Source organism: Callorhinus ursinus, unplaced genomic scaffold, assembly GCF_003265705.2.
Source record: "Callorhinus ursinus isolate GAN/ISIS: 27379988/994484 unplaced genomic scaffold, GSC_fseal_2.0 scaffold1, whole genome shotgun sequence".
Taxonomy (NCBI): Eukaryota; Metazoa; Chordata; class Mammalia; order Carnivora; family Otariidae; genus Callorhinus; species Callorhinus ursinus.
In genome coordinates this window covers 62,343,349-62,415,437 of record NW_027397063.1, presented here as the reverse complement: position 1 = coordinate 62,415,437, position 72,089 = coordinate 62,343,349, and the positions used below count along the sequence as shown (strand labels likewise).

At 38.3% G+C, this 72,089-nt stretch overlaps 3 protein-coding genes, 1 non-coding gene and 2 pseudogenes across 9 annotated transcripts in view; 3 read left to right on the top strand and 3 right to left on the bottom strand.

Annotated features, from left to right (window-relative positions):
* The window catches only part of PAK2 (p21 (RAC1) activated kinase 2), a 90,816-nt gene extending 79,680 nt beyond the window's left edge, over nt 1-11,136 (bottom strand). Inside the window, exon 1 of the mRNA XM_025876204.2 lies at nt 10,853-11,136. The gene's annotated coding sequence lies outside the window, so the exon portion shown is untranslated. The remainder of the gene's footprint in view (nt 1-10,852) is intronic.
* Nucleotides 11,137-17,904: 6,768 nt separating this feature from the next.
* On the top strand, nt 17,905-17,977 carry TRNAK-CUU (transfer RNA lysine (anticodon CUU)). Its single transcript has one exon. It is a non-coding gene; the product is annotated as a tRNA-Lys (tRNA).
* A 782-nt stretch (nt 17,978-18,759) lies between these two features.
* Nucleotides 18,760-53,841, bottom strand: PIGX (phosphatidylinositol glycan anchor biosynthesis class X; the record flags this gene model as incomplete). Its single annotated transcript, XM_025866484.2, has 6 exons — nt 18,760-19,991; nt 22,418-22,518; nt 24,524-24,737; nt 35,594-35,735; nt 51,121-51,184; nt 53,712-53,841. Coding segments are annotated over 6 exons (795 nt in total), but the record flags the coding sequence as incomplete, so codon positions are not given.
* On the top strand, nt 40,697-41,303 carry LOC112827552 (ras-related protein Rab-5A pseudogene; annotated as a pseudogene).
* CEP19 (centrosomal protein 19) lies at nt 53,840-59,259 on the top strand. 6 transcript variants are annotated; one of them, XM_025876154.2, is made up of 4 exons: nt 54,135-54,228; nt 54,312-54,443; nt 57,127-57,267; nt 57,878-59,259. In XM_025876154.2, exons 2-4 carry the CDS (start codon nt 54,419-54,421, stop codon nt 58,237-58,239), a joined length of 528 nt encoding a protein of 175 aa, XP_025731939.1. In that variant the 5' UTR covers nt 54,135-54,228; nt 54,312-54,418; the 3' UTR covers nt 58,240-59,259. The 6 variants fall into 6 exon arrangements, with proteins under 6 accessions (XP_025731976.2, XP_025731947.1, XP_025731939.1 ...); XM_025876191.2 differs by lacking the exon at nt 54,312-54,443 and having other exon boundaries at nt 53,840-54,228; XM_025876162.2 differs by lacking the exon at nt 54,312-54,443 and having other exon boundaries at nt 54,119-54,228; nt 57,068-57,267.
* Nucleotides 59,260-67,439: 8,180 nt separating this feature from the next.
* Nucleotides 67,440-67,618, bottom strand: LOC112834837 (U2 spliceosomal RNA; annotated as a pseudogene).
* Nucleotides 67,619-72,089: the final 4,471 nt, after the last annotated feature.

Below are 72,089 nucleotides of genomic sequence, written 5' to 3'. Positions count from 1 at the left end.
ATGACAAGCCAACCTAATTATTGTAAGTATTTTCAAGAAAGAAAACAGAACTAAAACAAAGTAACCAAAAATATTTCTGGAAATGAAAAAAGAACCAAGTACAAAGATTATAAGGAGCTAATGTATCAGGCAACATTAATGAACATGTATAAAAGACATGATCTGTCAAAATATTTCAATAAAAAGAAAAAAATAAGGGGGCACCTGCTTGAGGATTCTCTCTCCCTACCTCCACCCCTCCCCACCCTCTTGTGCACTCTCTCAAATAAATTAATCTTAAAAAAAATTAGCTGAAAATGCTAGTTGACAAACATGATGAATCACCTTAAATGTAAGCCTGAGAAAAATGGCAATGAGCACCAACTCCATCTAAATAAAATTTAAATAATTTGTGTTAACATTGAATGTAATTACCAAGATAAAAGACTTGAAAGATGAAGTTAAAAACATGAAATGGGTAAAAAAATATACGAACAAAGTTCCAAGTTCACCATGAAGAGGAAAAGCAGATAAAGTGAGGGTGGATTTAAGAAGAGAAGCTAGTCTTCTAATACAGGAAAACCCGAAGTATAGTTTTCTTTTAGACTGACAAACCAGAACATTTTTTTTTAAATTTAGATTTATACTTGAATTCATTTAAACTATAATTAGTGGACTTAAAAATAAGATGTATAAATTCCAAATAAGTGAGATAAAAGCAAAAAATATAATTTATAAATCAAAAACGAGAAAACACCAACAGATGACTAGATAAACAAAATGTGATACACAGCTGACCCTTGAACACCACAGGTTTGAACTGTGCATTGTATGCCAGCTTTCTGATACAGTACTATATAGATATACTTGCCTTATGATTTTCTGAGTAACATTTTTACTTTATCATAAGAATACAATCTATAACATATATAACATGCAAATTATGTGTTAATTATTGTTCATGTTATTGGTAAGGCTTCTGGTCAACAGCAGGCTATTAGTAAAGTTTTGGGGAGGTTAGTCAAAAGTTATACACAGATTTTGGACTGTGTGTGCAGGGGCTGACACCCCTAATCCCCACATTGTTCAAGGGTCAAGTGTAGATATACAATGGAGTATTATTATTCAGCCTTAAAAAAGAATGAAGTACTAATACATTCTACAGCAAGGATGAAAACATCATGCGCTATGTGAAACAAACCAAACACAAAAGGACAAATATGGTATGATTTTACTTACATGAATCATCTAGAATAGGCAAAACCGTAAGAGACATAAAGTGATTAGAGAGATGTTACCAGGGATTGGGAGTAAGGAGGAATGGGGAGTTAGTTTTTAATGAGTATACCGGTACAGTTGGGGAAGATGAAAAAGTGGTGGTGATGGATGTACAACAATGTACATGTACTTAATGCTATAGAATTGTATATGTAAAAATGGTTAAGATATCTTACGTATATTTTACAATTAAAGCAGCAGCAATGAATCATTAAAAAGCAGAAAACATTAAATAAAATGATAGAAACACACCCAAAAGAATTCATGATGAAAATAAGTGTTTTAAGCATTCACTTTGAATTAAAACAAAAATAAACTAGAGGGTTGTCTGGGTGGCTCAGTCAGTTAAGCCCACTCTTGGTTTTGGTTCACGTCATCTCAGGGTCATGGGATCAAGCCCTACGTTGGGTTCCATGCTCAGTACGGAGTCTGCTTGGGATTCTCTGCCTCCCCCTCTGCCCCTTCCCCTGCTTGCTCAAGTGCACACTCCCACGTGTTCTCTCTCAAATAAATAAATACATGTAATTTTAAAAAGACACAACTAAAACAAATTGGCATGGAAAGACAAAGTTGGATAATTTATTGAACAAGGACATTTAGTACAGACAGGAATTTAAGTAAAATACAAGACTCAGAAAGTATGATGATTATTTTTATTAAGTATAATTGATAATGAGATCTTTAGCAGTAGGTAACTTACACATGCATCGAATAATATACTGCATCAAAATACATGATAAAAATCATTAGAGTTGAGAGAATGAGAGACAAGCCACAGATTGGGGAAAAATACCTGCAAAAGAAATACCAGATATAAAATATACAAAGAACTCTTAAAACTCAACAATATAAAAATTAACAACCCAATTTAAAAACATGCATAATTTCCGAAGAGATACCTCACCAAAGGTGATACACGAATGGAAAAGCAGCATGCAAAAAGATGCTCAACATCAATCATTAGAGTACTGCAAATCAAAACAATGAGATACCACTACATACCTATCAGAATAGTTAAAATCCCAAACACTAACAACATCAAATGCTCATGAAGATGCTGAGCAGTAGGAACACTCCCACCCATGACTGGTGGAAAGGCAAATGGTATAGCCATTTTGAAAGACATTTCTTACAAAACTAAATATACTCTTACCATACAATCCAGCAATTATGCTCCTTGGTATTTACTCAAACCGGCTGAAAACTTATATCCATACAAAAATGAAACACAGATGTTTATAGCAATTTTATTCATAATTGGCAAATGTGAAAGCTACCAAGATGTCCTTCAGCAGGTGAATGAATAAACAAATTGCAGTACATCCAGTCAATGGAAATTATTCACTGCTAAAAAGGAATGAGCTATCAAGCCATCAAAAGACATGAAGGAAACTTAAATGCATATTGCAAGTTGAAAAGGTTACATATTGCATGATTCCAATTATAGGACATTCCAGAAAAGGCAATATTATGGAGACAGCAAAAGGACTAGTGGTTGCCAGGAATTAGGGAGAAGGGAGGGATGAATATGTGGAACACAGGAGATTTTTAGAGCTGGGAAACTGTTCTGTATGACACTGTAATGATGGATACATGTCAACATCCACCATTTGTCCACACCCATTGAATGTACAATATCAAGAATGAACCCTAAACTATGGACTTTGGTTGATAATGATGTGTCAATGTTGGTTTATCAATTAAAACAACTGAATCACACATGGTGAGATGTTGATGGTGGGGGAAGGGGTACTGGGAGTAAGGGAGAGCTTGAGGTATACAAGAACTCTGTACTTTTTACTCAATTTTGCTTTCACAAAATTGCTATATAAAATGAAGTATTAAAAAATTAAAAATCATTAGAAATGAAAGAAACTGACATCCAACCAACATATACTTACTGCATGCCCACATGTTCTAAGTTCTAAACAGAGTAACAGCAAAGAAATAGAGAAACAAGAAAATGAAAGAAGCCAAATAATGTCAGATGAAAGTGCTATAAAGACAGACACAGAAGAGCAAGAAGTTAGATACCGAGTGGAGTAGGTGGAGGCTATTTTAGATGACTGATCAGGTAAGGCCCCTTTGAAACAGTAATGTATGAAGGGAAGACGGTATTCAGGCAGAAGAAACAAAAATGTAAAGGTCCCAATGTGAGAACAAGCTCTTAGAAACAATGTGACCCTCTTAATCTTTGACAGATTAAGATTTAAAAATTAATGAAGGCTGGGTGCCTGAGTCAGTTGAGCGTCCCACTCTTTTTTAAAGATGTATTTATTTATTTGAGAGAAGAGAGCACAAGCAGGGGGAGCGGTAGGCAGAGGGAGAAGCAGTCTCCCTGCCGAGCAAGGAGCCTGATGCAGGACTGAATCCCAAGACCCTGGGATCATGAAATCAAGCCCTGCATTGGGCTCTGCACTGAAGTGTGGAACCTGTGTGGGATTCTCCCTCTCTCCCTCTGCCCGCCTCCACATGTGTGTATACATGCTCACACAGGCTCACTCTCTCAAAAAAACAAAAAACAAAAAAAAACCCCACAAAAAACTAATGAAGACTGAGTCTTATAATAAGAACCATTAAAAAGGAATAAACCAAATAAGATAATTTGAATAGTTATATATATACTCTGCAAACAGAAAAATCTTTAAGTTTTCACAGAACACTTACCAATTGGATTATGCTTTAAATCATTTAAAAACAAAACAAAAAACAAAAAAACAGGGATGCCTGGGTGGCTGTCGGTTAACTGTCTGCCTTCAGCTCAGGTCATGATTTCTGAGGTTCTCTCTCTCCTCTCCCTCTGCCCCCTACCCCCACTCGTGGGCATGTGTGTGCTCTCTCACTTAAATAAAAATCTTAAAAAAAAAAACTCAGTAAATCTGAAAGACAGTTTAGAAGACTATAGTCATTGACAACAATGAAAGAAAATAGAACTGTCCTAAATACCTCTCAGGCAAAGAGGAAATCAAACTAGAAATAACAACTATTTGGAAAGTAATTAATATAAGTACATGATTCATGTAAATTATAGAGTGCAGCCAAAGCTGTACTCAGAGGCAAATTAAGAGCATTAATGTCTTCATTATTAAAAAAAAAGGGAACTAAGAATTTGAGTTAGGAAAGCATAACAGGGTGTCTGGGTGGCTCAGTGGGTTAAGCATCCAATTCTTGATTTTGGCTCAGGTCATGATCTCAGGATTGTGAAATCAAGTCCCAAATCAGGCTCCATGCTGGGCATGGAGACTGCTTAAGATTCTCTCCCTCTCCCGCTCCCCCTTGCCACCCACTCATCCTCTCTCTAAAAAAAAAAGCATAAAAAAATGAAGAAAAGCAAGAAAAGCAAAATAAAGAGAAAAGTAGAAATCAGGGAATCAGAAAACAGAAAACCAACAGAATAAATCTGAAAGCTGGTTATTAAAAACTAAGTAGATTAAAAAAAAAACTAGATGAACATTTGGCAAATCAAGAAAAATAACAAAATCACAATAAAAGATGGAAATAAACACCACAGATTTTAATGATAAAACATACATACATTCATATAACAAATTTTGAAAATCAAAAAATATATATAATCTGGAAAAATATAAATGATCAAAACTGACTCATAAAAAAGTGAGGATTCCTCAAGATTCTACAGAAGTAACTTCAGACGTTACCATATGGCCTGTATACTCCTATTAAACTAAATTTCTGAGATGTTTTTCCTACTCTTTTAATAAATTCTGTACACTGGACTAACATGAGTGGGGTTTTGGTTCCTCATAATACGTGCCTTTGGGTACCTTTGGCTATTACCAAATTTATTAATATATACTCTTATTAGCAGTTAAAAGAAGAAAAACCTTAGCATCACCCAAAGAAGTGTTACAAAAACATTTGATAAAATTCAGAAGCCATTCCTATTTTTTGTAAAGTTGGAAAAGACTCTCTCTCTAAAGAATCTCTTTCTAAAACCAACAGCTGCCATTATCCTTAATTGTAAAAATACCAGAGATATTCTAAGACAATTATCACCTCTCTTACTGAACCATGTCTTGGAAATTCTGGTCAATGTAATAAAACCCTAAAACAGAAATAAATACTGTAACTATTAGAAAGGAAGGAAAGGTTACTTTTCCTCTTCAGATGTGATGCTTACAATAAAACCATTACAATATTACTCCCTGAATTTCTATAATAGATTTATTTTCACAGCAACCTAAAACTCTTAATATTTTGTCTATACCCGTATTTCATTTCAGTAGCCAAGCTATTTTATATTGTTAAAACTCTTACTTGCCCCCACACAAATTTCAGAAGGATTAAGATTAAAATACAATTATTATTTTTTAAAGTTTTATTTATTTAAGTAACCTCTACACCCAACGTGGGGCTCGAACTCACAACCCTGAGATCAAGAGTCGCATGCTCCTCTGACTGAGCCAGCCAGGCACCCCAATACAACAACTATTCAGAAGAATGTTTTTTGATAAAGGTGAAATGGGAAAGATCTTCCTAAAGAGAAGGTAAAGGATTATTACCTATTGTGTATGAAGAGCTTCTACAATTTGATGAAGTATAGATTGATACAGACTTTTGGACAGCAATTTGGCATCTATTGAAACTTAAAATGCACATTTAAGAATCCTTTTTATGGAAATACTTGTATACATATGCATATGCACAAAGATATAAGGAAGCTCATTAAGGCTCCAGTTTTACTTGCTCAAAATTGAGAGAATAAAGACTGTCCCTAACCTACCATGGTTTGACTTAGTTTTTCATCCTTATGAAGATGTGAAAGTGAAGTCTCCACATTGAGTAGAAACCGTATTTTGAATTTTGCTCTTTTGCCAGGGTTGGAAATACGCAGTACCATACTGTCTTGTGACACAGGGCAGTGGCAGCGAGCCACAGCTCCCAGTCAGACACGTGATCAAGAGGATAAACAACTCATACACTTAAAACCATTCTATTTTTCACTTTTAGTGTACTACTCAATAAAGTACATGAGATATTCAACACTTTAATATAAAATAGACATTGTTAGAGGGTTCTGTCCAACTGTAGGCTAAGCTAAGTGCTCTGAGCACGTTTAAGGTAGGACAGGCTAAGCTATGTTTCGCCTTATGCCATTTTCAACTTACAATGGGTTTATCGGGACAAAACTCCCTTGTAAGTTGATGAAGATCTGTACAGTAGTCCCCTCTTACCATGGTTTCTTTCTGCAGTTTCAGTTACCAGGAGTCAACTGCCACCTGGATCCCACTTCGGAGGTATCGCCAGAAGGTCAATAGTAGCCTATCGCTACATCACAGTGCCTATGCCATTCACCTCACTTCATCTCATCATGTAGGCATTTTATCATCTCACATCATCACAAGAAATGTTGAGTACAGTTCAATGAGATATTTTGAGATAGACCACATTCACATAACTGTAATTACACCCTACTGTTTATAACTGTTCTATTTAATTATCAGTTACTGTTGTTAATCTCTTACTGTGTCTAATTTATAAAGTAAACTTTATCACAGGTATATATGTGTAGGCAAAAACATAGTATATATAAGCTTCATTCTAACCATGGCTTCAGGCATCCACTGGAGGTCTTGGAACATATCCCCTGCGGACAGGGGGGATTACTGTAACATAAATAACCATGAATAGGGTGCCTGGGTGGCTCAGTTGGTTAAGCGACTGCCTTTGGCTTGGGTCATGATCCCGGGGTCCTGGGATCCTGAGTCCCGCATCCAGTTCCCTGCTCTGGCCTGCTTCTCCCTCTCCCTCTGCCTGCCGCTCCCCCTGCTTGTGCGTGCATGCTCTCTCTTTCTCTCTGTCAAATAAATAAATAAAATCTTTAAAAAAAAAAAACATGAATAATTAAACAAAGTACAATGGACTATATCACGACGGTTAAAAAGATGAAGTACAACTATATGTATTGAGATGGAAAAGAGTATGTAATAACCAGAACTTTTATTTTGAAAAATTGGTTAATACCACACACATAGTGCTTATTTCTAATTGCATAAAGAAAACAAAATCGTGGGGCGCCTGGGTGGCTCAGTTGGTTAAGCATCTGCCTTCGACTCAGGTCATGGTCCCAGGGTCCTGGGATCGAGCCCCGCATTGGGCTCCCTGCTCTGTCGGAAGCCTGCTTCTCCCTCTCCCTGCTTGTGTTGCCTCTCTGGCTGTCTCTCTCTGTCAAATAAATAAAAATCTTAAAGAAAAAATTGTTAACAGTGGGTAGCTCTAAGGAATGAGACTAGAAAGTGAGGAAAGAGCAACTTTCACTTTTTTATTCTAAATAATTGAGCTGCTTGAACCTTTTACAATAAGCATGTGCTGCTTTTGGAATTTAAAAATAAGGAAAAAAACACTAGTCTGTTATGATGGTATATTTCTGAGGGCTGAGGCTAAAGTGATTTTTGTCCTGTTTCTTAATACTCTTTGTTACTCTCCAAATTTTCTATCAGAAATATGCATACTTTTTAAAATTTGAAAAACCTGTATTTTATATCAGTGGCAAAGCCTTTTTTCCAAAAAAAATAATTTTTAATTTATATTTGAGAGAGAGAGTGCACGCGTGGGCACAAGCAGGGGGAGGGGCAGACTCCCCACTGAGCAGGGAGCCCGATGCTGGACTCCATTCCAGGACCCCAGGATCATGACCTGAGCTGAAGGCAGATGCTTAATCAACTGAGCCACCCAGGCGCCCCTCCAGAAAGCATTCTTAAATCTAAGTTTGGGAGCAAAATATTTGCTACAGAAGCAATTAAATGTAAAACCTATTTTAATATTAAATATTAAATAATCTTTATTAAGAACTTAAGCACTGCATTTGCAAAGTACTTTACCTGCATTATCTCATTTGTTTTAAATAGCCCCATGAAATTTGTACTGTATTGTTATTACTATCAATCCCCATTTTACAGAAGAAGAAAACTGAGTCCTGGAAAGAGTCTTGGGAAAGAGTACGTGTCTTATCCAGGGTCAAGTAGAAGAGCCATGACTCAAACCCGGGTCTCCAGCACCTAACCATTTGAGGCACATGTAATGGTAAGTACTAATGTACCTCAAAGATAATAATAGGCTAGAATTCTGAAATCCTGCATGAATGTTCAGAATGACTATCCTTAAACAGGTTAGTGATCCTAAAATGAAGTAGTAGTGAAAATTCCGATCACAGAAGAAAACAATCAGTATTTCTTCAAGGCAAGTGGGGCTATTTTTCCTTCTCTTTCTGCTTCTACCAAGGTACAAGAAGGATACAAGGGGCAACTCAGATTTCTAAGTAACTTACCTGCCCCCTCTGACTCGTCTGGAATTAGCCCTCTTAAGTAACTGGAAGGGCTTTTGAAAACAAACTGATCAGAATCCCAAAGCCTTAAAGCTACTTTCAAGTTTTAATCAAAAGGAGAAATTTCAAAAAAGTCAAAAGAAACATTATACTTGATTATTAGAATCAATACTGACAGAAGAAACACAGGAATGATCTTAAAGTACCTACTTATTTTATCTTTATCTATTTGAACAAGTTCTCTTTTTTAAAAAAGTATAACTGAAAGTTTATCCTTAGCTACCTGAGCAACTTCTACGTTTTTTCTTTAAAAAAGTATAATTAGAAAGAAATATACACCAGCGTTAACCATGCCTACTTGGAAGCCTGCCTATCATAAAGATCAGAGAACCACTGGAACCCCTATTCATTTGTTTAGTAGATACACTCCAAATACAAACTTACTGTTACTTTATGATTTTGGGTTTGCAAGGTTATTATTAAAGTCCAGAAGATTAACTCTCTTTTTGAATAACAGTAAACCAGGAATCAAAGCCCTAAGTGAAGAGGAATATCCAGTAACTCTTCCTTGGTAAAAGTATCAAGAACTGACAGAGAAGCTGACATCAACAGACCAAATTCCACACTCCAACATTTCTATACCTTAGCCCCTTTGGCCAACAAGACCTCTCAAGTTAAGGACAACTGTCACTATCAAATGATGAAAGTATTAAAGCTCAGTACTAAGTCACTTGGGTAAAAGTGGAGTATTTAGTAAAAGCAAAACTCACTGAATTTAGATCAACCTCTTTCACCAAACCCTGAAAGTGGGCTTAAGACCTGCATATATTACAAGTCAAAAACATTTTAAGGTTCATTTTGCATAATGTAAATCAGTGTTCTTGGCTAATTAAAAGCTAGAAAGATTTAAAAACTAAGGATGAAAGAATTGCCTTAAATCAATAACTGTATTAATAGAACATGAACAAAGCTTTCCATTTATATGTATATATGTGTGTGTGTCTATATATACACGCATGTTTCCACATATACATAAAAGATACTTAGAAGTTAGTATAAGTGTGTTTTACAAATGCCACAGAGCTTCTGGCAAAGTTGACAAGTTCTAACCTGCTTTAAAAATTACTATTCACTGCCTTCATCCCAATCTAATTTTATTTAATGTTATTCTTTTGGATAACCCTACAAAAACAAAACCCCCCAAGCAAATTCTTGTACATTTCAATATCCTGCCTACTTATAAGAGCGGAAGAGTCAAACAGAGAAGGGGAAAAACGTGACGTGCACAACCTTGATCCAAAACACAGCTCGTCGTAGTCTAATTTTAGGCCTAGCCATTTTGATTGTCTTTTAAGGTTAGAAAGAAAACAAACAACTACAGATAACCTGTAAAGTAGAACTGAAACAATTATATCAATGGGAGTTGGCATGATTTATCAAGGAGGAAACAAATCAAGCTCACAACTGCCTAGAGTATTCCAATTAAAATGAAGATACAAGGAGGTTACAGCCCCACACCAACCGACAACAGAAATTACTTTTCACACTTCAGTTCTGGGATGAGTTTATCTTTAAAGAATTAGTCAAAGGGTTGAGTCCACCGAAGTCTCTGTAGCAACGTCCTATGTGTGTTGTTTTAAAGAAAGCCAAACACGGTGAAAAGCCAACCTTCACCTAAATTACCTAAAGAAGCAACTATTCACCTCCTGGCTGAAGATCAAACAAGAATCACGAGAAGATCCGAAAGCTCGGTTCTCAGGCGAGGCCCTCAAACCCTCGGAAAACTATACGTTTCTACTAACGCGGAATATGGAAGAGATTACACATTGTAGTTTAGAAAAAGAGTAAAGGGACTAGAGGTAATATGCCTAACCAATCAAACTAAGATGACCAGAGAGGTAGCAAGGAGGGGCTGGGACTCAGTAAGACAGGAAAAATCGAGGACTAAAACCCGAGACGTTACTAAAGTAAACTGAGAACAGGAGGACGCTGCAACGCGAGGAAAGGGAGATCGAGAGTGGGCAGAGCCTGTGGCGCGACACGGCCCTGGGCAGGGCTGGGTCCAGGAAGAGTTAGACTTCGCCAGCCTAGAGAGCTTCCCATTTCGGGCTAAAGCCGAAGAAAACAGCCCTAGGGGAGCAGACAATGAGCCACCGCCCCAAGAGCCGCGGCTCCAAGCACGCAGGTGGCGGCTGCCCCGGAGCTGCCCCCGGCAGGTAGGCTGCCGCGGGCCGCTCGCGCCGGCAAGGCCGCGCAGAGGGTAGGAGGAAGAGAGCGACGGCCCGCGTCCCGGCCTGTCTGCACACTTACCCCAGGCGAGGAAAGGTCCCCGCCCCAGCGAGGCGCCTCGGTCCGAGCTCCCGGCGGGCTGTGGAGCCGCCCCGGGCAAGCGCGCGGCGCGGGGCAGGCGGGGACGGAAGGGGAAACGGGGCGGGAAGACGTGTCGCGCTGGAGCGCAGCCGCTGCTACTGCTAGGCCGAGCGGCAGCAGAGCCCCGCGGGCGCCGGGAGGGGAGGGCAGGGAGCCTTCGGCAATGGCGACGGCCCGGGCCGGAGGGGAAGCGGAACAACCGCCGCCGCTGCGCGTGGCCACAACCCTGGGGGAGGGCGGTGGCGGGGAGTGGGCAGGGGCGGGGCCAGAACACCGCCCCTCGCCGGCCCAAGCCCCAAGCTCCACTGGGCGGAGACTCGCACCACCTCCCGAAGGGCGGGCTCGCGCTGGGGCTGCTGGGAGTCGTAGTTTGAACACGTGCACCCCGCTCTTCTTGCTTTCTCTCTCGCTCTTTTTTTTCCTTCCTGGCGGTGGGTGGGGCGGGAAGAGTGTTTAAATTGAGAAAGAGAGCCAGTCCCTCATTTAATTTAGCACTGTCTCCATTCAGGTCTGTGCCGATCAAAGATGCTGACCAACATTGCTGTTAATTTAAATCCGCTTCAGTACATTTGTTTCTGGGAAATCATCCATTATCCATTTTGCATTTTACTTACAAACTCTTACTATGTTTTGCTGCTAAAGTAAGTCCCACCTCCTTGAAATTAAGGTCTTCATATTTTATCTAGGGAGGAGTTCATCAGTGTATTCACTGATTCTACAAATATTTGAGCCTCTAAAATGTATCACTTAGGCATCAGGGATACAGGATGGATATGAATCACTTTGTCTTTGTGGAGCATTCAAATATGCAAATGCAGTAATTAAACTAGTGATATCTGGTATGAGAAGAAAACTGGGGAGATTATTTTGGATGCGGTGGCCAGAGAAAGCATCTTTAGGGAACATTTAAACTGAGAACAGAAGAGAGACATAAGAAGCTCCTAGGAGAAAGCATTAGAGGCAAAAGGAGGAAGAAAAGGGCTTGCTATGATCAGTTAAGAAGACCTGTGTAGCCTGAACTTACTGCAAGAGTACTGTACTGTGAAAAAACATTAGAGTAGACAAGATTCAGGTCAAAAAGGATCTTGAATGCCATACTAAGGAGTCTGGATTTACTCCAAGAAGCTATTAAAGAGTATCAAGCAGGGAAGTGATCTGGCTTATACTTTTTTAAAAATTTTTTATTGTTATGTTAATCACCATATATTACATCATTTGTTTTTGATGTAGTGTTCCATGATTCATTGTTTGTTCATAACACCCAGTGCTCCATGCAGAATGTGCCCTCTTTAATACCCATCACCAGGCTAACCCATCCCCCTACCCTCCTCCCCTCTAGAACCCTGTTTGTTTTTCAGAGTCCATCGTCTCTCATGGTTTGTCTCCCCCTCTGATTACTCCCCTTCATTCTTCCTCTCCTGCTATCTTCTTCTTTTTCTCTTTTCTTAAAATATGTTGCGTTGTTTCAGAAGTACAGATCTGTGATTCAACAGTCTTGCACAATTCACAGCGCTCACCATAGCACATACCGTCCCCAATGTCTATCACCCAGCCACCCCATCCCTCCCACCCCCAACCACTCCAGTAACACTCAGTTTGTTCCTGAGATTAAGAATTCCTCATATCAGTGAGGTAATATGATACATGTCTTTCTCTGATTGACTTATTTCACTAAGCATAACACCCTCCAGTTCCATCCACGTCGTTGCAAATGGCAAGATCTCATTCCTTTTGATGGCTGCATAATATTCCATTGTGTATATATACCACATCTTCTTTATCCATTCATCTGTCGATGGACATCTTGGCTCTTTCCACAGTTTGGCTATTGTGGACATTGCTGCTATAAACATTGGGGTGCACGTACCCCTTCGGGTCCCTACATTTGTATCTTTGGGGTAAATACAGTAGTGCAATTGCTGGATCGAATGGTAGCTCTAATTCAACTGTTTGAGGAACCTCCATACTGTTTTCCAGAGGGGCTGCACCAGCTTGCATTCCCACCAACAGTGTAGGAGGGTTCCCCTTTCTCCACATCCCCGCCAACATCTGTCGTTCCCTGACTTGTTAATTTTAGCCATTCTGACTGGTGTGAGGTGGTATCTCATTGAGGTTTTGATTTGGATTTCCCTGATGCCGAGCAATGTTGAGCACTTTTTCATGTGCCTGTTGGCCGTTTGGATGTCTTCTTTGGAAAAATGTCTGTTCATGTCTTTGGGTGTTGAGTTTGATAAGTTCTTTATAGATTTTGGATACTAGCCCTTTATCTGACATGTCATTTGCAAATATTTTCTCCCATTCTGTCGGTTGTCTTTTGGTTTTGTGGACTGTTTCTTTTGCTGTGCAAAAGCTTTTGATCTTGATGAAATCCCAATAGTTCATTTTTGCCCTGGCTTCCCGTGCCTTTGGCGATGTTTCTAGGAAGAAGTTGCTGCGGCTGAGGTCGAAGAGGTTGCTACCTGTGTTCTCCTTTAGGATTTTGATGGACTCCTGTCTCACGTTTAGGTCTTTCAACCATTTGGAGTCTATTTTTGTGTGTGGTGTAAGGAAATGGTCCAGTTTCATTCTTCTGCGTGTGACTGTCCAATTTTCCCAACACCATTTGTTGAAGAGACTGTCCTTTTTCCATTGGACATTCTTTCCTGCTTTGTCAAAGATAAGTTGACCATAGAGTTGAGGGTCCATTTCTGGGCTCTCGATTCTGTTCCATTGATCTATGTGTCTGTTTTTGTGCCAGTACCATACTGTCTTGATGATGACAGCTTTGTAATAGAGCTGGAAGTCCGAAATTGTGATGCCGCCAGCTTTGCTTTTCTTTTTCAATATTCCTCTGGCTATTCGGGGTCGCTTCTGGTTCCATACAAATTTTAGGATTATTTGTTCCATTTGAAAAAAGTGGATGGTATTTTGATGGGGATTGCATTGAATGTGTAGATTGCTCTAGGTAGCACTGACATCTTCACAATGTTGGTTCTTCCAATCCATGAGCATGGAACGTTTTTCCATTTCTTTGTGTCTTCTTCAATTTCTTTCATGAGTATTTTATAGTTTTCTGAGTACAGATCCTTTGCCTCTTTGGTTAGATTTATTCCTAGGTATCTTATGGTTTTGGGTGCAATTGTGAATGGGATCGACTCTTTGATTTGTCTCTCTTCTGTCTTGTTGTTGGTGTATAGGAATGCCACTGATTTCTGTGCATTGATTTTATAGCCTGCTACTTGACTGAATTCCTGTGAGTTCTAGCAGTTTTGGGGTGGAGTCTTTTGGGTTTTCCACATACAGTATCATATTATCTGCAAAGACTGAGAGTTTGACTTCCTCTTTGCCGATTTGGATGCCTTTGATTTCTTTTTGTTGTCTCATTGCTGTGGCTAGGACTTCTAATACTATGTTGAATAGCAGTGGTGAGAGTGGACATCCCTGCCGCGTTCCTGACCTTAGGGGAAAAGCTCTCAGCTTTTCCCCATTGAGAATGATATTCGCTGTAGGTTTTTCGTAGATGGCTTTTATGATATTGAGGTATGTACCCTCTATCCCTATACTCTGAAGAGTTTTGATCAAGAAAGGATGCTGTACTTTGTCAAATACTTTTTCTGCATCTATTGGGAGGATCAGATGATTCTTGTTCTTTCTTTTGTTAATGTATTGTATCATGTTGATTGATTTGCTGATGTTGAACCAGCCTTGCAGCCCAGGGATAAATCCCACTTGGTCGTGGTGAATAATCCTTTTAATGTACTGTTGGATCCTATTGGCTAGTATTTTGGTGAGAATTTTTGCATCCATGTTCATCAAGGATATTGGTCTGTAATTCTCCTTTTTGATGGGGTCATTGTCTGGTTTTGGGATCGAGGTAATGGTGGCCTCATAAAATGAATTTGGAAGTTTTCCTTCCATTTCTATTTTTTGGAACAGTTTCAGGAGAATAGGTATTAATTCTTCTTTAAATGTCTGATAGAATTCCCCTGGGAAGCCATCTGGCCCTGGGCTTTTGTTTCTTGGGAGATTTTTGATGACTGCTTCAATTTCCTTAGTGGTTATAGGTCTGTTCAGGTTTTCTACGGCATATACTTTAAGATCACTAGATTGCTATGTGGAAAATGTAGTATACAGATTCAAGAATAGAAGGGAAATGAACTAGAAAGGCAGTAATCATGATGGACACTAAGGAGATAGTGGAAATGGAGAAGGCAGCTAGATTGTACTTATGTATAGATGTAGAATAAAAACCCAGTTGATGTGGAGAGAAAGGAATCAAAGATCAATATGGCACACTAGTATTAGATAACCCGAAAAAGTCCCATTATGAAACACATTGAAATGCTGGATAAAATAGAACATCCCTTCAAAGGCATAACTAAGCTTTCAGGAAAGAAAGAGGAATACCTCTGATAGTCTTCCGAACTCCACACAACCCAAAGAGGGAGCAAGAAACCTGAGTGGCAAGCAGGATAGTGAAGCTATGGTTGTACTGAGGGTTATGTACCTATCTCAGAAATCTCTGTGGTTTTACTGGCTGCACAGAAGACCAAAAACAAGGCCCTGGGCCTATACAAGGAGTTGGGACAGTGACCCTGCATAAGGCTAGAAAACTCATAGGGCTATGTGCTCCAAGAATAGACTGGGGATTAAAAAAAATCCCCTGTACCAGCCCAAGGAGACAAGCAAACATCAGTATGTTTTAGTCTGGACTTGGCATGAAGGGGGAAACAATCTCCCTTTTAGAATTCATAACCACAAGCTTTCCCTCACATGGGTTTGAGAGTTCAAGTTTATAGTACCTATACTGTCCAGGAAACCTCAAGTCAAGAAACTGGTCCCAGGCTGGTAGTGTTTGGAGGCCTGGACGAAACAAATACAAATCCTCACTGCACAGGTTCACTCTTAACCCAGGACTGAAAGGATTTCCAAGGATAAACAGGATTTCAAAAGCTAAATATGAGTACCCAAAATATAATTTTAATATACCTGAGGAAATAAGCCACCTTGAATGAATCCACAGAAACCACAAACAAAATAATGAAGCTTGTGAACTTTAGACAGTGGAGTTGTTGGTTACAGAATATAAAATAAGTTTATTAAAATGATTAAACAAAATAATATAGGAGTAAGAAACAAGATACTGTTTTTTAAAAAATGACCATGAAGCTTTGAGAAGTAACCAAGTAGAACTTCTACAAATAAAGAATTTAATAATTGCAACCAAAGCCAATGTTTGGGTTAAAAAGCAGATTACACACTGAAGAGAGAATTAGTAAACTGGATGACAGATCTAAAGAAATTACTGAGAGCAGCCCAGAGACAAAGGAAGTATGAAAGAAAGATCAAGAGACATGGGGATAGACTGTGAAGGTCTACCATATGCTTAGCAAGAACTGAGAGAAGAGAGAAAACAAAATGGATAGTAGATGAGATAATGGCTAAGAATTTTCCAAAACTGAATAAAGACAAGAACCTTCAGACTCAGGAAGCAAAGTGAAGCCCAACCAGGATAAGTAAAAGAAATCTTTTCAAACTTATCAACATGAAACTGCAGAATACCATAGATAAAACAACCAGAAAGGAAAGACATACCCTACAAAGCAACAACTATTAAATTTCTGAAGATTTATCAACACAACAATGGGTGCCAGTGAACAGTGGAAAAATATTTTCAAAGTACCAAGATAAAATAACCAAATTTACCAGTGTAGACTGTGCTAAATTATCAGTCATATGAGGGTGAAATAAAGCTTTCAGACAAAAGCAGAGACCGTTGCTGGTACTGTAATAGTGTTGTAGCTACACCTGTGGTGAGCAGAGCATAAAGTATAGACTTGTGGAATCACTATGTTGTATACCTGAAACTAATATAACATTGTATGTCAATTATACTTCAATTAAAAAAAAAAGACAAAGACTTACTAAAGGAACTCATTAAAAAGGTATACTTCAGGAGGAGACTGATTCCAAAAGTAAGGTCTGAGATGCAAGAAACCAGATAGATAGCTAAACCTACCCATCCTATCACTGGTTAGGACAATCCTGAAGAGCATACTTAATCCATATTATTCTATTCTCTCACAGCCTACCAAACCCTACATTCAACTACCTGCCAGTAGCATATTTTGTAAGTTTGGAGGATAATGCAGATAGGTGTTGGTCACCTCACCCTAATTTATCTCCATATCTTAAGCACCAATTATCAAAATATAAATGAATACCTGAAATAAATAGAATATCTTACTGGAATAGTCCTTAAACTCATCATATTCTGAAATCATTAGAGCTGCATTAGATCTTTCCAGTTCCCAGGCCATATATGTACCATCTTCCATGAGATCTAGCTAAATCATCTAAATTCCTGGTAGAGTGGCTTAGACACACACAAACACACACACACACACACACATCTCTGCCCCATCACCACCCTTAGTTGAGGTACCCCATGTCTCTGTTATGTTTACCCAAACAAACATAACCTAATACTTTAAAAAATATAAACCATAAAAGTTCAACAAATACTGGAACAAAATGACCAAGAGGACAGTACTCATTTTCCTCGCTTTAAACAAAAAAGGCCATACACAGAATTACAAAACTAAAAATACAGGGCTTGCGGGGCGCCTGGGTGGCTCAGTCGTTAAGCGTCTGCCTTCGGCTTGGGTCATGATCCCAGGGTCCTGGGATCGAGTCCCACGTCGGGCTCCCTGCTCAGCTGAGAGCCTGCTTCTCCCTCTCCCACTACCCCTGCTTGTGTTCCCTCTCTACCCGTGTCTCTCTGTCGAATAAATAAAATCTTAAAAAAAAAAAAAATACAGTCCTTGGGGCGCCTCGGTGGCTCAGTTGGTTAAGCGGCTGCCTTAGGCTCAGGTCATGATCCTGGAGTCCTGGGATGGAGCCTGCTTCTTCCTCTCCCTCTGTCCCTTCCCCCACTTCTCATGCTCTCACTCTCAAATAAAATCTTTAAAAAATAAAAATTTAAAAAAATTTAAAATACAGCGTTTAGGGGTGCCCAGCTGGCTCAGTTGGTAGAGCATGCGACTCTTGATCTCAGGGTCATGAGTTCAAGCCCCACGTTGGGCACAGAGCTTACTTAAAAAAAATTTTTTTTTAAGTTAAAAAAATAAAATGCTTATTCATTTTTCAAGTATCCAAAGATAATAAAGAGTTCAAAACCAGAAATGTTCTGTTATATCAAAAGTGATGTCAAAAAAAAAAGTGATGTCATCTGCAACCATTTATTAGGCAAGAAGAGTCATATCAAAGTACTCTTCTTTCACTTTTACATTTTTATTACACCTCTGAATACCTGTATAAATGAATAAATGGCTGAATCATGTCCTAGGCCACCATCTCAAATAGTAACTTGAAAACTTATTTAAATACTGATGAAACTTGGTTCTGATATGCAAAAGAAAAAAATATATATATGTACTCTGCCCTCCCCACCACATATGCTCTTAAGAGGTACCATGTTCCCCTGTCTATTCATACTTCAATATGCTGTCTGTTGATGTTAACTGAATTTTAACTGACATATAATTTCATTTCAGTGCCACTATATTAATCCCATTGTGAAAGAAATGCTTGTAAAAAACACGGAATTCTTTCTTGTAAGAAAATGCTAAGTAAAAAATTAGACTGGGTTTGAAATTTTAGTGGTCTCTAATATTTCTTGTTTTATGGCACTTGGTTGCCTTTTTCAAGTTCTTAAACATACCTTCAAAAAGAACTATTATGACTAGTCAAGTCATACATGTCAAATTATAAAAGATTTATTCCCATAAAAACACCAGAATGTTTTAGGAAATTAAGCAGTGCTAGCATATATAAATGTGTATCATTACATTACTCTATGAAACAAATACTGTCAACCAAACCCTGGTTTATTGGCTTCTGTTCTGGAACATGCTTGTCCTCAATGCATTGCCCTAAATAAACAGAAGGACATGCTTGCCTTTTTATTTTTATTTTTTTTTCAAAGATTTTATTTTTAAGTAATCTCTACACCCAATGTGGGGCTCAACTTCAAAACCCCGAGATCAAGAATTATATGCTCCACTGACTGAGCCAGCCAGGTGCCCCATACCTTTTCATTTTTTAAGTAGCTTCTACTTACTTTATTTTCTAATTTTTTCCCAAGAAAAATAGTGGAATAAGAGCTTTTGTTTAAAAAAAAAAAAGAAGTCACTGAAGATACAAAAAAGAAGGACACCTGGGTGGCTCAGTCGGTAGAGCATGTGACTCTTGATCTCAGGGTCGTGAGTTCAAGCCCCAAGTTTGGCATGGAGCAAAAGATACAAAAAAGATTTTTTTTGTAAATGTACAACTTAATAAAAAATACTCTAAAAATGACAATCTGAATTGTCTTCCTGACAAATTCAGTACTAAGTCTTAGTACTTAGTACTTAGTTTCATCTAACCAATTCATATATTCAAAACAGTATAATAAAATACAAAAGGAGAATGGAAATGCTTTAAGGAATAATCAATCTTGATATCAATAATTTCTTAGCTATCCTACTTTATTTTCTTTAAACTCTGGATGAGTAACTTTAATATTCAAAATTAATGTTTAAATAAACTGCTTCATCCAAAATATTTTATTCTTATTTATAATGATTTTCTCAATTTTTAGCTGAAATTAAAATGTTTCTAGTCAATAAAATGAGAATAATTTGTCTCTAACATATAAAGTACTCATTTTCGTAACCGAATGAAGATATAAAATCACTTCTCACAAGATAAATATTTAACACAATTAAGTTTCCTCTTCTATTGGCATTTGCTTGAAGATTATCAAAGGTCTATACAACAACAGAGCACTACATTCTGGAATTGGTTGAAAGTGATCCAAAATTTCCTCTGGTACACATAATTCTAGAACAATACTTCTAATCGCAAGTCAATAGGTCTTATTTAGGTTTATGGGAAGCATTAAACTCCATAAAACTTATAGGGAAAAATGGCCATATTTGAAAACAGCCACAAGGATTAGAGTGGAACACAGGATGGTAATGAGCAGAGTCACAGAACATACTAAAGAGGTATGTATAGTCAGTCCCACTGGAACCTGTAGAGTCACGTTCTTATATACCTAGACAGAGAGAGAGAGAGAGAGAGGTTAGAGACATTTAAAATGCATGTCCTAAGGTGAGACCAGTATTTGACTTTTAATATAATATTTTTCTTTTAGTATCTTTCAGCCAATGCTACACTACAGGTAACATTACTATTTGAGTGATTCTTTTGGATTCAACATTTCATTTAATATAACAGAATCAGACTCAATCACAATAATCCTTAAATTCTCATTAGTTTTGACTACTACTTTCCCCCAATGCTAGCTATCTCCCATTGTCACCTCTGTAATCAATATAAACATTTACTTCCTTTTGCTACGTTTCATATTAGAATACAGAATTCTCTCTCAAAGCCCCAAAGGAAAAACGTTAAAACAACAATAAAGCTAAAGTATCCAATCACTCCTGTTTTGCTGTTTCTCTCTTCAAAATACCTTTAAAAAGTCTGTTATTCACAAATCACACAATTGAATATCTTTTACTGTTAAAACATCAAAGTCATTGTCATCCTGACCAGCAAAACAAGTTCTTCTACAGTTCAACTTGGTTTCTATTTTCTCTTTGGTTTTGAAGATCAAGGGGGTCAGTTAGAAACTCTAGGAAATTTTATGGTTTAAAATAGGTTTTTAAAAACATTAAAATTTAGGTAACTTGGGAATGCTCTTATCTTTGGTTCCTTTTTATAAATATCTGGAGTATAATTTCACACCCCAAACAAATGTTACCAGCATAATCTGAAACAAAGCCACCAGAAATTTAGCTTTCAAAAAAATGGTGTCTTAAACCAACAAGCCTTAGTGTATGTAGATCACCCCCTTAGTAACGGCCACCTATTTTTCTGGTATATATAAACAAGAAATGTTAATAGACACATATACAATTCAAAGGCATTAATTATGACCTCTTATTTCAAGTTATGTGGTCTAAAAGAGAACTGAATTCAAAATGTTTTAATAAGGTAATTACTTATTTTGTAGCAATGCATACAACCAGTATTTTAAATTAATAAATTGTAAACACTAATTAATACTCTTCATTCACATAAGAAAATCACATGTAATTCTCCAGATGTATATTAGAGTGTGAAAAAAGATTCGGGTTCCATACAGTAATGGAAATCTACTCAAAAGCAACTCTACATTGTAAAAGATATCAGCACAGTCATACATCTTACCAATTGTCAGTTCTAAGAGAGTTCCCCACTACAAAATAGCAGTGCTTTGTAGTAAGCCTTCACCATACGTAGTTGTTTTCTAGGCTAGCTGGTAGACAGGCTTCAAAGCAACTCCAAGGAAAATACTTCAAATCTAAATATCTACAATAGCCATATTAACAAATCTGCTTTACGTTTACCTGACAGTCTGTCTGTTGGTTTAACATTTTAAATTTATTTTACTTTTATTGCAGACTCATTTGACTCCTTATAAAAGTAAATTGTAAAAATGATGACACAGATTGTGCTATTCCACCAAAGGAAGCAGGCATTAAAGAGAATTAGGGTCAAAGAGAAACACAAACAGATATTACAACCATCAGTTAAAATGCAGCTCATAAAAGAGGAAGGAAAGGACAGAAAAAGAGGGAAAGAAAAGAAATGGTTGTATAAGATCGCCACTCTGAAGAGAGAGAAGTAGACCATGTTAACTAAAGAGGGTAAATAGAAAACTGTACACTCTTTAGACAAAGCCAATGTTAATGAAGTAAGAATACTTACCTAATTTAGTAACTGAAAACAAGGTCAGAGGTCAAAACTATAAACATGGCTGGCCACAACCTGGATTTAGATATATAAATAGCAATACAACTGTCTAGAAACTTTATCACAGTTGAAATACTACTATTTGGAGTCTTTATTACCCTTTTCTCACTCGTTCTGTGCCATATAATGAAGTTAACTAATTGTTGTTTGTTGTTCAAAAATTAATGAAAAGTTCTAAATAAAATAAAGTTGTACTGATAAAGTAAAACCAAGAATGAAACCAGACCACTTTCTTACACCATACACAAAAATAAACTCAAAATGGATTAAAGACCTAAATGTGAGACAGGAAACCATCAAACTCCTGGAAGAAAACATAGACAGTAATTTCTTGGACATCAGCTGTCGAAACATTTTTCTAGATAAAGTAAAACCAGATGGACGTAGCACTGTTCTTCGTTGCTACTCCACATCTTTAAAAAGCATATTAGCTATACTTAGGCTCTGAACCAATGAGGCATAAACTAACCCTAAGTCTCCAGTCCCCAAATTAAATGATTCTGTAACAATAGAAATGAGGAACCACTGCTGCCATTAGTAGCAAAGAAACAACATTAAAAACACAAAAAAAACAGCTTTCAATGGTAGAATAGAAAATGCTAATCCCTTAAATGTGACAGAAACATTATGAGTTTTAAATAATGTAGCATGATTGAAAAACAACATAAAGTATTAACTTACTGATTTATATTTCATATTGTTCCATTGGCAGATATCCTTATTCTTCAAAGCACAAGGAGCTGCCACTTGTGACTGAGCCCAGCATTTCAAAATTGGAAACTCTGAGAAAAAGTGGTAGAACATCAGACCAGAAAACCTGCATCTGGACTAGACGCTAGGCCAGTCTTTCATGTTGAGATATGAGTACTCAAACACGTTTCTACACAATGTACATGACCTGAATCCATCTTCACATGCTATTTTTATTTTAGTAGCCTATTCTAAGAGGATGCCTAAGAAATTACAAAATTACCAAGACTGTGCAGAAGTTAAGCATGAGTTCTTAACAAATCCCATTACAGTAGGTGCCACTTTTTTAAAAAAGATGTTATTTATTTATTTATTTGAGAGGGAGAGAGGGAGAGAGAATGAGCAGAGGGAGAGAGGGAGAAGCAGACTCCCTGCTGAGCAGGAAGCCGGATGCATGCGGGGCTCAATCCCAGGATGCAGGGATCATGACCTGAGCCGAAGGCAGACGCCCAAGCAACTGAACCACCCAGGCATCCCCAGTAGGTACCATTTTTTAAAAAATTTAAACTTTTTTTGAAGTATAACATATACGCAGAAAAATGAACAGATCCTAAGCATACAACTAAAAAAATTTCCATAGACTAAACAAACCCATATAAAGACCATTGAGACTAAAAAAAAAAAAAAAAAAAAAAAACAAAAACCAGAACCCCCGGTGCTCTCTCAAGAGGGCACTTTTTCAAACTTTATTCAGACAATGAAAAAAAAGAAAACTAGGTTGGATGAACAAACCTAACAAAGTTGAACAGTTTATTATTTTCTCATCATGAAATATATGATGGCTACAAAGTATGATTAAAAACTTCCTATCCCCCAATCTTTAGTGCTACTGGTTTGTGAATATTCTAATCAACCCAAATTTGAAGACTCAAAGAACCAAAATCGGAAAGGGGCTTCTTAAAGTCTTGATTCTAGGAAGACTGAAAGTGGGGAAGCATAGTTTTAATTTACTCAAATGCACACATAAAAACAGAAAGAACAATTACACCCGAAACCAAAAACTCATGGCCAACATTTACAACAAAACTAGGTGGTAAAGTATCCCCTCAAACACGAAAACCTATGCAGGTGGAGACAAAACAGCAACAGCTGCAAGTGCAGCAAATCAGCATGAAGAAACAGAAAGTAACACAGGGGCAGAGGATCAATGGTCAAAAAAAGAAACACACCAGACATTATATGCGTAGTCCTACAAGAACACAGCACCACCTATAGTCTTGTCAAAACAATCAAAGCTGAATCTGATCACACCTCTGGAGCCAGCAGCCAATTTCCAGAAATAAAGAAGCTAGATGAACAGCATGAGTACAATCACCATAACCCCAGCCACAAGAAACTAGACAGGTCAAATGGCCCAGGTTTCTCGACAGGTGAATCAAAAAAAAAAAGAAAGGGGAAGAGGGGAAACCTGTAAATTAAGAGACTTAATGGAAATACATTTCTTTAAATGGGGAAGAGGCTTTACTATCTAAGAATACCCACTTGGGCGAAAAAAGTATAAAGAAACATTAGCAAGTGATTAAGTCAGGATATGGGTTAGTCTGAGAGGAAAGGAGGAGGCTATGACTGAGACAAGACACAGAGAGCCGCTGCTAGGGTGACTGGCAAAGCTCTTTACAAGGGTATTTGCCTTATAATAATTTACTAAAATATTTGCTTATGAGGTTTTCTTATATCTATGGTGTATTTTATGATCAAAAAGTTAAAAAAAAAAAAAAAAGAGGGGCGCCTGGGTGGCTCAGTCAGTTAAGCATCTGCCTTTGGCTCAGGTCATGATCCCAAGGTCCTGGGACCAAGTCCCACATCAGGCTCCTTGGTTGGCAGGGAGCCTGCTTCCCTCTGCCTGCCTCTCCCCCTGCTTGTGTGCGCGCTCTCTCTCTCTCTCTCTGACAAATAAATAAATAAGATCTTAAAAAAAAAAAGTTAAAAAAGAAAGAAAAAAGAAACCTGCTTTTGTCATCCCTGTCCTTGACTTCAGACTCGCCACCATACCTTTATTTTTATTTTCAACCCTCAGAAAAGACTTGCAACCCTCACCTTGGTCACAATACATCAATAAATCAGGGTTATTGACCACAATCAAGGTTTCCCCATCTTTACTATGTGGCCGATGATAGCGGTAGTGCACAGGCAAAAAAGCTTGGAAACAGTCAATGCACTGTGAATCTTGTCTGGCATAAATCAGAACTTCGGATTCCTTGGACAAATAATTGGGAGCTTCTATATTAAAGTCTTCTGAAACCATCACTGCCTGTCAAAAAGAAAACAAATATTAATCCAGAAGAAGAAACGAGTGCAGAGGATTAATAAATAAAGCCAGAAGATTGCTATACAGATGAACAGAAATGTCCAATTCACTCCCCTTATAATTTCCATTTCATTCCATCCTCAATTTTAAATAGAAAATACAAGATGTGATCTATGTTTAATAAAAGTTTACTAAAAGTAAACTGAGGAAATTTTACTAATAAAAATTATGTATTTATAATAGCCTTATCAACCTTTGTTTAGGTGACAAAAGAGGTACTAAGAAAAGAGAAATTTTGTGAATACAACATTATTTAATAAATATGAAAACTATGACAAAAACAGTTAACCCAGTATTGGATTGAAATGATTGGTATCATTTTGGTAATTTCCTGTTCTTCAGAGAAGCAAGTAAGATGGCAGTAAGATAGAGCACTGTGGTCAGGAAGTCAAAGCCAAGGTCAGCACTCTTCTCATATTAGGTATAAAGAGTTAAAAGAAAAATAGTAAATGATTCTTTAAAAAAATAATATGGTAAAAACCATTTTAAAACAGGTATTCTAGGGGCGCCTGGGTGGCTCAGTCAGTTAAGTGTCTGCCTTCGGCTCAGGTCGTGATCTCAGGGTCCTGGGATGGAGCCCGGTGACAGGCTCCCTGCTCAGCGGGGAGTCTTCTTCTCCCTCTCCCTCTGCCCCTCCCCCCACTTGTGTTTTCGCTCACTCTCTCTCAAATGAAGAAATAAAAAATCTTAAAGAAAAAAAAAGGTATTCTACTCCAAAAGTAAAAATTCATATGTGGCAGAAAATAGCCCTAAATTATAACATGTGTATATTATATGTATATATATAATACACACACACACACACATATATATAATCCATCTACACATATTTATGTTTGAGGCTCCATATATATATATATATATATCCATCCACACATATTTATGTATAAACATACATATACACATTCATACTCACATATATTTATACACACATATATAGGCACTATATAATCTGAGTCTGTATGTGTGTATGTACAGATGTATACACACACAACTTATCTCTAGATTCCCTATGTGAAGTCCTGACATAGCTCCAAGAAAAAAAAACAGAATTAACATCTTCCCGTCATGGCAAGCAAACATCCTAATTCTCCTGTTTGATAGTGACACCAAGTGCTGCATTTTTTCCCATGTTTTTCCTTCTCTGTTTATCACAGAAATAAAAAGAATTCATTGGCAAAGGCCAAGTAGTTATATAATCTTATGAATCATAATAACTTTAAAGGTGATCAAATTAAACCACTGTCCCAATGAGGGCATTCATTGTTCAAGGATCCAGCCACTGCTTGAATACTCTCAAGGACTAAAAGGGAGGTTATTACATTGAGTCATATCATTTTATCTTCTGTTAAAAGGTTATTCCTTTTTTCTTTTTTTAGATTTATTTATTTGAGAGAGAGAGAGCAAGAGCCTGGGGAGGAGGTGCAGAGGGAGAGAGAGAGAGTCTTAAGCAGGCTGGGTGCTGAGCGCAGAGCCCAACACAGGGCTTGATCCCACAACACAGAGATCACAACCCAAGCCGACACCCAAGAGTCAGATGCTCAACCTACTACGCGACCAAGGGACCCCTATTCCTTTTTTATAAGTAGAAATCTAATGCTCTGGCCTTTAACATTCACAACTGTCCTTGCTTACAGTATCTACAATAAATCTGTTCCTTATTTCACTAAGGGTCACTCAAACATCGCCACTAAGTTTTCTCCTCCTCAGAGAAACAGTCATAGCTCTCTTAGGGGCGCCTGGGTAAACAGCAATAATGTATTATCAAAAAACTGAAAGATGCATAAAAAATTCATCCAAAAAGAGCATATACTTGTTAACAGACATGGACCTATACCTTTTCACAACAACACTCAACTACACATCACAAACCACCACAGCTAAGTTAAATGAATTAAGCTATGAAATTGTGCCATACCTATAACATTTGCCCAATCTTTCTCTGATAAACTGTAGCTCTTTCAAAAACAGAAATAAGTTCTCCCAATTAAGATACAGTAATTGGTGCCTTTGAACAACTTACACAATCTAAAAATATAAAACTTTTTTTTTTAAAGATTTTATTTATTTATTTGACAGAGAGAGACACAGCAAGAGAGGGAACACAAGCAGGGGGAGTGGGAGAGGGAGAGAGAGAAGCAGGCTTCCCTGCCGAGCAGGGAGCCCAAATGCAGGGCTCCATCCCGGGACCCTGGGATCATGACCTGAGCCGAAGGCAGATGCTTAATGACTGAGCCACCCAGGAGCCCCTAAAAATATAAAACTTTATAAAAATGAAATGTAGAATACTTTTCTGACACTGGGATGTTAATTCTAACAGTACATTTTTAAAAATGTTCTATCTTGGGCGCCTGGGTGGCTCAGTTGGTTAAGCGACTGCCTTCGGCTCAGGTCATGATCCTGGAGTCCCGGGATCGAGTCCGCATTGGGCTCCCTGCTCAGCAGGGAGTCTGCTTCTCCCTCTGACCCTCTTCCCTCTCGTGCTCTCTATCTCTCATTCTCTCTCTCTCAAATAAATAAATAAAATCTTTAAAAAAAAAAAGTTCTATCTCAATAGGGCTACCATACGATCCAGCAATTGCACTACTGGGTATTTACCACAAAGATACAAATGTAGGGATCCGAAGGGGTACGTGAACCCCAATGTTTATAGCAGCAATGTCCACAACAGCCAAACTGTGGAAAGAGCCAAGATGTCCATCAACAGATGAATGGATAAAGATGTGGTATATATACACAATGGAATATTATGCAGCCATCAAAAGGAATCTTGCCAAAAGGATCTTGCCATTTGCAACGACGTGGATGGAACTGGAGGGTGTTATGCTGAGTGAAATAAGTCAATCAGAGAAAGACATGTATCATATGACTTCACTGATATGAGGAATTCTTAATCTCAGGAAACAAACTGAGTGTTGCTGGAGTGGTGGGGGGTGGGAGGGATGGGGTGGCTGGGTGACAAACATTGGGGAGGGTATGTACTACGGTGAGCGCTGTGAATTGTGCAAGACTGTTGAATCACAGATCTGTACTTCTGAAACAAATAATGCAATATATGTTAAGAAAAAAAAGAGAAGATAGCAGGAGGGGAAGAATGAAGGGGAGTAAGTCGGAGGGGGAGACAAACCATGAGAGACGATGGACTCTGAAAAACAAACTGAGGGTTCTAGAGGGGAGGGGGGTGGGGGGATGGGTTAGCCTGGTGATGGGTATTAAAGAGGGCACATTCTGCGTGGAGCACTGGGTGTTATGCACAAACAATGAATCATGGAACACTACATCAAAAACTAAGGATGTCATGTATGGTGATTAACATAACAATAAAAAATAAAAATAAATAAAAATGTTCTATCTGGCTAAAGATTCACCAATTTTATCCATCTCAAAGAACCAGCTTTCAGTTTCACTGGTTTTCCCTATTGTGTTTCTATTTTCTAATTCACTGATTTCTGCTGTTTTTACTATTCCCATTCTCCTACTTACTTTGGTTTCATGTGCTCTTCTTTTTTTAATTTTTTGTAATTTAGGGAGGCTTGGCTATCACTAATCTGAGACCTTTCTTCTTTCTAAAATAGGCATTTTAGGACTATAAATTTCCCCCTAAATGCAGCTCTAGCAGCACCCTACTAATTCTAATATATTGTGTTTTCACTTTTATTCAGCTCAAAATACTTTATTTCTCTTTTGATTTCTTCTTTGACCTACTGGACTACTTAGAAGTATGTTAGTTGGCTCCCAAATGTTTGAGGCTTTCCCAGCAATCCTTCCATTCCTGATATCTACTTTAATTCCTCTGTAGTCAAAGAACAGACTTTGTAAAACGAATTTGTCTAAATATATTGAGACTTGTTTTATGACCTAGAATATGCTCTATCTTGATAAATGTTCCATGTACACCTAAAAAGAATGTATATTCCACTATTGTTGGGTGGAGCGTTCTATAAGTGCCAGATTAGGTCAAGTTGACAGTTTTATTCAAATCTTATATATTCTTACTTTCTATTTAGTATATCAATTAATGAGAAAAGGGTACCAAAATCTTCAACTGTAACTGTAGATTTGTCTATTATACCTCACAGTTCTACCAGTTTTTCTTCATGCATTTTGAATCTGTGTTATTAGGTACATAAATGTTTATGGTTATTATTTTCTTCTGATGAGTTTATCCCATTATCAAAATGACTTTCTTTAGCTCTGGTGATAGTCTTTGCTCTGAAATCCCCTTCACCTAAAATTAATATAGCCACTTCAGCTTCCTTTTGACCAGTGTGAACACATTATATCTTTTCTTTTAAAATTTACTGTTCATTTCTTGTAAGCAACATACAGTTGGATCTTGCTTTCTTATCCAATCTGATGATCTCTGCCTTTTAATAGGGATATTTAGACATTTACATTTAATGTGACTACTGATATGGTTAAGTTGATATTTATCATCTTATTTTCTATATTTAACATCCATTCTTTGTTCATGTTCTCTGCTTTTTGGATTAAATGAATGTTTTCTATAATTTCATTATATCTGCTTTGCTGGCATATTAGCTAAAACTCCTTGTTGTGCTTTTTTTAACATTTAATTATTTTTAAGTAGGCTCTAGGCCCAATGTGGGGCTTGAACTCATGACCCTGAGATCAAAAGTCATTTGCCCCACCACCTGAGCCAGCCAGGCACCCCAAAACTCTTTGTTATTTTTATGGTTACTTTAGGGTTTACAGTAAATATCTTTAATGTAGCACAGTCTACCCTTAAATGATATTTTTTTATTTTTTTAAGATTTTATTTATTTGACAGAGAGAGAGAGAGAGAGCACAAGCAGGGGGAGCAGCAGAGGGAGAGGAAGAAGCTGACTCCCTGCTGAGCAAGGAGCCCAATGCAGGGCTCAATCCCAGGACCCTGGGACCATGACCTGAGCAGAAGGCAGATGCTTAACCGACTAAGCCACTCAGGCGCCCCTACCCTTAAGTAATATTAAACTACTTCACATTTAGTGTAACAACCTTACAAAAGTATACTTCCATTTTCTCCTTCCCAACTTTGTGATATTTGTTGTCACGTATTTTATTTTTACATATGGTATAAATGCTATATTATTTTTGTCAATTATCTTGTAAATAAAGAATTTAAATAATAAGAGGGAAAAAAGTCTTATATTTACCCATGTAGTTATCATTTCAAGTGCTCTTCTCTCCTTAGTGTAGATATAGATTTTATCTGGTATCATTTTCCTTCTACCTGAAAGACTTCCTATAACATTTTTTATAGTGGAGGTCTATAGGTGATTAATTCTTTCAGATGTCTGAAGTCTTTATTTCATTTTCACTTTGAAAGATATCATCACTGCATACAGAATTTAAAATTCACATGTTTTTTTCTTTCAAGACTTTAAGGATGGTGTTGTACTGTTTTCTTGTTTGCATTATTTCTGACAAGAAATCTGTTATCTTTTATCTTTGTTCCTTTATATTTTACATGTTTTTCTTTCCCTCTTGACACTTAAAATTTTCTCATTCTCTGGCTTAAATCAACAACACAAGAAACAACAGGTGTTGGCAAGGATGTAGAGAAAGGGGAACCCTCTTGCACTATTGGTGGGAATGCAAACTGGTGTAGCCACTCTAGAAAACAGTATAGAGGTTCCTCAAAATGTTAATGATCCAGCAATAGCACTACTAGGTATCTACCCAAAGAATACAAAAATACTAATTCAAAGGGATACATGCACCCTAATGTTTACAGCAGCATTATCGACAATAGCTAAATTATAGAAACAGTGTTAAGTATCCATCAACTGATGAATGGATAAAGAAGATGCAGGGGTGCCTGGCTGGCTCAGTCAGTAGTAGAGCATGTGACTCTTGATCTCAGGGTTGTAAGGTTAAGCCCCACATTGGACAGGGAACCTACTTAAAAAAAAAAATGTAGTATATAAATATAATGAAATATTATTCAGCCATAAAAAAGAATGAAATCTTGCCATTTGCAATGACATGGACAGAGCTAGAAGGGTATTATGCTAAGTGAAGTAAGTCACAGAAAGACAAATACCATACGATTTTACTCCTACGTGGAATTTAAGAAAGAAAACAAATGAACAAAGAGAAAAAAAGAGAGAGAGGCAAACCAAGAAACAGATTTCTTAACTACAGAGAACAAACTGATGGCTACCAGAAAGGAGGTAAGTGGGGGGATGTGTTAAACATGTGATGGGGATTAAGGAGTGCAGTTGTTATGATGAGCACTGGGTGATATATGGAAGTGCTGAATCACCATTTTGTACACCTGAAACTAATATTACACTGTATGTTAACTAACTGGAATTTAAATAACTTAATCTTTTTCTCATTCTCATTGTTTTATTTTTTTTTAAAGATTTTATTCATCTGAGAGAGAAAAAGAGAGAGAAAGCACAAGGTGGAAGAGGGGCAGACAGAGAGGGAGAAGCAGACTCCCCATTGAGCATGGAGCCCAACATGGGGCTCAATCCCCGGACCCCGAGATCATGACTTGAGCCAAAGTCAGACACTTAACTGACTGACCCACCCTGGCACCTCTCATTCTCATTGTTTTAAACAATTTGAGTATCATGTACCTCAGTATAGTTTTCTTCATGTTTCTGGTACTTGAGCATCTTAGATATGTGGATTTATAGTTTTCATCAAATCTGGAAATTTCTCAGCCATTATTTCTTCAAATATTTTTTTTCCATCTCCATTTCCCTCTTCTCTCCTTGGAGATTCCAATCACACCTTCCCCACCCCACCCCCCACACTGAGCTTTATTGAGATATAATTGACATATAACATTGTATAGGTCTAAGGCATACAACATAATCATCTGAAATACATTTATAATGCAAAATGATTGCCACAGTAAGGTTAGTTAGCACAACCATCATCACACATAGTTACCTTCTCATGTGTGTGTGTGCGTGTGTACAGTGAAAACTTTTATTACTTTTTAAAGTAATCTCTACATCCAACATGGGGCTCAAACTCACGATCCTGAGATTAAGAGTCATATGCTCTACTGAGCCAGCCAGGCACCCCCGATGAGCATTTTTAAAGTATACTCTTTTAACAACTTTCAAATATACAATACACTATTGTTAACTATAGTCACATGCTATACACTAGACCCCCAGAATTTACTCATGTTATAACTGGATGTCTGTATTCTTTGACCACCTTCACCTGTTTATTCCATACTCTTGCTTCTGGCAACCACCAAACTACCCTCTGTTTCTATGAGTTCAGGTTTTTTTTAGATTCCAAATATAAATGAGATCATACAGTATTTGTCTTTCTCTGTCTGACTTACTTCACTTAGCTTGTAGCAAATGGCAGGATTTTCTTCTTTTTTTAGGTGAATAACATTCCACTGTATATATTTACATACATATTTTCTTTACCCACTCATCTGTTGATGGACACTTAGGCTGTTTCCATAGCTTGTCTACTGTGAATGCTGCTGCAAGGAACATGGGGGTAGAGATATCTCTTCAAGATAGTCCAATACAGGTATAGTAGGCCACTTGAAGTTGTCCCACAACTCACTATTACTCTATTCACTTTTTATGTTTCTTTTTTTTTTTTAAATCTGTTTTAGGTAGCTTCTATTACTGTCTTCAAGTCCATTAATCTTTTCTTCTGCAATGTTTAAAATGCCATTAATTTTATCCAGAATATTTTCTATTTCATACACTGTAGTCTTAATCTTCACAAGTTTACTGTTGTCCTTTTACATATCTTCCACATCTATACTTAGTTTTTTGAACATATGGAATACAGTTATAATAACTGTTTTCATAGCCCAATTCTAACATCTGGGTCAGTTCTGGATTGGTTTTGATTGATTTATTTATCTCCTCATTACAGGCTATATTTTCCCCCATCCTTGCATCTGATGTTTTATTAAAATCAAGACACTGTGATTTTGATATTGTTGGATGCTGGATATTTCTGTATTCCTATAAGTATTCTTGAGCTTTGCTTGTATGCAGTAAAGTTACTTACAGTTTGACTTTTTAAAGGTTGTGCTTTTATGATTTGTTAAACAGGAATGCCATTATGTTCAGGCTAGGGCTAAATATCCCCCACTACCGAGTAAAAGTTCTTCTGTTTACCTAATGCCCAATGAATTATGAGGCTTTTCCTAGCATGGTTGCTGGGAACAGACACTACTACTGGCCCTATGTGAGTGTCTGACACTGTAACCTCTAAATTTTCATATGGTTCTTTTCCCAGAAGCAAGTAGTTTCCTCACACACATGCACTAATCAATACTCAACTATGTACTTGAGGGGAACCTTTTATGGATCTCTGGAGTTATCTCTGCAATTCTCTTCTCTCTGCTACACTGCCTTGTGAATTCTGGTGACCTTGGTCTTCCCAGAATTTCACCTTCATCTCATCAACTCAAGAAATCCACTAGGCTCTGCTTGGGTTCTTGCTCCCTATACTACAGCCTGAAAACTCTCCAAGGCAGTAAGCTGGGACAGTCCTAGAGCTCACCTTATTTGTTTTCCATTTATTTCAGATATCACTGCCCTCACTGCCTGATATTCAATGATCTTTTCCATTATTTCATATATTTTGTCTAATACTTGGTTGTTTCAAGTGGGAGAGTAAATCTGGTCCCTGTCCTCCAACTTGGTCAGGGCATAATTCCTAATACTACACATTTTGATTGAGTAAAACTTATGATTTCAAAAACATAGCATTTCCATTTTGACTGAAAGAACAGCAATTTCATATGCTTCAATCTAATATTATGCTGTTTTCAAAGAATGTGAGATATTTTGATTAAATATATCAAATAGCCCTACCTAAAAATGAAGTGAGATTCATTTGAAGTGCCTTATTCATGGTGACTCTGTTTAAGGCTTGTCTTTATTTTCAAATTGCTCACAAACCATCACAAACTCCTTACAAAACATTTTATTGCCACCATCACTCATTTAATTTGAACCCATTGTTCTATCTGCTGCAGTCACAAATTTTATCTCATGGAATAGTCAAGATCTCAATCTACATACATAAGTATCAATCATTCCCTACATAAAAATTTCCTTCTATCCAGTTATATTCATCATTTAATACCATTTCTTGAGACAAAGTTTCTCTGCACAAAGAATCAGGCCACAGTCTCAACAGCTAGGCAGAAAGAAATAGCATCTCATATATCAGGAAATCAACTTCTAATTATCTATGTGTCACAAATGAGACATCTATTTGAAATGAAAAAGTAAATTCACTTAAAAGGCTTATAATTAGGGATTAGAAGATTAGGAAACAGAAAATTAAGATAAAGAGAAGTTTGTCAATCAATCCAGAGTGACATCCTTTGCCTGCCCAGTCTTCTTGTTACAATTAATCTGCACATACCCAATCTTATCCCAAGAGGGGGGCATGTGATCTCTTTTTGGGTACTCCTATGCAAAAAAATTCCATTTTCTTAAAACATGGTAGGCAATTTTATTAAGTAGGTTTAAATATGATTCCAATCCATGTCACTACAAGCCAAGAACCACATTTAAATTTGAAATCTATTATTTAAAATTTTAAAAGCCTCATTCAGAATTCATGACTCAGTGAAGGAAAGAAAGAAATGAGGAAAAAAAAGCAATGAGGTACTTCCACATGTATATATTTACTGAGACTGCCATATATGTGAACCTGTTTATCTAAACTGCTATATATGTACAAAAAAAACCCAGAACACACAAAGAAACTTGGTGAATGGGGGCTGAGATAGGTGGAAGCTCATCATTGTACACCTTTTTATACCTCTTGAATTCTGAACCATGAGAATATAATTACCTATTCAAAAAAAATTTAAATAATTAAAATACGTGAAGAAATTGGCCTAAACCACAATTAGAAATAAATTGTCATCATAAATGACTCCAAGTATACCTATTTTGCCTCTTTTATATTCACATATAGATTATAATCTTAAGAATAAAGACGGTGCTTCCCAAAATTTCTTAATAGGAATCATCTGAGTTGTTAAAACACACTTTGGGGTCCAATCTAGACCTACTGAATTAAGCTTTCCCAGGAAGACATAATCTGCACAAAAAGTGGCCCCAAGTGATTTTTACCAAAAGTCAGAGACCCCGTTAACTAAGGAATAAAATTCATTTCTGGAAAGAGCAACAACTTTTTAATTAGACAGCCCTGGATTTATCTCTTGGCTCTTCCATTTACCTGTGTGATCCTGGATAAGTTACCTGGCCTTTTTGTGCCTCAGTTTCCTTATCTATAAAATGGAGAAATAATACTTCTAGGGTTGTTATAAAGATTGATCTATGAAAAGGGTATGGTTCATAATCTTTCTCTAATGCTTAATTTTACCTTGCTTCCTTAAAAAAAAAAAAAGAAGATATCTGACATACAGATAGCCAATAGTATCAGTTTCCTTTCCTGACATCCAAATTATACAGGTGTTCATGTATATGTCACTCAAACAATATTGTTAAATGCTGCTGAAGCAGTATTTATTGATCATTAATCTTCTCAAAGACATATAATTTTCTTAGTCATGAAACTAAGAACCATTCTAACAAAAAGCATTTAACTAGCTCAGTTTAGTTGGCTTATTACTGACAAGTTTGACACATATCACTCACTTTTTAAAGAATGCTCTCATCCTACCTAAAAAAAAGAAAAGTTACTTTACACACCTTAACAAAATGAATAAAAAATACAATGTTGTCTTGTCTATTATTTTTTCCTAATCCAAATTATAGCATCCCTAAAATAATTTCTCTCTCAAAAAAATCCTCTAATAGTTGTACCTCTGTTATGTTTCTCTCTCGTAATGAAGCCAACTCATACGGATCCACAAAAAGTCCTGTCGGGATGTACTGTTTAATTAAGAGTCGGCAGGTCTGTAAGTCCTCAATGCTTTCTCCAAATTTCACTTTTATTAAAAGGTCTCTGTAAGACAAGTAAGTTTAAAATATATCTCTTCATTCAATTATTAAATAACATAGCATAACACTGCATTCAAGTTAGTGGAAACACTATTTCAAATTCAAACTCAAAATCTATTTTTCAAAACATTATAAAGTCAAATGAAGTATTTATTTCATGTCAGAACCACTCATTAGATCTTTCATAAATTCTTGTCAAGAGCCACATTATAGTATTAGTATGAAAACAGACAACAATCAATGGAAAGAAATATAGTCCAAAAATAGACACACATATATTTATATGGCAATAAAGGTGCCAACATAATTTGATGGGGAAAGGAGAGTCTTTTCACCAAATGGTACTGAAACAAATAGGTATCTATACAGAAAAAAATGAACCTTGACATCAACCTCATGCCATATACAAATATTAATTTGAAATAGAGCGGTGCCTGGGTGGCTCAGTCAGCTAAGTGTCTGCCTTCGGCTCAGGTTGATTGAGCCCCACATCGGACTCAGGTCAATCAAGCCCTACATCGGGATCCTTGCTCAGCAGGGAGGCTGTTTCTCCCCTGTCTACCCGTTCTCCCTGCTTGTGCTTGCTCTCTCCCTGTATCAAATAAATAAATAAAATCTTTAAAAAAATAATTTGAAATAGATTATAAACCTAAATGTGTAACTGTCCCAGATTTCTGTCTGAAGGCACATTTGGGACCAAATGCAGGGAAGGAAATCCAAAGTACAACATGGTGGTTTTGCTTAAATTATAAAACAGAGACAGAATTTAAGAGAGACTGAAGTGGCTGGAAGTCAAGGTGCTAAATTCCAGAGAGGAAGGAACTATGTAGAAAGAGTTCTATAAATCTGAATGGGATTCCCCTTGAGATTTTGTTGAATACTAAGAAAAGCATGAGAAAAGTTTAACTCCAAAAGACTGGGCAAAGAACAACCAGGGAACTGAAAAATGAGAAATTCTAAAATTTCACACACAGTTGGGAGATATTTGCATTTCAACCAACCAGAGATCACAGCTTTTGGTAGAGATACCAATAGAGTAAGACCTTAGCAGCTAAATTAGCCTTGCAGTAAAGGCCACTTTAATTTTAAACCTATACAAAAAAAAGGTTAAAAGGAGCAAGCTGATGTAAACAAGTAACTTAATTGCTAACAGAAAAAATAAGACAAACACACTCAAAAACGCTCATATCTACAACATTCACTTTGTTCAGTATCACATCAAAAGTCACTAAACAGGGGCGCCTGGGTGGCTCAGTTGGTTAAGCGACTGCCTTCGGCTCGCGTCATGATCCCGGAGTCCCGGGATTGAGTCCCGCATTGGGCTCCCAGCTCAGCGGGGAGCCTGCTTCTCCCTCTGACCTTCTCCCCTCTCATGCTGTTTCTCTCTCTCTCTCTCAAATAAATAAATAAAATCTTTAAAAAAAAAAAAAAAAACAAAAGTCACTAAACATGTGGGTGCCTGGGTGGCTCAGTCAGTTGGGCATCCAACTCTTGGTTTTGCCTCGGGTCATGATCTTGGAGTCGTGAGACTAAGCCCTAAGTTGAGCTCCACCCTCAGCACAGAGTCTACTTGGGATCTTCTCTCTCCTCCCCCCTCCTCAAGGGCACTGTCTCCCCCCCTCTCTAAAATAAATAAATAGGGGCACCTGCGTGGCTCAGTCAGTAAGCATCTGCCTTCAGCTTAGGTCATGATCTCAGGGTCCTGGGATTGAGCCCTGAGTAAGGCTCCCTGCTTAGTGGGGAGTCTGCTTCTGCCTCTGCCCCACCCCTTCACTTGTGCACTCTCTGGCTCTCTCACTCTCTCTCAAATAAATAAAATCTTAAAAAAAAAATAAAATCGTTAAAAAGTCACTAAAGATGCAAAGGAGCAGGGAAATGTGACCAATAACCAAGAAAGAAACCATTCAATAGAAAGAAATGACAGAATTGACAAAATTAGCAAAGGACATTAAGTCTTCTTAAATATGCCAACATGTTCAAAGGTTTACAGAAAAAAATGAACACTGTGAAGGAAAGAGAAGAGATTTTATATATATATATATATACATATATATATATATATATATATATATAAAGAACTAAATGCAACTTTGAGATGAAAAACACGATTTCAAATTAAAAAAAAAACTATCCAGATATGAGTAAAAGCATTTAGACACTGCAAAAGGAAAGATCAGTGACTTGGAGACAAAGCAACAGAAACTATCCAAACTGAAGAATAGAGAAAAAATTTGGGGGGGGGGGAACAGTTTCAGTGACTTTAAACAATATCAAGTGGTCTAATATATATATCTAATTTGAGTCCTAGAAATAGAGAATGTAATAGAAAAAATATTTTAAGACATAATGGCTGAACATTTTCTGAATTTCATGAAAACTATAAGCCCATAAATCTAAGAAACTCAACAAATCCCAAGCAGGATAAACACAAAGAAAACCACACCAAGATATACTATCATCCAGTCACTGGAAAAAAAAAGTCTTAAAAGCCATTAGAGGAAAAAGAAACATAGATAATAACAAAGAATAAGCCAGAGGACAATGGGACAAAGTATTTAAAGTATTAAATGAGAAAAGGCTACCAATATAGAATTATATATCCAAAAGGAAAAGCCTTCAAAAATAAAGGCAAAACAAAAACTAAAACAAATATGAACTAAGAGAATTTGTCACTGCAAGAAACGGTAAAGGAAATTCTTCAGGCAGAAAGAAAATGATATCATATGGAAACAGGGATCTACAAGAAAGAAGAGCAAATGGTAAGTATGTGAGTGAATATAAGAACTTTTTTTCTTATTTTTTATTGCTTTAAAATGTGACTGATAGAGAAACTGGAACCCTGTGCATTGCTGGTGGACATGTAAACTGGTGCAGCCTCTAAGGAAAACAGGATGATGATTCCACAAAAAATTAACATGGATGAATCTTGAGCACATTATGCTAAGTGAAATAAGTCAGCGACAAATACTGTATGATTCTGCTTCTAAGAGGTATTGAGAGTAGTCAAATTCAGAAGGACAGAAAGTGAAATGCTGGTTGCCAGGGGCTGGGGGAAGGGGAGAATGGGGGGCTGTTTAATAAGTACAGTTTCAATTTTGCAAGATGAAAAGAGTTCTGTGAATGGATGGTGGTGATGGTAACACAATAAAGTGAATGTCCTGAATGCCACCCAAGTGTACAATTAAAAATAGTTAAGATGGGGGATGCCTGACTGGCTCAGTTGGTAGAGCATGTAACTCTTGATCTCAGGGTCATGAGTTCAAGCCCCATGTTGGGTGTGAAGCCTACTTAAAATTTTTTAAAAATGGTAAGTGTCATGTTATGGGTGCTTCACAATGAAATAATAATGAAAAAAATACATGACGACTCAAAACAAAAATATTAACAGTAGCAGGGCTTATAAGTAAAATATAAAGTTGATACATGTATGGCAACAAGAGCATAAAAGATAGGAGAAAGAAATGAACTATTCTAAGATTTATACATTATTCATAGTATGGAATAACACTGGAAGGTAGACTATGATAAGTTAAAATTGCACACTGTAAACCCTGAAGCAACCAACTAAAAAAAGAGAGCAGTATTGTGCGCCTGGGTGGCTCAGTTGGTTAAGCGACTGCCTTCGGCTCAGGTCATGATCCTGGAGTCCCGGGATCGAGTCCCGCATCGGGCTCCCCGCTCAGTGGGGAGTCTGCTTCTCCCTCTGACCCTCTTCCCTCTCGTGCTCTCTATCTCTCATTCTCTCTCTCAAATAAATAAATAAATTAAAAAAAAAAAGAGAGCAGTATCATTAATAAGCCAAAAACGGAGATAAAGTGGAATGCTTAAAAAATACTCAATTCATCAAAAATAAGGCAAGAAAAGAGAGAAAAGATTAGCTAGGACAAAAAGAAAAGCAAACAGAGGGGCGCCTGGGTTGCTCAGTTGAGCTGACTCCTGATTTCGGCTCAGGTCATGTTACCAGGGTTGTGGGATAAAGCCCGGAGTCAAGCTCCGTGCTCAGTGAGGGGCCTGCTCAAGACTTTCTCTCTCCCTCTCCTTCTACCCCTCCTCCCCCTCTCTCTCCCTCTCTAAAAATAGAAAGAAAAGAAAAAAAAGAAAAGCAAATAGAAAAAACGTAGCAAGATGGGTAGATTTAAATCAAACCAACCAAATCAACATTTATATTAAAAAGTAAACGGTCTAATCACTCTAATTAGAATGTAGAGACTGACAGACTGGTTAAATAGCAACACTTAATTTTTATGCTGTCTACAAGATACACATTAATAATAAAAATAAGGAGTGGCTACATTAACATAAAAAATGCAGACTTCGGAACAAGGAATATTGTCAGGGATAAAAAAGGACGTTAAACCAAGATAAAAGGATCAATTCATCAAGAAGATACAACAATCCTAAATGTACTGTGTGCACCTAAAAAACACTGCTTCAAAATATTCATGTATTTTATTTCACAGCAAAAACTGGGAGAACTTCAAGGATAAATAGATAAATCTGCAATTACAGCCAGAGATTTTAATACCCCTCTCTCAATAATGGATAGAATAAGTACAAAAGCAGGAAGGATACAGAAAGCAATGAACAACCTTCAATCAAGTTTATCTGACATTTATAGAATGTTCTACCAAACAAAAGGACATTACAGAAAAACTGTAAGCTTGGGCAATTAAAAAAGTCTCTAGAAGTTTCAAAGGACTGAAATCATGTTAAGTATAGTCTCTAACCACATGGAATTAAGTAAGAAATCAAGAGGAGGAGGAGACATGGCCTTGACCAAAGCCACAGCCTCAGACTCAGTCTCCTCGGGCTATGCCTGGGATCTGCTGCCAGAAGGCTTTGGCTTCACGGCTGCCTATGTAATCTCAGGTTTCTTTACCTCCAGAAAGGAAAAAAAAATGGATACCTCACATCCTGGAAATTCATTTAGAAGACTGAAATTAGGGACTTCTTTCAAATTTGGACATGGCCAATTGAGGAGCAACAAGACCCAACAGGCCAAATACTGTAAATAAAATATGCCAGTTGAAACCAATACTGCTGGGAGAGTCTGCTGTTGGCTAATCAAGTCTGGTTTCAAGATAGTACCACTGTGGCTGCTTTTGCAACCCAAGCTGTCTATCATGATAATACAACAGTGAAGTCTGAAATACGCAATACAGGTGGTCGAGAATGATACTATAGCCTATAGCACCAATGTACTACAGAAGAGCTCAGTCAGCCATAGGTGAAGAGGAGAGCTCAAATGAGGAGTCCTTTGCAAGAGCAAAACACTGGGTTAAAGAACCTCAGAGGCAACCAAGTCCCAACACTGTCATAGCTTTACCAGGAAACAAAGCTGACCTAGAATAAAAGAGCTATAGATTTCCAGGAAGCACAGTGCTATGCAGATGACAAGTTTATTATTCACAGAGACATCAGCTAAAACATCAATGAATGTGAATGAAATATTTACAATAATAGCTAATAAGGTGCCAAATAATGAACCGCATAATCCAGGAGCAAATTCTGCCAGAGAAAAGTAGCAGAACTTACTGAACCTACACAGCCTACCAGGGGTCAGTGTAATTAAACCTCCCTTTTGAGCTAGCTAGAATATTCTTTTGCTTCCTAAATGTAAGTAACAGTGAAATTGGTGCACTTACCCAGTCCAGTACAACTTCCAAGAAGAGACTTATGATAGTCAAGGTTCTTTTTTTTTTTAATTTGTTAATTTTAGAGAGAGAGAGAGAAAGAGAGAATGAACGGTGAGAGGGAAGGGGCAGAGGGACTGAGCCACCCAGGCGCCCCGAGTCAAATTTCTTTTTTTTTTTAAAGATTTATTTATTTGACAGAGAGAGAGAGAGAGAGAGAGAGAGAGAGATCACAAGTAGACAGGCAGGCAGAGGGAGAGGGAGAAGCAGGCTCCCTGCTGAGCACACAGCCCGATGTGGGGCCGATCCCAGGACCCTGGGACCATGACCTGAGCCGAAGGCAGACACTTAACTGACTGAGCCACCCAGGTGCCCCTCAAATTTCTACTATAGAAGTATTTTAAGTGTTTTGAACTTAATTTTTAATAACATGCATGTGTCCCTCTGCCTGTTTCAGTAATAGGAGAAAATGAAAGCTGTGTGTGTCTACTCGCTTTATTGGAAGGTTAGGGGAAATCATTTCTCATCACCAGAGATCTAACAAACGACTATCTGGAACCTCAGTTAACCAGACAGTTCTATGAAAAAGTCTATGAAAGACTTGGTACTTATTGATTTAGGCTTTGCAAAAACATTATTTTTTAAAAAGGAGATTCTAAAGATACTTATACTTTGCTACAGTAATTCAAACAAACAGTAATTTCTCCTAGTATCTATATTTAAAGCATATATTCCACATTTTAACAAATTAACTTGGTCACCTGGCTGGCTCAGTCAGTGGAGTATGCAACTCTTGATCATGAGCCCCATGTTGGATGAAGAGATTACTTAAAAATAAAATCTTAAAGGATGCCTGGGTAGTCCAGTAGATTAAGTGGCTGCCTTGGGCTCAGGTCATGATTTCAGGGTCCTGGGTTGGAGCCCCACATCGGGTTCCCTGCTTAGCGGGGAGCCTGCTTCTCCCTCTCCTCCCAGCTTGTGCTCTCTTTCATTATCTCTCTCTCAAATAAAATCTTCAAATAAATAAATAAATAAAATCTTAAAAAAACAAAACAATTCACAAGAAAATAGTCCCAAGGGATGCCTGGGTGACTCAGTTGGTTAAGCATCTGCCTTCGGCTCAGGTCACGATCCCGGGGTCCTGGGATTGAGTCTTGCATCGGGCTCCTCGCTCAGTGGGGAGTCTGCTTCTCCCTCTGCCTGCTGCTCCCCCTGCTTGTGCGCTCACGCACTCTCTCTCAATGACAAATAAATAATCTTAAAAAAAAAAAAAGAAAAAGAAAATAGTCCGATATCTTCAGGTGAAGAAAATGAACATCAGTGCATTCTAAACTATAACCAGTCCTGTTATTTTTTTTAAAGATTTATTTGACAGAGAGCACGCACAAATAGGCAGAGCAGCAGGCAGAGGCAGAGGGAGAAGCAGGCTCCCCACCAGGCAGGGAGCCCGATGCGGGGCTCGATCCCAGGACTCTGGGATCATGACCTGAGCCAAAGGCAGCTGCCCAACCAACTGAGCTACCTAGATGCCCCACCAGTCCTGTTATTTTTAAAATAGACTTTAAGGGCACCTGGGTGGCTCAGTCAGTTAAATGCCTGCCTTTGGCTCAGGTCATGATCCCATGATTCCATGCTCTGCAGGGAGTCTGCTTCTCCCTCTGCCCCTCCTCCCACGTGTTCTTTCAATCTTTCTAATAAATAAATAAAATCTTTAAAAAATAAAATAAAATAGACTTAAAAAATCAAATGTAACCACAGCTGGCTTTAGGAATATGAAACTGATAAATGCATCTTTTGGAGAGGGGAGGGGGAGAGGGAGAGAGAGAATCTCAAGCAGGCCCACACCCAGCATGAGGCCGACATGGGATTTGATCCCACAACCCTGAGAACATGACCTGAGCCGAAATCAAGAGTCAGACGTTTAACCGACTAAGCTACCCAGGCGCCCCATGATAAATGCATCTTAATGAATAGCACTTCCAGCAAACATGTAAGCTCTTCAACAAAAATGAAACAAACCAGATGTCTGTGAATCTGTTTACTTACTACTGATTTTGTTTAGAGGTTTAAAAGGGGCTTTTGGTGCACCCCGATGTTTATAGCAGCAATGATCCACAACAGCCAAACTGTGGAAAGAGCCAAGATGTCCATAGACAGATGAATGGATAAAGAAGATGTGGTGTATATATATATATATATATAATGGAATATTATGCAGCCATCAAAAGGAATGAGCTCTTGCCATTTGCAATGACGTGGATGGAACTGGAGGGCGTTATGCTGAGTGAAATAAGTCAATCAGAGAAAGACATGTATCATATGACCTCACTGATATGAGGAATTCTTAATCTCAGGAAACAAACTGAGGGTTGCTGGAGTGGGGGGGGTGGGAGGGATGGGGTGGCCGGGTGATAGACATTGGGGAGGGTAATGTGCTATGGTGAGCACTGTGAATTGTGCAAGACTGTTGAATCACAGATCTGTACCTCTGAAACAAATAATGCAATATATGTTAAGAAAAAAAAAAGATAGCAGGAGGGGAAGAATGAAGGGGGGGAAATCGGAGGGGGAGACGAACCATGAGAGACGATGGACTCTGAAAAACAAACAGGGTTCTAGGGGGGAAGGGGGTAGGGGGATGTGTTAGCCTGGTGATGGGTATTAAAGAGGGCATGTTCTGCATGGAGCACTGGGTGTTATGCACAAACAATGAATCATGGAACACTACATCAAAAACTAATGATGTAATGTATGGTGATTAACACAATAAAAAACTTTTTAAAAAGGGGGCTTTTGTTCCCTTTGGATATAATAAAGTCAATGCACTATGTACATTTAAACTTATTTTAAATTCAATATTCAACTGTACTGTAAGTAGGGTACTACACTGTAGTTTCCATATATGTTTACTACTTTTCTGCAATATTAAGAGTTGTTTATTTTTTTTATTTTTTTATTTTTTAAAGATTTTATTTATTTGACAGAGACAGATAGCAAGAGCAGGAACACAAGCAGGGAGACTGGGAGAGGAAGAAGCAGGCTTCCCGCCGAGCAGGGAGCCCGATGTGGGACTCGATCCCAGGACCGTGGGATCATGATCTGAGCCAAAGGCAGACGCCTAACGACTGAGCCACTCAGGTGCCCAGGGATATAAAAATCATACAGACTATCTTTCTTCACAAATCCATGATCATCTATGTAGAATATCCTAAGGAATCCATGAAAAAGCTACAGGCATTGATAAGTGATCTCAGCAAGGAATTAGGGTACAATATCAACGTACAAAAATCAACTGTATTTTATTACCAGCAACAACCAAGCAGAAATAAAAACTTTAAAATAATAGTTTTTACATAAAAAAAAACATGAAACACTTAGGGGTAAAATTTTTTTTTAAGATCTATTTATTTAGAGAGAGACAGAGAAAGAACACAAGCGGGAAGGGCAGAGGAAGAGGGAGAGAACTTCAGGCAGTCTCCACTGAGCATGGAGCTCGACTTTCGGCCTGATCTCATTGTCTTGAGATTATGACCTGAGCCAAAACCAAGAGCCAGGTGCTTAACCAACTGTACCACCCAGATGCCTGGTTTTTTTGTTTGTTTGGTTTTAAAGATTTTATTTATTTATTTATTTATTTGAGAGGGAGAGAGGACATGTACGTGCATGCACATGCGTGAGTGGGGGTACAAGCAGAGACAGACAATCTTAGGCAGACTCCGTGCTCAGCAGGGGCCTAGTCAGGAGTTGGGAGGGGTGGGGGGTGGGTAGCAGCGGCTTGATCTCATGACCCATGAGATCATGACCTGAGTCAAAGCCAAGTGTCGGATGCTTAATCAACTGAGCCACCCAGCTGCCCAACTTAGAGGTAAATTTAACAAAAGATGCATAAGACTTATACTCTAAAAGTCACAGTATTGTTAAAGATAAGCTGATAAAACCTAAATTAATGAAGATGCCATATGCTGCACTGGACTACTCATTAACAGTAACATGTCACTTCTCTACAAATTGATCAAGAATTTCAACAGAATCCCAATCAAAATTTCATGAGGCTTTTTTGAAAAAATCTACAAATTGATCCCAAAAGTTATACAGAGCTGCCAAGGATCTAGAATAACCAAAACAACTTTGAAAAAAAAGTTGAAGCATTTAGATGTTTTGAAGTCGTAATTTCAAGCTACAGTTATCAAGGTAGTAATTACTGGCATATGGATGGACGTTGAGATCAAGGGTTGGCAAACTTTTTCTGTAAAGATCCTAACAGTAAATATTTTAGGCTTTGTGAGCCTTATAAGGTTTCTGTTACATATTTTTCTTTGCCTTTAACAACAACAACAACAACCTTCAAAAATGTAAAAATCATTTTTATTTTTAGTTCAAGAGTGGTACAAAACAGGCCATGTGCAGGGTTTGGCCTTGCGCCAGTTTGCCAAATGTTTGTGCATAATAGAGTGCACAAATAGATCCTCACATATAAGGTAAGTAATTTTCCAATAAATGTATCAAGGTAATTTGTTAAGGAAAGAATAATCCTTTCACTAAATGATGTTGGATCAACTGGATATCCATAAGGAAAAAAATTAACCTCAACCCTTCCTTAATAGTACACACAAAAATTAATTCAAAATGGATCACACCCCATATGACACTTTCTTTTTCTTTTTTTATTTTTTATGTTGGCTCTACTCACGACCCTGAGATCAAGACCTGAGCTGGAATCAAGAGTTGGATGCTTAACTGACTGAGCCATCCAGGACTGCCCCAGATGACACTTCTAAAAGAAAATTTCAATGATCTTGAAACAGACATGGATTTCTTACACAGAACCAAAACCACTAACTATAAAAGAAAAAATTGATAAATTAAAAATTAGAATTCTTACAACCCAATAATAAGATGGCAAACCACTCAGTTTAAAAATGGACAAGATTTGGGGCACCTGGGGGGCTCATTTGATTGGGCATCTACCTTTGGCTCAGGTTACAATCCCAGGGTCCTGGGATCCAGCCCCATGTCAGGCTCCCTGCTCAGCGGGGAGCCTGCTTCTCCCTCTCCCTCTGCCACTCCCCCTGCTTGTGCACGCTCTCTATCTCTCTCTCTGTCAAATAAAATCTTAAAAATAAATAAATCAATTAAATAATTAAATAAAAGTAGACAAGATTTAAGCAGACGCTTCACAAAGGAAGATACACCAGTGGCCAAAAAGCACATGAAAAGATGCTCAACACCATTAGTCATCAGGGAAATACCCATTAAAACCACAATGTGTTACCACAACACACCGACCAGAATCTCTAAAATTAAAAAGACTGACCATACCAAGTGTTGGCAACGATGTGGCAGGGACAGAACTCTCATTTACTGCTCATAGGAATGTAAAACAGTATAACCACTTTGAAAAACAGTTTTGCAGTTTCTTAAGTTCAACATACACCTACCATATACCCAGCAACCTAACAGAAATGAAAACATGTTCATATAAAGACTTGTACACAGATGTTCATTATAGCTTTATTTATCATGGCCCAAAATTAGAAATGACCCCAATGCCATAAAAATGTGAATGGATAAACAAATTTTAGTACTCAGCAACAAAAAGGAACAAATTACTGCCATGTAGAACATGGATAAATCTCACTGATATAATGCTGAGTGAAAGAACCGAGATATCAAAAAGATATACTGTATGGTTTCATTTACATAAAATTCTAGAAAATCTATATAGTTAAAGAAAATCGATCAGTGGTTAGCTGAGTCTGGGTATGGGTGAGGGAGAGTAATTCGAAGCAGCAGCACATGGGTATTTTTGGAGATGATGAAAATACTCTATATTTTGATTGGGGTGGTGGTTACGTGGGTATATAGACTTGTCAAAACTCAGTGAAGTTGATTAAAAAATCACTATGAGGGGTGCCTGGGTGGAGCAGTCAGTTAAGACCGACTCTTGGTTTCGGCTCAGGTCATGATCTCGGGGTCCTTAGGCCCCATGCTCAGCGCAGAGTCTGCTTGAGATTCTCTCTCTCTCCCTCTCCCTTACCCCTCCCCCCAAAAATAAATAAATAAATCTTTTAAAAAATCACTATGAAATAGTACTATAATAATTCCTCTTTTACCTGTAAGAAAACAAAGCACCAAGTTTAAAACACCCGTGTTACAGTCTTTATAGAAAAATTGTTACTTCTGACTCAAAAGGTATGGGGAAATGCTTTGAGACTTTATATAAATGTATGATATTAGGTTTTGGTTCTCAATCAATAAATTTTTATGGATTCATTGCTTCTAGAACACAGCAGCAATTTTAAGAATTGACTATTAAGAGCAGCTATGTAGAGAAAGAGTTGTTTTGGATTTTTTTTTTGGCTTATATTTTTCCAAGTAGCCTGAGGTAATTTTACACATAGCATTTTATTTTCCTAATAATTTGTATTCATTGAAAGAATTTTGAATAATATTTGTGGCATTGTTATATTCTATTTTCATCCAAAAATATTTCTAGTGATGTAAAAGTTAAAGATAGAATATGCAAATCAATTAAATCCAAAAGGATTTAAATTAAATTAAATCCAAAAGGATTTGAGGAAACAAAAATATTTTCCCTCCTTGAAAAAAAAGAAAGAAAGAAAAGAAAAGAAAAGAAAGAAAAAGAAAGAAAAAATCGAAGCACTGAGAAACTAACTTATCCAAGGGCCAGGATTCAAACCCTAATAGTTTTACTCTAATGCCCACATTCTTAGCCACTATATCACTCTTCCTCTATAAAAGTAGAATACACCTATAATATCTTTTCTTCCAGATAATGCATATGTATTTATGAACATGTTCTATTTTATAATTAGAAAAAATATATGTATTTAAAAAGACAGAGACTATTCAGGACCTCCCTCCAAGATGACATTCAATCTATTAATCAGAACATGTTGGATAACTCTGTTGATCTTTATGAACTCATTCAACTGTTTTATCTTTCAGTTCACATTCTTTATCTTGTTCACAAATACAACATGTTAAAACTTCATAAAAAGTCTTGCAGAAGATCAGATACACTACATCTACAGCACTTCTTTGATCTATCTAGTGGATCTATAGGACAAAAATTTGTCATAAATTCATGCTAGTTCCCAGAGACTACCACTGCCTCTTTTGTGTTCACAAACCATCCTTCTAACAATCTGGGCTAGAATTTTGCCCAAAAGCTACATCAACTAACTAACCCCCAGATTATCCAAAGATTACAAACAGAAGTTCAGCAATCATTTAAGCAAATTCTTCTACTGCACTGAACTATAGATCATCACAGAAGGGAGACCCTAAACTCATTCATAATAGTAAGGTCCTTTTATATAATTCCCTTACATATTCTGCACTTCAGTTTCCTCCTACCAATATCTGCTTGACCCTCTCCAGGGTGGAAGTAATTCTTCTTGACCAAGAAGACAGAAATAAGAAAAGCTAACAAATTCTACTTTCTATAATCTGTTAATGTTTCTTCCTCTACCCTAGCAGCAAGATTATACCTACTCTAAACATAACTAAAAAGCCTTTTTAAAAAATGATTACTGGCATTTTTCTGAAGGTCTCAAATAACTGAGATTTCTAGTTTCTGAATCTATCCTTATGGGTTCTGTCACTCTTCATCCTTGGTTTTATGTCCTGGTTTTTACCTTCAGTACTTCTAACTGGACAGCTACTTTTGCTGTCACGATAGCCTCTTCAGGAACTTCTTTCTTCCTCACTGGAGTCACTTATAATTACACTATCAAATTTGCATTATTTAGTATTTCCTATTTCTCTTGAGAATACATACCAATTTCTCTAAAGACAGAAGCTATAACCTTGGCATGGGTGGTGGGTGGTTCAGTCGGTTGGGCATCAGACTCTGATTTCTGCTCAGGTCACGATCCCAGGGTCCTGGGATGGTGCTCAATGGGAAGTGTGCTTGTGATTCTCTCTCCCTCTGCCTCTCCCCCCGCTTGCACGCATGCTCTCTCTCAAATAAATCTTAAAAAAAAAAGAAGCAGCTATAACCTTGGCATAACTACCCTGACACTGCTTAAAATTTGTCTAAAACTCAGTCAAAAACTCCTTTTAGAAGTGACTTCCCTCCCAAAATCAGTTTTATTACTTTATAGTCACATCTCCTCTTTCTCTGAAACTGTATTGCCCAACTTGATCATCTATCTCATTGTTTGTAATAAGAGCTAACATTTCCTGGGGATGTACTATGTGATAAGCACTACATTAAAAGACTTCCCATATATTCTCAGATTTAATCCTCGTGAACCTAATGAGGAAATACTATCATTATCTAATTTTACTGGTAAGGTGGCAAAGATTTAAGTAAGCTTGACTAAGGCCGAGAGTTACTAAATAATAGAGCTACACTCTGAGCCCAAATCTGAGTTAAAAAACAAAAACAAAACAAACCCCAAGTTTTTTCTACTATACCTCCTAGCCATTCACATGTAGGCTAACTTTAAAGAGAGTGAGAGTGAGATGTCTCAGTTTAAGGTGACTTATAAAATGCAGCAATTTTAAAAAATAAATGTATCAGATTTTGTATATCAAATAATAGAATCATTTCAAATTAATTACCTTGAAAAGCTTTAAAGTTTGGGAACTTTTCTTACAGAACAGTTTCTACAACTTTTTATTAGTCTTGTAAATATCTTCAATACTAGCAAATATTCATTTTTGAGAATTTTTTTAAGTGGGAAGCAAAGCAAGGTTTATTGAGCGATAGTAAAGTTTACTGAATGATAGAATACAAAGCTCCCAAAGAGGAAGGGGACCTGAGAGGGTTGCCCGAGAATAATTTCTATTTTGGGAACAGCTTGGTCATTTGGAACCAAGTCTTATAAATCAGAAGCAGTGATTTAGGGTGATATAATATCTTAGTACATGAGAGCATGGCTTTGGAGTATGATAGTCATAAATTTGAGTTAGAGCCCTACCACCCTAACTTCTACTAAATTATTTAAATTCTCTGAACCCTACTTCTCTCAACTGAAAAGGAAAAAGGGAATCACTTTTTGGCCTTCTGGCTAAGATCAAGTGAAAAACAAGAAAGGTATCGTCTATCTCACAACCATTGTGAAGATTAAGTAAATCTGGCTATATGTATGTTATATATATTAAAAATACACATGTGGGCACCTGGGTGGCTCAGTCGGTTAAGTGCCTGCCTTTAGCTCAGGTCATGATCCTGGGGTCCTGGGATCGAGTCCCACATTGGGCTCCCTGCTCAGCAGGGAGTCTGTTTCTCCCTCTGCCCCCCCAACTCCCGTCACTCGTGCTCATGCGCACACTCTCTCAAAAATAAATAAAATCTTTAAAAAAATACACATGCATGGTAAATAATACACAATTGTTTTCTCCTCTTCTCTACTGTTATTTATTTATTTTTAATAATTTATTTGACAGAGAGAGAGAGTGTGTGTGCAAGCAGGGAGAGTGGCAAGCGGAGGGAGAAGCAGACTCCTGGCTGAGTAGGGAGCCTGACACAGGACTCCATCCCAGGACCCTGAGATCATGACCTGAGCCAAAGGCAGACACTTAACCTACTGAGCCACCCAGGCACCCCTCTACTGTTATTTTGATCATTATTTCAAACTGTGTACCACAGATGATAAATCTGTCACTTATAACTTGTAAGAAAGTAAGAGATTTTCAGTTTATCCATTTTCCAGCTATTGATTTTTTGCTCTAAATTATACGAAACAGTATTTTGACATAAGTAAAAGTCAGTGGGCAACTTACCTATGGAAACCATCTTTCAAAACTTCTTGCCTCAAAATAATTTCTGAACAAGTGGCCCTTATGCCTATAAGAACCAGAAGATTTCTTAAAATAAAATAAGCACTCAATGAAAGAATATTTAAATAATTAGAAATTGTTTGAATAGGCTTTACTTGCCTGGAAAATCTAACCAACCTATAAACAAAACAAAAGCTTTTAAAACTTAAACAATTTGAGCTATCTAAAAAGCTACTTCTAATATAGCTTAGGCATTAAAAACATTGACTTTGGAGTTAAACTGCCTAGTTTCAAATCTGAGTCTGTCCCTTAAAGCTATGTGACTTTGGACAAGATAGTTTATCTCTTTGCTATCTGTCATGAGAATTTAATAAGAAGCACGTAGAACAGGGCTTACCACATAGTAAGAGCTCTGTGTAAGTGTTTGTCATTAATACTCTTTTATTCAGATGATCCCAGGACACCAAAAGGAAAAGAATGGCTAAAGAGCCAGGAAAACTCAAGTTTTAATCCTGGTTCACTGAAACCATGTTTCAGATACATACTGCCAACTTTTGTATTCTACCACCCACACCTACAAAACTGAGAAGATGGTACAATTATACCTTGTGGAGCTGTTGGGAAGGTTTAAAACAGAAACAAAAACCTGAGGCTTGTGAAAGATTCAAAGGGTTCCTTTATAAACTTAGAATAACCCCAAATCGCACTGTACTGACACAATGCAGAAGTCAGATATTAAAACTATTACTTGATGTCAGCATCATAAAATTAAAAATTCAGGGGCACCTGGGTGGCTCAGTCAGTTAAACATGTAACTCTCGATTTTGGATCAGGTCATGATCTCAGGCTCTGTGCTGGGTGTGGAGCCTGCCTAAGATTTACTCTAACTAAAAAATAAATAAATAAATAAATAATTCAGTTACTGATGACCATCAACTCTGCCAGGTATCTTGCTATGGACCTTTACTCCATTTTCAAAAGCTGGAAGTGCATGGAAAGAACATTAGAGCAAACACAAAGAAAACCATATATTATTGTGTATTGCTAAGTCTATTAGATTTATTCCTGAAAAGATGCATGAAAAAGTATGAAAATGAAAACATTGAAATATACAAGGGAAGGAAAAAAGTATGGAAAAATAATATTTATTAAATGATATCCATATGACAAACCCTCTACTTGGGGCTTTCACATGTTTTAACTTTCACAACCTAGCAAAATAGGCAGGCAAAATTACTGCCATTTGCACACAGGAGGAAACTCTGATTAATAAACACTTCTAACTGGTTCTAGGCCATACCACTAAGTAAGTTACTGATTAGAAGCAAGATTTGCCAGAGTTTTAAAGCCCAGGGTATTTCCACTTTCCTATCTATTATAAAAAAATCCTTATTTGCTTCAGAGAAGCATATATAATCATTTCCAAAAAACAACCTCGAGTATCTTTTTTTACAAATCTAGATGTTTCATTATGTTTAATTTTAATAGGGGTGGAGAGTAAGGATTTATATCTACCTATGAGTTAAATTAGGAGAAAAAGGTCAGATTAATAGGCTTAAATTCTATTGGGATATACACTACAGAATCACATTCATCTTGGGATGGTAGAAATTAATTTACAAACAGTATAGCAAATAGATTGTTTATGATTTTTAAAACAAAAATACCATTTTCAAAATGAATGTTGCATCTGAATGACCTTCAAGATTCTTCCTCTTAAATATTACTTTGATTACTGTGGCCTGAACTGGCTCTGGAAATTGACCTCTTTTTAATCATAAAATACCAGGGCTGGAAGAGTCTTTAGAGATCACCAAATCCAGTTGTTTAAAAATTCATTTTGGCTTAATACTTCAAATAAATTTGGAAACCTAATATGTGAAGACACAAAAGCTGTGACTGACATAGCCTAATATCCTCACTTTACAGATGGAGGAACTTACCTAATTTGTACTGACTTTCCTTATTGTAATTACTACGGCACTTCCCCACTACTCTGCAAGCTCCACGAGGGTTGGGGCCGTATTTAGCTCAGCGCTGGATCCACAGCACCTAGCACAGCACTGCGGCCCATCAACTTGGGCCCAAAGAAATGAATCAACTCGCTTGCCCAGCCGGTAGTCATAAGAGAAGCTCCAGCCCAATCCAGTCTATTACAAAAAGTTTGTAAAGCAAAACTAGTTGTCCTCCCCTTCCCACGCCATTACCCCGTCAGTCTCTCTATTCTGGACTGGAATTCTCACACCCCACAGGGCACTGCGGCCTTGCTGGTCCCCTCGGGGGTCCCAAGCTTCACGCATCTCAAGACACTTGACCGCCGTACTTCACTCACGGTATTTTAGTAATAGTACGGCCAATACTACCTCTGAACGACAAAGCCAGACTCTCCAGAGACCCAAGAGAAGCCTCTGAGCAGTGCCTGTAGGGTGGGAAGGGTGGGAAGCACGTGGCCTCTGCTTTTAACCTCCCCCAGGTCACCCAGCAGGTTCTACGTCCACGCACCGAGGTCCGGAGAAGTACCAAACCTTGCAAAGCTCGGAGAACGGAAAAGTCCGGACTGCCCCCCGCCCTCGCAGCCCCGCCCCTCCCTTTACCAGCGTAGTTGGGCGCGGCGGCGAAGTCCGTGCCTGGTGTGCTGGTAAGTCCAGCCGCCTCCCAGAGGAGCAGCCAGGCCACCGCCCGGACGCCCACGGCCCTGGCAGCCAGGACGCTGGAGAACGCGCCCTACAGAGGAGCGCGCTGGGACGAAATGCGAACTGAGGAGACTGCGCACGCCTATGCCGCTCGTAGAGCGTGCTGCCACGGAGTTAGTGACCTTGACGGAAGACAGTACGTGCGCCTGCGGTCCGGCCGTTCCCCGGCTCCCCGCAGCTCTAGTAACCCCGAAGCTTCCGGCGTTGCGGGAGGCGTCAACCCTAGCTGCCTCATTGGCTCCCTCGCCGCCCCGCCCCTCGCCGTCGGTCAGGGGCGGGGCGAGGAGCGGCGCACGCGCCGTGACGTACGCCAGGGCTGTTGCTGTGGGAACGACTCCGTGGGCTCCGGTCCGGACCTGGATCACCCGCGCAGTCTTGCGAGCTGTATTGGGGAGCTCCGTCTCCACCTCCACTTCAGGTACTTGCGGATACGGCCCTCCTGTAGGGAAATTCACCCTACAGCCAAGTCTGCGGGTTTATGGCTGTCTACTCTTCCTACAGCGGCAGGCTCCGCCCGGCCTCAAAGTCGAATTAAGTGCTCCTCTGTGCACTACAGTTGGGTGGAAACAAACCTCTCACGGCTGTTTTAAGACCTTCCCCTGCAGAGGATGCACTTTCTGTATTTCTCTAAGGGTAAGAAAGTCAGTCTTGCAGTAGCGGGGACGTGAGTTAGGGAGAGGATCGTCTCTCTGTTGCCAAAATCCGTACACTTTTAGGTGCTGTGGGGGATGTTTAGCAAGATTATGGCAGTCACTGATTCCTGGGGAGAAAAGTATTAATTCCGAGAAGGAAGAGTTAGGTCAGTGTATCGTCTGTCTTCATGAATTAAATTGAATCTGTAAGTAGGCCCAGGTGCAGATTGAAGGTAGGACCGGTGTCTGCAAGAGGAAAGATGTCAGACTGTATTATCGAAAACCGAAAATAGCAGTATAAGCATGAAACTAAGAAATATGGAGACAAATTTTGGAAGAAACACTTAAAAGAATTGAAACTGGTTGCCTATGAAGAGAGAAAGGCAGAGGACAACAGTTTTTTGTTATAATCCTCAGAATTATTTTACATTTTAAACAATATAAACATTACTTTACTACAAATAAAAGTTAAAATTTTTTAAAGATTTTATTTATTTATTTGACAGAGAGAGACAACGAGAGAGGGAACACAAGCAGGAGGAGTGGGAGAGGGAGAAGCAGGCTTCCTGCCGGGCAGGGAGCCCGATGCGGGGCTCGATCCGAGGACTCTGGGATCATTACCTGAGCGGAGGCAGACAGTTAACCGACTGAGCCACCCAAGCGCCCCTAAAAGTTAAATTTTAAAAAGCCTCTGTAGTCAAAAAAGCGACATTGTTATCAATTGCATACATCAGTCATGAATACAGCCATTTATTTGCTTGAGTGCGTGGAATTTATACTGTGCTCAGTAGGCTCTCCTAGAAAGCTTACTAACAGACTAGATTTTAAGGACGTGAACTGGGAGTAGTATTTGTAGAAGGGGGTGGGGTGGGATCGTTTGCATCAGATCAGAGCACAGTAATTTGAAAAGGCAGTTCTTTATGATTTCTTTCTTTCTTTCTTTCTCTTTCTTTCTTTCTTTTTTTCAAGATTTCATCCATTTATTTGACAGAGAGAGAAAGCACAAGTAGGCAAAGAGGCAGGCAGAGGGAGAAAGAGAAGCAGGCTCCCCGCTGAGCAAGGAGCCTGATTCAGGGCTGGATCCCAGAACCCTGGGCTCATGACCTGAGTGGAAGGCAGACGCTTAACCGACTGAGCCACCCAGGCGACCCTCTGATTAATTTCTTAAGAGTAAAAATTCTGACGTCCAACAATAAAGAGTGAATAGTATAGGTAATGGTATATCCATAGGACAAAACACTTGAAAGTCATAGAAATGTGCATTTTAGTAAAGCATCTAAGGACAAAATCACATAAGTTGTTAAATTTACAAGGCAGGAAATAGGTGTATAATATAAAAAATACTATACTAAAACTATATGTGTAGAAAAAAAAGAAAGAATCAAGGGTAATCATTTTATATGTTTCCTCCTCCTCTTTCCCCATGCTACCCCCAGTCTTCTCCAAAGTACTATGTTCCTATGGTGATTCTCTAGCAGAATAAAGTTTATAAAGGTATCATCACCCTATGCTGCTTTACCTCTGGGTTCCTTGACATTTGCAAATCTTCCTGAGAATATCATAGTCCTATCTAAAGCAATCCCTATAATTAAGTGTATTTTGGCATTAGGCACCAGGAAGAGGGAATAGAAAGTATTAACTGCAAAATAGCTGTGTTTCTTGTAACTGAGAAAACATAGACAAATAAGTTGAAAGAAAAAACATGTAAACTTTATTGCCTTGTATATGTAGAGGTTGAATCTGTACCGGGTCTGCATTTTTTATCAGACTTGTAGACTATAAACACTTAAAGGATATACAGGGGCTGTATCTTATATTAGTATATTAAATTAAAATTTTTTAAAGATTATATTTATTTATTTATTAGAGAGAGAGCGAGTGCGTGTGCAAGTGAGGGGAGGGGCAAAGGGAGAGGGAGAGAAGCAGACTCCTTGCTGAGTGCAGAGCCCAGTGTGGGGCTCGGGCTTATCCTGAGATCATGACCTGAGCTGAACCAAGAGTTGGCCCCTCAACTGACTGAGCCACCCAGGCACCCCTGATACATTAAACAAGTATGTATGGTATTTTGCTGAGATATTCTGTAACAATGGATATGTTCCCTGCCCTCCTGCAGCATATAGAATAGAAGGGAAGATAAATGATTCAATAAGTAATCATAAAAAACCCGATGAGTAAAATGATTGGGAATGTGCAGAGGAGACAGACGTGGGCTGGTGAACCACTCAGGACATAATGTTTAAGGTTAAAAAATCATAGTATCTTGCCATAGAGGGTACGTGTACATACTTGTTTAATTGGTAAATTAAAAAGATCCTCTAAGTTGATTCTTGGGCTGACTTAGGGGTTCATATACATATCTTTGGTTAAGAGTGCAGTACACTGAGAGGTCCAGACTAAACTGCATTTCCAGGCTCATGTGTGAACAAACCTACATGCCTCAATGAACCAGGGATCCAACAACTAAGGATAACCCCAGGGCCAAACTGAACTTTCAGGGTAGGTCTCAAAGTATTGAAATTGACAGGCTGAGCATGCAACTCTAGAACTGGACTAGAGCCAGATCTGCTGGGGAGGAGGGGTACTGGCGAGTGTGATTTATCCAACACATATTTTTTTCCCCTTTAGCAGGAAGTCATTATGTGACTAACACATTTTCATCAGATTTCCTCTGATTTACCCTGAAGTGTATGTAAGAATGATGTGCACTGCCAAGAAATGTGGAATTAGGTTCCAGCCTCCAGCTATTATCTTAATCTATGAGAATGAAATGAAGGGGAAAAGTCGCCAACGCATCATGCCAGTCCGAAACTTTTCGAAGTTTTCAGGTACCTCATGTTTTATCTTACCTCCTATCTTAAATGTTCTCTAAATCACTTAATAAGAATGATTTCAGTCTCATAACAGAGTGGCATGGCCTTCAGAGTTAGACAGTCCTAGGTTCAAATCATGACTATCAGGGTAGATAGGTGAGCCTCAGCTAAATTACTTATTGTCAGTGAGCTTCAATTTCCTGATCTGTAAATGGAAATTGATAATCCCACCCTTTCCGAATTATAATATGGGTTAAATGAGATAGCATTATTCAATCATACTGAATCCCTTCTCTCCCTCCAAATGTGTTTTTTATTTGTAATCTTGATTTTTTCTTAGTACCAGTACTAATATCTAAAACTAATAAATCCTTTTCATCTCGGATGTTTTCTCCAGTTGCAAGTGTTTAACATCTCCTCAAAGTGATTTTAAGTTAAGGAAATAAAAAATGCATCCCTCCTTCCCCCACCACACTCAAAGCTCGATATAAAGGAATAATAGTTCTGCAAAATAATTAATTCTGAAAAAGCCACTTAGCTACTTGGCTCTCATAGCAGATAATGCTTTCAGTAGTTTGCAGTGTATCTGTTGTGTGTGGTATATAGTTTCATTTTTCCCTCCTAGATTGCAACAGAGCTGCTGAACAATTAAAGAATAATCCACGACACAAGAATTACCTGGAACAAGTGTCCCTGAGGCAGCTAGAGAAGTTATTCAGTTTTTTACGAGGTTACTTGTGGGGGCAGAGTTTGGCAGAAACAATGGAACAAATTCAACGGGAAACAACAATTGATCCTGAGGAAGACCTGAACAAACTAGATGATAAGGAACTTGCTAAGAGAAAGAGCATCATGGATGAACTTTTTGAGAAAAATCAAAAGAAGAAGGATGATCCAAATTTCATTTATGACATCGAAGTTGAGTTCCCACAGGATGAACAACTGCAGTCTTGTGGCTGGGACACAGAGTCAGCTGACGAGTTCTGATATCAAAAACTCAAAGAATTGATTGGGCTAGCAGAAAATCCATGTCTATACAAAGGATGTATGAACATGGTTCTAGAAAAATCTGTAAAGAACACTAAATGTACATGTTGGGTCAAGTTTGGATTGACCAGGTTACTTTTCAAAACCAGGACATGTAGAGTATCTACTATGTAGATGCATGAGGAAGATACGAAAACCAGAATATAGGAGTCTGCCTTTAAGGAGCTTACAATCTAATTGGAAGATAATTCAAAAGCTTGTGAAAAGCTAATTAACAGAATTAGGCAGCAAAAAGATTAGAGCCAGATGCGTGATAAAAGTTAAAGAGGGTCAGAGCCTAGATGACCATAGGGTTAGAATAGTCAGGGAAGACTTTGTCCTTTAGTAGAGAGATGGGACTTTGCCTGACCCTCAAAATGGTAGTGTTTGGAAAGAAGTTTATATAGAATTCCAGATGAGAGAAGCTGGGAGAAGAAAGGGGTGGGGGAATGGGTAGTGGTATAGAGATAGGGATTAGAACATTTTATTTGAGGGACAGTAAGCATATTACAGTTTGGTAAGATTGGAAGGCGTGTATGGTTACCAGGGGATTATCGTGTGTGCATTTTGTCTTTAACTCTGGAGTATATGTATATATATGTATTTTAACTCCGGAGTAGGAGAGTAGCCCTGCAGAATGCCCTGCAGCTGCAAGTGGATGTCATTTGATGGACAGCAGGGGAATTCTGCAGCTCCAGGAATCAGGAAACCTGTACTAAAGATATTCTGAAACCCTGAAGCTCTTCCCATAAATAAGGAGGTTTGTTTGTAAAATGGGAAATCTAGCCATAATGAATGAATAATAGGCATCGCCAGTTTAGGCCTATTCATGAGTTTGGATCTACAAAGAGAAGATCTTTGTTGAGCCAGGTTATATGTGTACAGATACATCTTTCTTCTTATTAGAATATTAATTGGCAGATATTCTATGTTTTCTGTAAGGAAATTAATACTAAATAAAACTGTAAAAATTATTCAGTCTTTCTACCTCTCCATCCCTACTCTCTTTACCATTAAAAGCCCCATGAAAGGGATCATTCTTTTTTTTTTTTACAAAAAATTACAAATTTACTCACATAACATATTCTAACACGTATCAAAGTTTCAAGCAGGTCCTTTTGAATCTCGAATAAGAAATTACAACATTCAGCATTAATTAAAAATAAGAGAAGGGTGATGGTGGTCATTTATGGGTTTTAGTCTAAAATGAAAATGCAGAGAACATTTATTTTGGTGGATCTGTGTTGATGCCATATTTCTCCTTGAGAAGCTTCAACTGCTCTTCCTTCTTTTTTGTGTCCATCTTCTGAAATGCCCTGTTGGCGTTATAGTACAAAACCACCAGGTATCTGTTACAAACATTGAATCCTTAAAGGTGATCACATGCATTCTTGGCATCAAAGATGTCTTCATAGACCACAAAAGCTGTTCCTCTAGTTTCAGGTGTGTTCCCCGTTCACCATCTTGGCGGCTTGCATTGCCATCTCGGTGGGCTGATAAGGTTACGGCAGCAAACACCGGAATTCCCCCAGACACCTCCAGAGCTCGCTCTACTGGACCGCAACACCGTGTCAAGGCCAGGACATCAACCAAAGGGATCATTCTTATAGTAGTATCACCAGGGCTTACAGTGGTCATGTGTCATATGTACATTTGCCAAAGGTAGCAAAAAAATTTTCAGAATCAGATTCTTCTGTATCTACATAGTATTCCATTGCACAGATGTAGATGGTATGTTTTAAAAGTTGACCTTAGGTTGTTTTTCCTTTTACTATTACAAACTGTGACAGCAAATAACCTTGTACATTCTCTGTTTTACACATTTGTAAAACTATAAGTTATGCCAAGAAGGGAATTGCTGGGTATGTCTATTCTAAATTTTAATAGATATTGCTAACTTGTCCTCCCAAGAGGTTCATTCATCCATTCATTCATGAACACCTATTACATGCTGAGCCTGTGTTATTCTGGAGTCTGGGTATGTAGCAGTATATACAACAAAGTCCTTGCCTTTACAAGGTTTACAATCTAGTGGGAGAGGACAGACAATAAACATAAATACATAGAATAATGTCACATGATAAGTGCTTGGAATTAAAAACATGGTAAAAAGAGAATAATGGAGGGGTTGGAAGCCACTTTTTTTGACAGCAATCAGAGAATGCCTCACTGTAGAGGTGGGACATTTGAGTAAAGACTCGAAGGAGGTAAGGAAAAAGCGATATGCATTTCATGAGTAGTAGAGAAAGGTAAGGGTGTGGGCCCCCAGGGCTGGAGTGTGCTTAGCTTACTTGAGGAGGAGCAAGGCCATAGATGTGGCTAATATAGATTGAGCAAGAGAAAAATGGTAGGAGATGAAGGTGGAATATATTTTACCAATGCATAGTACTCCCATGAAGGTTGTACCAACTTTATAAACTGTCAGCAGTACATGAGGGTACCTGTTTTCCCCATATGCTCATCAACAGACACTGTTCTCAAACTTGTTGATCTTTGCCAATTTTATAATTTAAAAATGGTATCTTGTAGTATTAATTTGAATTTCTTTTGAGTGCAATTGAGCATTTTCATATACTTAAGAACAATTTTTTTATGATATCACATCATTTGCTCATTTTTCTATTGTGTTACTGGTCTTTTTCTTACTGAGTTGTAAAAAGTTCTTTTTTGGGGCACTTGGGTGGCTCAGTCGGTTAAGTGTCTGCCTTCAGCTCAGGTCATGATCCTGAGGTCCTGAGATCGAGCCCCGCAGTGGGCTCCCTGCTCAGCAGGGAGTCTGCTTCTGCCTCTCCCTCTGCTTGCCACTCCCCCTGCTTGTACTCTCTCTGTCAAATAAATAAAATCTTAAAAAAAAAAAGTTCTTTATTAAGGAAAATAGTCCTTGGTCTGTGATATGAGTTGCAGATATGTCCACATTTGTCATTTGTGTTTTGACTTTGTTTATGATATTTTTTCCATGCAGATTTTTTTTCAAGTCAAATTTATCAATATTTTTCTCTGTGCTTCTGCATTTTTGTCATATTTAGAGAGACATTCCTCACCCCAAGCTTTTTTTTTTTTTTAATCCCATGATTTTTTTCTACACAGGAATTTATTTTGGTACAAAATACAAGATGTAAATCCCAACTTTACTTTTTCCCAGATGCACATCGAACTGTCCCAACACTACTATATACTGAATTACCTATATTTCCCTCAATGATTTGAAGTGCATGCTTTATCATATACAAGTTCCCATATGTATCAAAATAGCTATCTTGATTATGTTAATGTCATCTGTAGCACACTTTCCAATCTGTGTTTTTTGATGTTTATTGAACACATCTTCTGTTCACTAAATGAAGAGCTACAGTAAGATACAAAATGAGCCATAACTTTTACCTTTGAGATATTAACATAGTTTTGCAAAACAAGAAAACTAGCATATATGAGCTAGAGGTACTGACTAAAGCAGGAGGGGGAGATCATGTGAGCTGAGCAGTTTTTTTTTTCTTATGTATCTTATCTAAACCAAATTCTGCTGAGCTCTTTCAAATTTTTTCCATTATAAAATGAATACATAGTCAACACCCATTATCTTAAAATTTAGACCGATACCAGAGTGTAAAAGTAAAAGGGGAAAATTCTCTCCTCAACTTCACTCAATTCCAACTCTGCAGAGAATTTGGCTTCCCTAGAGGGCTCTTGATCCCATCTTCTCTTGTGACCTTCCCTCACCAATATTCTTTCTCTCTCTCTCTGCCTCTTTCTCATTTTCAGCTTCATTCCCTTCTGGCTCATTCTCTACAGTCTGTAAACATGCATAAGACCTTGCCATATTAAAACAAGAAAACATCTCTTTGTCTTTCTTTACCTAATACCATATCTAACCAAATTATAGCTCATCTAGTTGTTAGAGAAATCTAACCCTTTCCTACTCCTGCACCTTTTAGAGCAGATCTGGCTCTAGTCTGATTCTAGACTAGACTAGACTAGACTAGACTAGACTAGACATGCTCAGCCTGTGAAACTCAATACTTTGAGACCTGCCCTTAAAGTTCAGTTTGGCCCTGGGTTATTCTCAGTCTGTTGGATCCCTAAGAATCTCTGGTTCATTGAGAGGCATAGGTTTGTTCACATGTAAGCCTGGAAATACAATTCAGTTTGGATCTCTTAGTGTACTTAATGTACTGTAGTCTTCACAAAGATTGTGTATAAATCCCTGGGTCACCATAAGAATTGAGTACCAATTCAACAAGTGTGTAATCAAATACCCTGTATATCAAGGTACTGTGAGTGGTCACCTTAAACATTATGTCCTGAGAGGTTCAGATCTGCTCCCTTGCACTTTTGCAATTATTTTACTCAGGGTTTTTTTGTAATTATTTCATCATCTATCTAATATTTTGACAAAAGCTGTAGATGAAAATTGAGGAAAGATCATTGGATTTGGCAACTAGGTCGCTGTTGATATTCAAGAATGAAGATTAAAGGGAGTGATTGGATAGAAATTGCAGGACAGGCATGCCTGGGTGGCTCAGTCAGTTAAGCGTCTGCCTTCAGCTCAGGTCATGATCCCAGGGTCCTGGGATCAAGCCCCGCATTGGGCTCCCTGCTTAGCGAGGAGCCTGCTTCTCCCTCTGCCTGCCGCTCCCCCTGCTTGTGCTCTCTCTCTCTCTCTGAGAAATAAATAAATAAAATCTTAAAAAAAAAAAAAGAAAAAGAAATTGCAGGATATTACGAAGGAAACATAGGATCATAGACCTAAATGAGAAAGCTAAAACTGAAAAAAAAAAAAAAAAGCTAAAACTATATAGCTTTTAGAAGAAAAGGAGAAAATCTTTATGACCTCGGTGTCTCACTTCAGGCTGTTATAACAAAATACCATAAACTGGGTGGCTTGTAAACAGAAATTTATTCTTCATAGTTCTGGTGACTGGAAGTCCAAGATCAGGGTACCAGCCTGATTGGTTTCTGGTAGGGACCTCCTCCATGTTGCAAGCTACCCACTTGCAGAGCATAGCAAGCCAGCTCTTTCATGACTCATTTTGAGGACACTAATCCCATTCATGAGAGCTCCACCCTTATGACTCCCTCTAAGTCTAATTACCTCCCAAAGGCCCTACCTTATCATACCATCACTTTGGGGCTTAGGGCTTCAGCATATGAATTTTGGGAGGACATAAATATTCAGTACATAGGGGCACCTGGGTGGCTCAGTCGGTTAAGCGTCTGCCTTCGGCTCAGGTCATGATCCCAGGGTCCTGGGATCGAGCCCCACATTGGGCTCCCTGCTCAGCAGGAAGCCTGCTTCTCCCTTTCCCGCTCCCCCTGCTTGTGTTCCCTCTCTCTCTCTCAAATAAATAAATAAATAAATAAAATCTAAAAACAAAAACATTCAGTGCATAACACTAGGTTTAGGCAAAGAGATCTTTGAATTGACACCAAAAACCTGATTTATAAAAGGAAAAAATGTATATATTGGACTTCCTTAAAATTTAGAAACTTTGTACTCTGAAGACAACGTTGAGAACATAAAACAGACTGAAAGAAAATATCCACAGATTATAGCTGAAAAAGCACTTGTATCCAGCATATAAAGAGAACTCTTACAATTTGGGGTGCCTGGCTGGCTCAGTCAGTGGAGTATTCAACTCTTGATCTCAGGGTAGAGATTACTTAAAAATAAAATCTTCTGGGGCACCTGGGTGGCTCAGTGGTTAAGCATCTGCCTTCGGCTCAGGTCATGATCCCAGGGTCCTAGGATCGAGCCCCGAATTGGGCTCCCTGCTCAGAGGGAAGCCTGCTTCTCCCTCTCCCACTCCCCCTGCTTGTGTTCCCCTCTTGCTGGCTGTCTCTCTCTCTGTCAAATAAATAAATAAAATCTTTTAAAAAAATAAAAATTTTTTAAATTTTATTTATTTATTTGAGTGAGAGAGAGAGATTGAGAGAATGAGTGGGAAGAGGGGCAGAGGGAGAAGCAGACTCCCCACTGAGTAGGGAGTGCGATGTGAGACCCGATCCCAGGACCCTGGGATCATGACCTGAGCCAAAGTCAGACACTTAACCAACTGAACAACCCAGGGGCCCTAAAAATAATATCTTAAAAAAAAAAACTCTTACAACTCAATAATAAAAGAAAGAACCCAGTTGAAAAATGAACAAAAGATGGATGCCTGGGTGGCTCTGTCGGTTAAGCGTCCAACTCAATAAGGAAATAAAATCTTTTTAAAAAAGTGAACAAAAGACTTACATAGACATTTCACCAAAGAAGATATGCAAATTGTTCATAAGCACTTGAAAAGATGTTCAATATCATCAGCCATTAAAGAAATGCAAATTAATAGGGGCAACTGGCTGGCTCAGTAGGTAAAGCATAGGACTCTTGATCTCAGGGCTGTGAGTTCAAGCCCCACATTGGGTATGGAGGCTACTCAAAAAAAAAAAAAGCAAATTCAAACTATAATGAGATAGTACTTCACACCCATTAGAATGTCTATAATAAAAAGAGATGATTACAAATGTTAGTGAGGATATAGACAAATTGGAACATTGTTGGTGGGAACATAAAATGACTGAGCCATTTCAGAAAACAGTTTGGCAGTTTCTTAAAAAAGTTACGCATAAACTGGGGCGCCTGGGTGGCTTAGTCAGTTAAGCATCTGCCTTTGGCTCAGGTCATGATCTCGGGGTCCTGGGATCAGTCCTGCATCTGGACTCCCTGCGCAGCAGGGAGTCTGCTTCTCCCTCTGCCTCTGCCTCTCCCCCCCCTCCTGCCCCCACTCGTGCTCTCTCTCTCTCTCAAATGGATAATGGATAAGTGAAATCCTAAAAAAAAAAAAGTTACACGTAAACTTACTATACTACCCAGCAGTTCCACCCCTGGAATCTATGCAAGAGAAATAAAGACATATGTCCACCCATTATGAATGTTCATAACAGCCTCAAAAGGGAAACACTTCAATTATCCATCAGTTGGCAAGGGGAGAAACAAAAGCGTAATATCTACATGATAGAATAGCATTCAGCAATAAAACATTATGTTAAATGAAAGAAGCCAGACACAAAAAACTACATATCATATGATCCATTTATATGAAAAAGCCAAAAAGGCAACTCTGTAGAGACGGAAAGCAGACTAGCAGCTCCCTGCAGCTGGGGCTGAGGGATGGGAATTCACTGCACATGGGTCAGTGGGTGATGGGGGTGATGGAAACACTCTAAAACCAGATTTCGTGATGTTTGCACAATTCTTTTTTTTTTAAGATTATTTATTTATTTATTTATTTGACAGAGAGAGACACAGTGAGAGAGGGAACACAAGCAGGGGGAGTGGGAGAGGGAGAAGCAGGGCCCCCGCGGAGCAGGGAGCCGGATGTGGGGCTCCATCCCAGGACCCTGGGATCGTGACCTGAGCCAAAGGCAGATGCTTAACGACTGAGCCACCCAGGCACCCCTGTTTGCACAATTCTGTAAATTCACTAAAAATATTTGATCTCTGCACTTAAAAACAGGCGAATTTTGTGGTGTATATATATTCAGGTATGTATGGTTTACCTCAATAAAGCTATTAAAAAATAGGGGGGGCACCTGGGTGGCTCAGTTGGTTAAGCATCTGATTCTTGGTTTTGGCTCAGGTCATGATCTCAGGGTTGTGAGATCAAGCCCCCCTCCCCTGCCTTGGGCTCTTTGCTCAGCGTTCAATGTGAAGTCTACAGAAGATTCTTTCCTCACCCTCCCCCTCTGCTCCTCCCCAACTAGTGCTCACTCTCTCTCTCTAAAATAAATACAGAAATAAAATCTTTAAAAAAGAGAGGAAACAGAATAGAATTAATGTCATCAGATCATTTTTTCTAAGAATGAACAAGAGGGTTAAAGATACATTTAAAACTTCTCTAAACACACGTAAGAGATGGAAATTGAAAAAGACTGGAGAAGGGGTGGAATAAAGGCATTCATTTGATAGACAATTCTTGAGTACTTACTCTGTGGAAGCTCTCTAGGAGGTCTGAAAAGGACATCCGGCTTTAAAAGAGATGGAAGAGCCAGAAGACTGATATGGACCAGTTAGGATGGCAGGAGCAAGTTGCAGTTTATGATTTAGGTCTTCCTAATGAACCTGGCAGAGCCATCTATCTAATTATAGTAAGGAGGAGCTAGAGGAGAGAGTGAGGAAGTGGGGTGAAAATGAGAGGTGAGCAGAAGAACTTTTGTTAAGATGGAAGGGTAATGTTGGATGTGTTCGACATAGATGGAGAAAGTAGAATGTGGGGATTGAACGAAAATCTACAATCTAGGAGTTATAAGCTAAAAAGGATGCCTCCCATCCTTACCTCCTCTCCCCTAAAAACAAGCAAAATTACTTCTGGTGGTCAAATTTGTAAGAGTGTTGATGAGTGAATTAACAACCACCTTCAAGCTCAAAAATTTTAGCTTTTATGGCTATAAAAGTCCTTGCCTCAATGGTTCACCATTTCACACTATAGCAGATACTGTGGATTACCTACCCAATATCCTTTTCCCCTTCTTCAGTGCCTGCAGAGACCCAATATTATTTGTTTATGTATAACTGCTCCCACATAAGTCACAGATCCAGAGGCAAATTTTGATAGGTCTCAATAAATCCCAGTGGTCCCATTTCTTTGTCTATGATTGGCTTAGAGATGGGCGTGTTACTCAGTAATAGCCAATGACATGTGTAGAAGATCTACAAGGACTTGTGGAAAAGGTGTTCTCTTTTGGAGAAAAGAAAAGCCCCTCTAGTTCTCTGGACATGGTTGTATCTGGATGTGACACCTGGAAATACTGTTGGCAGCTTGAGGATAACACTAATCATTTAATGAGAGCAGATCAGAGAGAATCACAGAAAGATGGAGCCAGAACCCTAGCATATAACACCTGGAGTTGTGGACTCTTGTGAAATTACCTTTTGGAGGAGCAACAGCTCAAATGTTGAAAGGTCCTGGGAACACTGACGAGAGGCAGAGAGCAGAAGAAAATCAGCCAGATCCTAAAAGCATTGGGTAGGTATAAAATGCTTACTATGGTTTGGGACAACAGCATCAATAATTTAAAGAAGAAAATGTAAAAGGACAGAATTAATAGTGGATGTGTAGAAAAAGGAAGAGAAAAAGTATGGAGGAAAAAAGTGATAAAAGATTAGGTGTTTTTTTTTTTAAGTCAGAAAAAGTTCTTGTTCTACCAGAAGCAAACAAACAAAAAAATGGTAATACATGTTCAGAAAAAGTTCTTGTTCTACCAGAAGCAAACAAAAAAATGGTAATACATGTTCAAAGAATGAATGCTCCTTGTTCCTTTTTTTTTTCTACACTTGATCTTAGCCAAAAGGCCCAGAAGCAATTTTTTTTTCTTCAGATTTTATTTGTCAGAGAGAGAGAGAGTGCACAAGCAGGGGAGCGGCAGGCAGAGGGAGAAGCAGGCTCCCCACTGAGCAGGGAGCCCGATGCGGGACTCAATCCCAGGACCCTGGGATCATGACCTAAGTTGAAGGCAGACGCTTAATCTGCTGAGCCACCCAGACACCCCAATGCTCCTTGTTCCTAACGTAAATATGGACACCCTACTGTATGATTAGGGGTGTAGGAGCCTTTGAGTTTCTGGTAAGAACTCTTAGATTAGCAAATTCCGTTAGGACTGCCTTCTTGACGTTAACCATATGCTTCAATACTTAAAAGGAAATTTTAACCAGAGCCAAGCATCTGTCATCACTACTGTTAAATATTTGTTGATTCCACTGTCTTTCTTTCCTGTTTTTAGATAGTGAGTACTACATAATCTTCACATTTCTGATTGGATGCATTCTCCACTGACAAGAAACTCAAAGGTATCCATTATTTCTGATAATTAACCACAAAATAGAATGGACACATTAAAATCCTAATGTAATTTTCAAAAGTTCATTTTACTCAAAACTTAATCTCTACCCTCACTTGACCTCTTTTCCCTCTGCTCTATACCAAACACTCTCACCCTGAAATGAGTTATCAACTTACAACAAAAGCAATTTGGGGAGATTATGTTGTCTCCCTTTCATATCCACTGTTTGCCATTTGAGAAGTACTAACACTCCAAAACAGGGAAGAGACTAACAGTAGAAGTGTATACAAGCTTCATATTAAAAATTTTATTAAGTTATATAAAATATATATACATATATATGAAAAATATAAAGACTTGTGTTAAAAAATTATCCAAAACTTACAAATAAGAGAAAAGATGAGGGCCATGCATCTTTTTCATTATTATACTGCCAGCATTATTTAAAAGCTTTCCCGAGGATTCCTAATTTTCTAGGATAATGTATCTATGTTTGACATGGCTACTTATATTTGATTAAAGCCCAGATACTGTGCATTTACACATTAATTAAAAAATTTCTGTCCAGTAGAGAAGGTAATCAGTAGGTTTATTTGCCTCTAGGACATTAACCTAGCAATCTTATTCTAACATTCCTTTGTGAAAGCCTACAAATTCTTAGTTCTTCAGAATATTTTTTGAACCAGTTTTACCATCTTATTGGTCCCCTTCATCAATAAGTTAATAAGTCTCAGACATGTATTCATTTTATATTGGTATGAGAGTTACAGGTTTTTACATTTTTTTAAACTATACTTTGACACCTGGTAGCCCATCTGATAAAAGGATTAACATTTTTTTTAACCTTTGGGGACATAGTTTTGATATAATGGGTTGACATATTTTAAACTTTCAACTTTTGACATTTCCACGTGTGAGAGGAGCCGGGAACAGGAAGCAGGCAAAAGATGAAGAGGCCAAGTTGAAAAATCAGACAAATAAAGGACAACTGCCATATGAGGAGTCACCCCCCTCTGGGTTCCAGCTGGCCCTAGCAAGCAAGCCATGTCACTATCTTCCTGACTTGGCCTCTGGGCAAGCCCACCCTTGTACAGCCAAGTTAACCTGTGGGACTCCAGAATAAGAGTGCTGGGGGCAGCAATCTGACTGGAAAGGTTGGGGAAAGTGTGGTAGCCAGGAGAATTGTCTTGAACATATATAGCAAATGCATTGTACGTCTTAAAGTCCCTCCGTGGCTACTCCTTGACTCTGCCATTACCCACAGCCATAATTCCATCTTAAGGGAACTAGGATATTTAACTATTCCTGCTAAAAAGCCCCCACTACCATTAGAGGGCAGAGTGTGTGTGTGTGTGTGTGTGTGTGTGTGTGTGTGTGTGTGTGTGTGTGTGTGTGTCTTTAATTTATTAAAAGGCAGCTTTGGCTTGGCACTGGAAGGATGTTAGTAATATTTTCTTAAAATGTAAGCCATGTGCCTACACTTACATCCAGAGTGAACGCTGGGGTGAACCTTGCTCGGCCTTTACATTGTTTTTTTAAATAATCTTTTTAAAATGCTAGGTTTTCTGTGGTGTACTTAGATTCATTCATTTTAAGCACCTAATATGTGCCAAGCACTATTCTGGATAATAGTGATAGAGAGGAGAACATGGCAGATAGGAACCCAGGTTCATGGAGCTCACATTTCAGTGGGGAGAAATAAGTAAATAAGAAAATTATCATATGACTATAAGTGCTGTGCAGATAAATTAAGGTAGGGCTGTATGGGGTTAATCCTTCCCTTAATCATCATTCCCTCCTACAAAATGTAGAAAGGAAAACAGGGAAAGAAAATTCTGTCAGGCTGATAAAGCCACGAATGCAAATTCCAAGATCATGTAACTAAAACACCTGTATGACTAAGTCACATTTTATAACACTTTATGCCCAATAAACTTTGTTTTTAAAATCCAACTTCATCTTTTCCTAGCTATTTCTAATTTTTGTCCATTCCTCTGTGTGACTTCATCTTCTTCAAGAGGCTAATGAAATGTCACCCTAAGGGAAAGGAGCCAGGGGTTAGTTTCTCTGCTCTCCCTCCCCATGGGCTAAGCTTTTCAGTCACAGCTGAGCCAAAGCTTCCCCTTAGGGGGAGGCTGATGAGGTTTGTGTGCACGGGAGAACCTGTATGCTCAGTTGTCTCTGAAACTGATGACCAAGGAGAAAGACCCCTCAGAGAACAGAATACCTTCATCTTTGTCCCTTCCCCTCCATTTCCTCATGTGTAAAATGATATGTGTATACTTGTTTTCACTGGGCCAACGTAAAGCCTAAATAAGGTAGTGTATGCATAGTGCAGTATCTGGCAAGGAGTACGTATTCAATAAATGGAAGTTTAAAAAAATGTCTCTTGCCCTCATACACTATTGGTGGGAATGTAAACTGGTAAAGCCACTGCAGAAAACAGTGTAGAGTTTTCTCAAAAAATTAAAAATAGAAATACCATATGGTCCAATAATTCCACTACTGGGTATTTACCCTCTCCCCAAAGGAAAACACTGCTTTGAAAAGATACATGCACTCCTCTGTTCATTGCAGCATTATTTACAATAGCCTAGATATGGGAGCAACCCTGTTCCACTGATAGATGAATGGACAAAGAAGATGTGGAATATTAGCCATAATACACAATGGAATATTAGCCATAAAAAAGAACGGTCTTGCCATTTGTGACAACATGAATAGACCTCGAGGGTATTATGCTAAGTGAAATAAGTATGAAAGACAAAAACAAATATCATATGATTTCACTTATACGTGGAATCCAAAAAAAAAAACAAAAGGGACAAACAAAAAGTAAACTAAAAGCAGAAACAGACCCATAAATATAAAAGACAAACTGATGGTTCCTAGAGGTGAGGGGTGTGGGAGCATGAGCAAAATGAGTGAAGAGTGGGAGATACAGGCTTCTAGTTAATGGAATGAAGAAGTCACAGGAATGAAAGGCACAGCATGGGAATATGGTCCATTGTTCTGTATTAGAGTCATATGGGGACAGATAGGAGCTACACTTGTGGTGAGCACAGCATAGCATACGGACCTGTCATAGCACTATGTTGTACACCTGAAACTAATTTAACATTATGTGTCAATCATACTTCAATTAAAAAAATTTTTTTAATTAAAAAAAAAAGGCTCTTGGGCACCTGGGTGGCTCAGTTGGTTAAGCGACTGCCTTCGGCTCAGGTCATGATCCTGGAGTCCCAGGATCGAGTCCCGCATCGGACTCCCTGCTCGGCGGGGAGTCTGCTTCTCTCTCTGACCCTCCTTCCTCTCGTGCTCTCTATCTCTCATTCTCTCTCTCAAATAAATAAATAAAATCTTTAAAAAAAAAATAAAAAAATAAAAAAAAAATAAAAATAAAAAAAAAGGCTCTTGCCTCTAGTGCTCTCATAAGCTCCAAATATATGTTAGTGGTGTACATTTGTACTTTCAGATGTACAGAAGGAACACTAAAATTCAAGGCAACTGAGGCTGGGCAGTAATAGCTCACTGAAGAACAGAAGCAAGATTTTATAATATTTTGAATGACTGCTCTAAAGCCAATAGGATGAACTATTACGGAGATCCAGAGCTTCCATTAAGAAATATGAACTGCAGAAGCACAGGCTGGGAAAGAATTCACTTAACAGCAATTAGTGTGAGACAGAGGGGTTTTAACTGACAGTAGGTTCAGTACGAACAGACTGCAGAGTGGCTGCCAAGGAAGCTAATGTAATCCCATGCCACACTAATTGAGATTTAATGTCCAGATCAAGGGAAGGAATGGCCCATTGTATGCCTTGGCCAGATCCTGTCTGGAGCCACATTCTCTTTCAGGAGGCTCATTTTAAAAGGGACATTGACAAACTGGACCATGCCACATGAGAAAGTATGGGGAGACATGCTGGGGTTTTGCCTGGAAAAGAGAAGATTGCTCTTAATGCATATTATTTAAAGACTTTTTGTATGGAAGA

Bases quoted from the DNA above. Each gene is read 5' to 3' on its own strand.
- CEP19 (XM_025876191.2), top strand. From the start codon at position 53,895: ATGCCGCTCGTAGAGCGTGCTGCCACGGAGTTAGTGACCTTGACGGAA. The intron at 54,229-57,126 runs GTACTTGCGGAT...TTTACCCTGAAG, and splicing joins CGTCTCCACCTCCACTTCAG to TGTATGTAAGAATGATGTGC. The intron at 57,268-57,877 runs GTACCTCATGTT...TTTCCCTCCTAG, and splicing joins AAACTTTTCGAAGTTTTCAG to ATTGCAACAGAGCTGCTGAA.